The 72089-nt window shown below is 38.3% G+C and overlaps 1 protein-coding gene and 1 pseudogene across 3 annotated transcripts; one reads left to right on the forward strand and one right to left on the reverse strand.

Moving 5' to 3' along the window:
* Window positions 1-23959: 23959 nt before the first annotated feature.
* LOC149018626 (pre-rRNA-processing protein esf1-like) lies at window positions 23960-42567 on the reverse strand. Its single transcript, XM_089152795.1, has 7 exons — window positions 41708-42567; window positions 41524-41598; window positions 37646-37869; window positions 33942-34104; window positions 32720-32848; window positions 25092-25762; window positions 23960-24532 (listed from the first exon to the last, which is right to left on the reverse strand). Exons 1-7 carry the CDS (start codon window positions 42260-42262, stop codon window positions 24217-24219), a joined length of 2133 nt encoding a protein of 710 aa, XP_089008921.1. The 5' UTR covers window positions 42263-42567; the 3' UTR covers window positions 23960-24216.
* Window positions 42568-42793: 226 nt separating this feature from the next.
* LOC149018627 (pentatricopeptide repeat-containing protein At1g11290, chloroplastic pseudogene) lies at window positions 42794-45797 on the forward strand (annotated as a pseudogene). 2 transcript variants are annotated; one of them, XR_016173184.1, is made up of 2 exons: window positions 42794-43349; window positions 44755-45797. The product of XR_016173184.1 is annotated as a pentatricopeptide repeat-containing protein At1g11290, chloroplastic pseudogene, transcript variant X2 (transcript). The 2 variants fall into 2 exon arrangements; XR_016173183.1 differs by lacking the exon at window positions 42794-43349 and having other exon boundaries at window positions 44005-45797.
* Window positions 45798-72089: the final 26292 nt, after the last annotated feature.

The raw sequence follows: 72089 nt of genomic DNA on the forward strand, positions 1-72089 counted from the left end.
GAGAGAGAGAGAGAGAGAGAGAGAGAGAGAGAGAGAGAGAGAGAGAGAGAGAAAAGGATTAGAGAAGAGATTAAACTGTTTTTTTTTTTCCCCTTTTTTTTCCATTACCTGGGTCCTATTATATACTATGGGTCTTCAGAGAACCCAAGTTGCTTCTTCAGGAGATAACCCTTCCCATTGTACCAGCACTTGGGAGACATGGTGATTTCCTCGGCGCAGCCAGCGTTTGTCAAGAAACTCAAGTGGGCGGAGTGATGGAGTCGGATCTGCTAGAAGAGGTGCCATGCATGGAGCTTCCCCAACACAAGGTTTCAATAGGGAGACATTGAAGACAGGGTGTATGCATGATCCCTTTGGCAACTGCAATTTGTAGGCGACTTTGCCGATGCGGCGGATGATGACATATGGTTCGTAATAACGTCTGGACAGCTTGTGAAAAAGCCGACGAGCAACCGTTGTTTGACGGTAAGGTTGTAGGCGTACATAGACCAAGTCTCCTGGCTGGTATTCCTTGTCTCGCCGTTTGCGATCCGGTTGGAGCTTGATTTGGTCCTGAGCATGGCGAAGGTTTTCCTTGAGTGAATGGAGTAAGCGATCCCTATCCTGCAATTCAGAGTCTTCCACGGCATTGGATGAGGTGCTAGGTATGTATCGAATGAGTGTGGAAGGCGGGCGACCATATAATGCCTGATAGGGTGTGCAATCCAGAGATGAATGATGCATGGTGTTGTAGGAATACTCTACCCAAGCTAGGAATTTTGGCCACTGTTGTCACATCCTCCCAGCCGGTACTCTAACTGGCATATCCGAGAGTGTGATCCACAGCCCAAAAGATAAAGTTTAGGAACGATCATATCCATTTCGCACAATAACATAATCAAAAGCAAGAACAAATCATAATGTTCAAGTAATTTATAATAAAAATCAAGAAAGGATCTCAGAAGGATCACTATAGAATATCAGAGTGCGGAATAACAAGATACCAAATCAAAAGACAACTGTAGAGTATAGCGGAAATATACCCTACAAACACATGCGGAAGGTAGATCGAAATCTAAGTAAAGCTCTAAGCTAATACAAGTAAAGTAAAAGATAAGTCTAGAAGAAACAAAAGAAATCTAATCCACATCTTTAGTCAGCTCTTCTTCTCCTTCAGTCTTCATCTTCTTCACCTTGCGCTTCCTCATACGGACCGTCAAAGAAATCCGAACCTATAGAGAAGTCTAACAACAGGTTGTACAAAAAAGGAATGAGTTTCGAAAGAAACTCAGTAAGGCAAGTTAATCCATAACAACATAAACAACATGGAAGCAAACCATAACAAGATGCAATGCAATATGAAACAAGTAATGTATGTATGCATCTAAACTCTATGTATGCTGGTCTCTATGGCAGACATGCTTTAAGTCATAGCACCGTACTTCTTTGGGTAGGTCACGCATACGGCTCCTGTTGGTAGTGGGTCCGGGCATCCCTCTCGGACAAACCATGGTAGGGGTTAAGTCAACACACTCTCTCACAACCATTTGGCATAAGTACCGGCGCATGTCCGGGAAAAGCCTAGCCCAATGCAAGTCATCTAGTCAGTTACATCAAGTCAAGTCTAGATACTTCCATTCCTCCCCTCTCGGGATCCTTTCCGGTATCCTTTCCACTAGAGTCACGGATATTACTCACCGGACTCATCAACCCTATTGGTTATCCACATATGGTAAATGGGAAGCTCTCATGTCCTCTCACGGATATAACTCACCGGTCTCGAGCGCCCATGAGCCCAAGTCTAGCCATATGCAACCCTCCAATAAATGGCCCCCACAATGTGATTCCCATCCTCTCATGGATCATTTCACCGGTCTTGAGCGCCCGTGAATCCCCATTGCTACCACGGGTCGTTCGGTCTCAATACCCTTCCGAATCGGGTCTGATATAACAGGGGTATATCCTAGCCAAACACTGCTAGACATCCCTAGGTATGACAACCATTGATTCGGGAAAGCGTCGATGGGCAACCCCGGAAACATCCCATACTATTTCCGATAATGTCCAAGGACAGAAGTGTCAAAAGGACACTCCCCAATCCCAAACCAAACTTAAGCAAACACATTCTCAGAACAGTCATGACATACACAACCAGTAGTTCATCATATAAAAGAGAATGTAAAAGCAGAAATCAGATTAGGCAATAATCAGTAACTCATATATCATGAATAATAAAAAGACAATATAAACAAGTGCTACTGTTCCCACAGTAGGAGATTAGAATTAAAATACAATAACAATAGGTAATCTCATAGTTTCATAAAGTAGAAACCAGAGAACAAACAATCTATGTAGTTAAGGAATCAACTGTCCTTACCTTGATTATCACCGAAGATAATCCAAAGATCAAAGAGAGAGACACCAAACATGGCAAATAAACCCCTAACAAGAATAGATACATCATTAGGAAAGATACCTAAAAGATCAGAGAGCAAACGAATCAAATCGAGCGAAAATTGAAGCTACTGTCTTCATTGGTCGATTGATTGGTCTACTGACCTAGTCGACCAATCAGTCGACCAATCGAGTCAGTACGGGATAGTGAAAACTGTTTTGGCCATAACTTCTTCGTTTGAAGTCGGATTGATCCGAAATTCAAAGGGGAACTTCCTAGGATGTATTAAAATCATATGGGAAGATAAAATATCAAGTCATGGTCAAAATATGGGTTCTTGATTTGACCCAAGAAACTAGGGTTTCAACCTTTATGGCTCTCATGAAAAGGTTATGATCACGGAAAGAGAGGGAATGATTGTTATCAAGAAAATAACAAGAAATCATAGGAAATCTAGTTTAGGTTAATAGAAACATTGCCCATGAGGTTTCCCTTACATGGGAGGTTACCAAAAGGTTTCCAGAAAGATCATACAAGGGTTAGGGTTAAGGTTTCAAGAATCTATTGGCTAGGGATAAGATCATGATGATGATCATAGATCTCAAAGAATAGAATGAGATCATGGAATAGATGGTTGCAAGGATGCATCATCTTTTTCCTGATCTCAATCAAGAACAAGAACGAAGAAAGAACATCAGAGATGGAGAAGAAAGAAAAGAGAGTAGACATACCTTTGCTGCAGGAGAATGAAGATTTCTTCAAGTCTTGAGGAGAGATCACCAACAAATGCAAGGGAATTGATTAGATTAGGGTTCTAACTCGTTCCAGAGGCTTAGGAGGTAGAGGAGGTGGAGTATTCCCGAGATTAGACTTAAATAGAAGAGACAGGACCAAATTGGTAAATCAGACACCATTGGTCGATTGATTGGTCTGTTGGTCCAATCGACCAATGAATTGACCAATCAAGACAGCAAGGTTCAAACAGGGATTCGGAGGGCTATACAGGGTCAAATTGAGTGAGGTTTTCTTCTACGAGTCAATAAAGAAGTGTAGTTTTCAGAAATACTTTCAGATCAAGAATTGGAGTTCATTAGGTCCACCAACTAAGCTCATCTTCTTTGATGCACAAGCAGGATTTGCCAGACATAGTTCAGCAACTTTGGACAGTGATTTAGAAGGTTATATGGGGTCAAATTGAGTGGGGTTTTCTCCTGAAAGTCCATTAAGAAGTCTAGTTTTGGAAAATATAATCGGATTGAGCACAGGAGTTCATTAGGTATTTCAACTAATTCACCCCTCTTCGGTGCGCAGATTCAGAACAAAACTGATGGCTCTCATGGAAAGGCTAGGGGTAATCAAGATTCACCCTAGGGAATGAGAAACAAAGAATGCACAATATGAAAAGGTGTTGGGAAGTTTCCAACAGATAAAAGAACATTAGGGTCTCAGTTATGGTTACCTCTCATAAGAGTTGGTTACCTCCCATGAGAGTTACCCATAATTAACTCTTACAAAAACAACCCAAGATATATAAAGGAACATCTCATTAATATTTCAAAATCAAGAATGGAATTAGGAAGGGTCTACCAATGAGAGGAAAGAATGCAAATAAATTCAAAGGAAATAAATCCTAATATCCCATGGGAAGACTAGGGAGAATAAAGATTCACCCTAGGGAATAAAGATAAAGAAATCATAATAAAGAAAGTCTTGGGGAGGATCCAATGAATTAATAGAAAATAGAAGGGTTGCCAATTGGTCCAAGGAAAAACAAGGATCAACTCCTCAATCATGAGGACACAAGGGAAGGTCATGGTAATAGTATGAGACCTTCCCCACAATCATAAAGATAGGTAGAAAATTCAGGGAAAGTATCATCAAGATTTTGGTGGAGTCAAATTCAAGAATCATCGCCATATGGCTTTAAGAACATAGAGTGAATTGGGGGATTCACTCTAGGGCTAAAAGAATTAGAGAAGAGGTCATTACAGCAGTGTAATACCCTTCTCATAATCAGAATATCAGAAGTAGAGAAGAAAGAATGAATTAAAGAAGAAGCGAATTGAATATTAACCCTTTAGAAGAGAAACCGATGAAGAAATCTGAACAGATGCTTGAGGGTCTTCCTTGGCTTCGAAGGAGAGGATCTAGGGCTCTTCCCACGTTCTCCAAAGGTTTAGAACAGATTGTGATTGGAAACACATGGAGTTCCCCCTTTTAAATAGCACAAAGAGTCCAAGAATTACTAGGATTTCACCAAACTGACCAAATTGACCCTGTTGATTGATTGGTTGCCCAAGAGGAAGATCTAAGGTCCTTTCCACGTTCCATAGAGAGTTAGAAACCTAGTGGGAATGTTTACCACGAAATTAAAAGAAATAAAGCTTTAAAAACCTTAAAAACAGAAAATTACCAAAATGCCACTGCCTGGACAGCTTGTTCAAAAATAGGGATTTAATGGGCCTAACTTCAATATTTTTGGATGGGCTTCTTTCAACACATCATACTACTTACCTAGTATGGAGGGATGTCTTCAAACCAGGTCCAACTAAGCTTTAGGTCCATCAACCAAGTTCTTCTTCACTAGTGAGTAGTTCAATACCAAATCAATTAAGGTTTCCATAAGGAAACACCATCATCAATATCCATGGGTTTTGGGTCAAACACCATATCTTCTACTGAGATGACCCACGAAGACATCATCCCTCATTTTGGGATATTGGATCAACCCTAAGAGAAAGGTCTGACATGGCTTCCTAATATTTTCAAAGATAGTAAAACTGAAATCATGGTCAAACTTCAAATCAACATTTAAACAAAACTGAAATCACGGTCCAACTTCAAATCAACATTTAAACTAACCCTTCTTTACCCAAAACAGATAGGGTGCCCTGGCTAGGTTTGGGCTGGATTTCACAACTGTTGCGGCTTCTGACTGACCATCGCTTTGTTGGTGGTAGGTCGAGCTCATTGACAGTGTGGTGCCCTGTAATTGAAAGAGATCTTCCCAAAAATTGCTAAGGAACACAGGATCGCAATCGCTAACAATGGAGCGAGGGAGGCCATGCAATTTGACCACTTCTATCATGAAAACTTCAGCAACCTTACGACTGGTGTAGTGGACATGTAAGGCAACGAAGTGAGCATATTTTGACAATCGGTCGATAACCACCATGATTGTTGATTTGCCTACCGATGGTGGAAGCCTTGTGATGAAGTCCATGGATATATCCTCCCATACTTGGTCTGGAATGGGTAACGGTTGTAGGAGCCCCGCTGGTGAAGCTTGAATTGTCTTAGTCTGCTAGCAGATATGGCAATTGGCAACAAATGTTTTGGTATCTCGCCTGATACCCTTCCAATGGATGTTCTCGGTAAGTCATTTGTATGTGCAAAGATACCCCACATGGCCGCCGTGAGGAGTTGTATGAAATTCAGTCAAGAATTGATGTCATAGTGGGGAATCAGAAGCAATGACTAATCGATTATGTCGAAACAAGAGACCATCCCTTAGAGCAAATTCTGGATATGTTGCAGGGTCTTGTTGTAGAGCTTGACACAGTTGCTGCAATTCATCTAGGTAAGTAGGGTTAATGTTTGTAAAAGCCATCAGGGAGGGATGTTCCACTCGAGGTAGAGTGTCAGCTACAATATCGTCTTTGCCGGGCCGGTACAAAATTTTGAAATTATATCCCAACAGTTGGAGAGCCATGCTTGTTGCTCCAACGTCTGAATCACTTGAGTAGTGAGCTCCTTTAAGCTGCGATGATCTATATGGATAAAAAATTTGCGTCCCAATAAATACTGGCACCATTTTCGTATGGCCTGAGTGATGGAAAGCATTTCGCGAGCGTAGGTGGACTTTGCCTGTGAGCGAGAAGAGAGTTTCTTGTTGAAGAAAGCAATGGGGTTTCCCTTCTGAGATAAGACTGCTCCTATACCAACCCCTGAAGCGTCGGTCTCGATTGTGAACGGCTGAGTGAAATCTGGAAGGGCCATGATGGGTGTGTGTGTCAAACATTGCTTGAGCTGGATAAATGCTTGTTGGGCTGGTGATGTCCATGTGTAGGCCCCCTTTTTGAGTAGATCGGTTAATGGGCTTGCAATTCTAGCATATCCACGTATATATTTACGATAATATCCTGATAACCCAAGAAAGGCACGTACCTCTTTGAGGCATTGAGGGGTGGGCCAATCCCGTATAATTGCAATTTTAGAATGATCCACCTCAAGGTCGTGGGCTGATATGACGTGGCCCAAGTAGGCTATGGAGGTTTGCCCAAATGAACATTTAGACCTCTTGGCATAAAGTGTGTGGGCTTGTAGAGTACTCAAGACTTGTTGCAAGTGATGTAAGTGATCTGTCCATGAGGTGTTGTAGACCAATAATGTCACATCCCACCCTAAATCCACCAAGGGGGTACCCTATTTGGATTACCCGGGGAATGAATCACGGTCCTGCCGATCAAGTTTAGGAACGACCATAGTCACTTAGCACAGTAATATAATCAAAAGCAAGAACAATTCTTTGTATTCAAATAATTTAATAATAAAAGTCAAGAGAGGATCTATCACATCCTCCCAGCCGGTACCCTAACTGGCATACCCGAGAGTGTGATCCACAGCCCCGAAGATCAAGTATCGAGGAAATCATCCTCCCACATATACAATAACATAATCATAAACAGGAAGTAATCAAGGTTTAAATATTATAAACAAAGATTCAAATCAAGAAATGAATAAACAATATAATTAGAGTGCGGAAAATGATACCAGATATCCGAAGATATCAAAAGAAGTAAAGTGAGGCAGAAACTCACTCCACAAATACAGCGGAACGTAGTATGTAAGTCTAAAAGGAATTACAACTAAATCAAAGGAAATAAGAAAGATGAACTAAGCTTAAGAGTCTTATATCCTATAGCTGACATCTTCAAAATAGTGGACTTCGTCAATCCAACGGAGATGTTTTAACATCATGTTGCCTTTAATCGTAGTACGCAACTTGATCGCCTGAGGGATCATCAGAGTAATCTTGATTGTCGCCAACACCTTGCGTGTAGTACGCTTCATCGGCTTGTACTTCATCGTACTGTTCGTCATAGTAATCAGTACCTGCAGAATAATCTAACAAGAGATTGTACAAAAAGGAATGAGTTTCGAAGAAACTCAGTAAGGTAGTTAATCCATAATAACATAAATAACATTCAGCAGAACATAACAAGATGCAATGCAATATGAAACAAATAATGTATGTATGCATCTGAACTCTATGTATGCTGGTCTCTATTGGCAGACATGCTTTAAGTCATAGCACCGTACTTCTTTGGGTAGGTCACACACACGGCTCCGGTTGGTAGTGGGTCCCGCATCCCTCGGGACAATCCATGGCTGGGGGTTAAGTCACAGCTCTCTCACATCACCATTTGGTCTAAGTACCGGCGCATGTCAGGGTTAAAGCCTAGCCAAATGCAAGTCTCCTACTCAGTTACATCAAGTCAGGTCCAGATACTTCCATTCCTCGCCCCGGGCGATCCTTTCCGGTATCATTTCCACTAGAGTCCTAATAGTCCCGGACTACGGACTCATCAACCCTATTGGTTATCCACATATGGTAAACGGGAAGCTCTCATGTCCTCTCACGGGTTGGTTACCTGTCTTAAGCGCCCATGAGCCCAAGTCTAGCCATATGCAACCCTCCAATAAATGGCCCCCACAATATGATTCCCGTCCTCTCACGGGTTGGTTACCGGTCTTGAGCGCCCGTGAATCACATTGCTACCACGGGTCGTTTGGTCTCAATACCCTTCCGATTCGGGTCTGACATAACGGGACATCCTAGCCAAACACTACCAGACAACCCTAGGTATGACATCCAATGATTCGGGAAAGCGTCGATGGGCATCTCCAGAAACATCCCCATACTATTCCCGTAGTTGTCCAAGGACAAAAGCGTCAAAAGGACACTTCCCAATCCCAAACCATACTTAATCAGACACATTCTCAGATCAGTCATGACATACACAACCAACAATTCATCATATAAAAGAGAATGTAAAAGCATAATCCAATCAAGCAGTAATAAACAATTCATATAAGCATGAATAATGAAAAAGAATACATAAACAAGTGCTACTGTACTTACAGTAGTATATCAGAAGTATAAAGTACAAGAACAGTAAACAAACTCATAGTTTCATAAAGTAGAAACCAAAGAGTATGCGATCTATGTAATTAAGGAAATAATTGTCCTTACCTTGTATAACTCGCAGAGGAAACTTAGGGAATCAAGTAAAACCTTGACTAAACTTGAGAAGAAAGTCCTAAACAAGTATATACAACATATTAGGAAAGATACCTAGAAGGAAAGATATCAAAACAATCAAAACAGACCAAAAATGAGGTTGCTGTACTCATTGGTCGATTGGATTGGTCTACTGCCCCAGTCGACCAATGAGTCGACCAACTGAGACAATGGCCTTCAAGAATCAGAATTTTGAGAATATAGAACCGAATTTGGTGGTTCAAAAGGGTACAAAATCAGGGGGAAACTACAATGGCAGCATACTAGTATATAGAGAACATCAAACCACTAATCAAATCAAGTTTCCAAGTTACAAATTAAGAACCAAAAAGTTAACCTAATTAGGTTAATCATGGATCATGAAGAAAGCATGGTATGATCAAGGATAAAGAACTAGAGGTTGATAGGTTACAAATCTTGTAAAGAAAACACAGTGATTGGCTATTAACATGATCAATAAAATAGATCAAAGAAACTAGGGTTTCAACCTTTTTGGCTCTCATGAAAAGGTTGTGATCACAAGATGAAAGGGAATAAATTGTTTGGTCAAAAACAACAAAAAAAATCATTGAATGATCAAGTTTAAATTAACATAAATATTACCCATGAGGTTTCCCTCGCATGGGAGGTTACCAAAGGTTTCCGGAAAGATCATACAAGGGTTAGGGTTTCAAGAATTTAATTGGCTAGGGTTAAGATCATGATGATGATCATAGATCTCAAAGAATAAAATGAGATCATGGAATAGATGGTTGCAAGAATGCAGCACCTCCTTCCTGATCTCAATCAAGAACAAGATTAAAGAAAAGAAATTTAGAGATGGAGAAGAAAAAGAGAGTGTAGACATACCTTTGATGCAGGAGGAAGAGGATTGCTTGAGTTCTTGCGAGATATCAACCAAGGATGCAAGGAATTTGATTGGAATGAAGCTCTAACTCGTTCCAGAGGCTTAGGAGGCAGAGGAGGAGGCAGAGGAGGCGGAGTAATCCCGAGATTAGACTTAAATAGAGTAGCCATGACCTAATTAGTAGAAACAGAACCAATTGGTCGATTGATTGGTCGATTGGTCTAGTCGACCAATGAGTCGACCAATCAGAATAGCAACTTCAAAATGTGGATTTGAACGCTTAGATAGTCCAAACATAACGGGGTTTTGCACACACCTACAAGTGACTTACCTAGTAGGTAGAAATGCCTTCGAACCAATACAGAGAGCACTCCAAGTCCATCAACTAATTCGATCTTCAACATGGTGCAGTTTCCATAAATGGAACACTGACATCAACACTCATGGATTTCAATCCAGCCATCAAGTCTTCTATTGAAATGGCCCAAAGCTGACTTCTTGCCTTACTTCGGTTTGTTGGACCTACAAACAATAGGGTTTTCGGGTCAAGGTTAGGGCTGGGTTTCACAGGATCTCAGAAGGATCACAAAGGACATTAGAGTGCGAAAAAGATACCAATAAAATAAATGATCAACATGCGGAGATGAGGTGGAAATTTCCTCCACAACATTGGTGGAAGGTAGATCGAATAAAATTAAGGGTTACAACCAGTTCCCAAAATGATAAGGGAACAAACTAAACTACAGTCTCGACAATTCAAGTAAAAAGGTTAAAAAGGGAATGAGGCGATATCCCATCCCTAACACATTACAAAACTGATCTGCTACTATTAAGTCCCAATCTCAGACTACTAGTCTTTATCAACTTGTACACCGTGACCAGTGGGGTACGGGTCATCAACTTGGTCTTTAGAGTGTTAATTGTCAAAGTTGACAGTAGTTGTACCTGCAATAGAGTCTAACAAAGATGCTGCAAAAAGGAGTGAGTTCAAAAGAACTTAGCAAGGTAGTTATTCCATAAAACATAAGCCATATGATACAAACCACAATGTGATGCAATATGTTATGAAACACATGATGCTAGTATGATTCTAACTCTATGAATGCTAGTCTCTAAGGTAGACATGCTTTAAGTCATAGCACCATACTTCTTTGGGTCGTCAGTCACTCCCCCCTCAACCAATTTCGTATCTTGAGTCTGCCGTGGTAGTTGGGTAAAGTCCTCCCAAACCATAGTAGGGGATTCGGTCACCACTCTCTCACATCACCATTTTGGTATAAGTATTGGCGCATGTCAGGGTAAAGCCTAGCCCAATGCAAGTCTTCTACTCAGTCATATCATGTCAAATCTAGAAACGTCCATTCCTCGCCCTAGGCGATCCTTTCCGGTATCCTTCACACTAGAGTCAACATAGTCCCAGACTACGGACTCATCAACCCTATTGGTCATCCACAAATAATAGACGGGAAGCTCTCACGTCCTCTCACGGGTTGGTTACTGGTCTTGAGCGCTCGTGAGCCCAAGTCTAGCTATTTGCAACCCTACCAATAAATGGCCCCTTTCAGGTATCCATAGTATGGTTTATATCCTCTCATGGGTTGATTACCGGTTTTGAGCACCCATCAAACCATACCCTACCACGGGTCGTTCGGTCTCAATACCCTTCCGATTCGGGTCTGAGGGACATCCTAGCCAAACAACTAGACAATCCTATGTATGTCATCCAATAACCCGGGAAAGTGTTGATAGGCATCTTCAGAGAACATCCCATACTATTCCCTCCGATGCCCAAGGACAGAAGCGTCAATAGGACACTCCCCAATCCCAAGTTATACCTAAGCAATCACATACTCAAGTCCATCATATCGCATACATTTGATACATCATCATGATAGAAGTTAAATCATAACATCGAAGTGATCCATCATATATACAAGTAGCAAGAATAATAAATCATTATAACAAGAGTATATGAAATCACAATACTACTGTTCTAAACATGTATAGCAGTCCTATGATATTCAAAAGTAATTAAGTGGCTATGTTCACTAAGTTATGAGCATCAAGACAATAAGCACATAGCCTATGTATTTATGGCGATAACCATCCTTACCTTAAGTTGAGTCAATGACGATCCAAGAGTCACAAAGGAATGATCCAATAATAGTGTTAAGACCCTAAACAAACATAAATAAGAGATTAGAGAAGAAATCGGGAAGATCGGAGGTCGAACAGGTCAAAACGGAGCAAGGTTGCTATCAGCAGCATGTTTGGTCGATGCTCCTTGGTTGATGGCATCGTCCAAAGAGGATCGACCAAAAGTGGTTTCGGACAGCAAGTTAGATTTTGGTGATTTGGTCCGAAATCGGTCTTCCAGGGCTCGGATCGATCCGAAACTTGGAGGGATGATTAATAACAATGTAACAACACTACCTAGCAAGTATTATCACAATCCAATGGTCCAAATGAAAACCCCCAAATTGAGGTCCTATGTTCTAAAGACAATAATCCTAGCATTCATGAGAAATCAATGTAATTGAAAGGGAAGCTAGAGAATTAGTTGGGGAATGGGTTAGGAACAAGATTACAATCATTTGCAAGCCAGAAATTAGACTAATCATACTCCACATTTCAGCCTAGTATAAGAAATCAAGTTGCTAAGCAACAAATCATGGTAATGCATATGCAAGGATCAAGATGCAAGTGAGGCATAGCAAGAATGAAGGAAAATCAATGTAAATGGGAAGAGACATTCATGGCAAGGTATTTGCAAGGTTGTAACACCTTGGCCATGGTCTCATCAGTAAAAAGAAGAAGAGAAGTGAGTAGGATAGAGAGCAAGAGAGAGAATCATACCTTAGAAGATGATAATTAGAGAAGAGAGACAATGATTGCAATAATTGGGGGCAAGAATCCTTCACAAATACCAAGAGAGTGCCTTGGGAAGCTCCACTCTCGTTCTTAGTGGTCTAAATGAGTGTAATAGGGCTCAAAACACGAGGCTAGCATATATACATGAGAGAATATTCCAACAGCATCTTTTGCTCGAATCTGGGAAACTTTGGTCGATGTTCTTTGGTTGATGGCATGGACCAAAGAGGATCGACCAAAACAAGTTTCAGCAGAAAATCCAGAAATAGTTCAGCAACTTCGGACAGGGATTCGGAGGGTTATACGGGGTCAAATTGAGTGGGGTTTTCTCTTACAAGTCCATCAAGAAGTCTAGTTTTAGGAAATACCTTTGGATTGAGCACGGGAGTTCATTAGGTACTTCAACTAATTCAACTCTCTTCGATGTGCAGAATTACACTAAACACTAACAATGTACTCAAGTAAGGGGTATCATCGTCAATGTCCATGGGTTTCGGGTCAAACACCATGTATTCCATAAAGTGGGCCCACAAGGACTTCTTCCTTCACTTCGGGACATTGGATTCATCCTAAGGAAAAGGTCGGACATGACCTCCTAAGGCTTTCAAAGATAAAAACACTGAAATCAAGTTCTAACATTAAGGTATAACATTGAACAAGCCTTTCTTTAACCCAAACACAAATAGGGTGTCCTGGTTAGGTTTGGGATGGATTTCACATTCTCTCCCCCTTAAAATAATTTCATCCTCGAAATTGGGAGAGTACTAGGGTTCTAAAGAGATGGAGGACATTGCTTTTATCTTGACCTTTCTTCTCCCAAAATCTTCAGAAAACAATTAACAATAAGTCTTTTGTAAGAAACAAGGAATAAATCTAACATGCTTTGAAATCAAATCGGAAGTATGATCATGGCTTCATGGAGATTTCACAAGGATCATGGCGAAGATCAATATGAAGATTATAAAACCTTAAGAATGACAGGAGATAGTAGAAGAGGTGGTTGCAAGAATGCAACATCTTTTTCATAGTCTCAATCACAAAGAATAAAACATAGTAAGAGTAGATTGATACAGCACAAGGGAGATTATTAACCTTTGATTGAAGAATAGGAGATGAAAAGCTTGAAGTCTTGAAACAATTAGAAAGAATATCAAATCATGAAGATCACATTTGATTTCTCTTCGAAATCATCATGTGGGGAAAACACAAGGTTATAGAGTGTATGGAGGTCCACTCTAGAATAGTAGGGATAAGAGGATCAGTCATGGGAATGACTCAAGATCACCCTCCTATCAAAGGGAATAGAAGGCACAAGAAGAAATCGTAGGGAAAATAAATAAGCTTCGAGGTACACTTCTACCAAATGAAACTAGGCAACTCATACGACAGAGAATAAATCAAACAATGTATATGATAGGTATGCATTTGGCACATCAGCAAGGTTATAGTTAGGTGGGATTTCACAAATAAGTCATAAAAAAATATCAGTACAAACTTTCGAATGAAAGATCGAAATACACTATTCATCATAGCTTGAAACGTGGAGGGTGCATTTGTGAGGCCGAATGGCATCACCAGAAACTTGTAGTGGCCCTCGTGGGTGCGAAAAGTTGTCTTGGGTATGTCGCTAGCTTGGACCCGTATTTGATGGTAGCCTGATTGAAGATCCAATTTGGAAAAAAATTGTGCTCCATGGAGCTCATCAAACAGTTCATCAATCATTGGAATAGGAAATCGATCAGGCACGGTGACTGCATTCAATGCCCTGTAATCAATACAAAATCTCCATGTCCCATCTTTTTTTTAACCAATAAAACCTGAGATGAGTACGGGCTGGTGCTAGGGCAAATGATACTCGGAGGCCAACATTTCACTAATTTGTCTCTCAATTTCAGTTTTTTGAAAGTGGGGGTATCGGTAGGGTCTTACACTTATTGGATCGTGCCATGTTGCAAGGTAATAGTATGGTCTTGTGCTCGTACTGGTGGTAATCCCTTCAGTTCATCAAACACTGTGGAATGGGCCGTGAGTAGTGCAATCAAATCTGAGTTAGATGGATCAATTATGGAGCCCATGGGTTGGTCTAATTCCATCTTGAAATAACACATACCCATTTAAGTGGTTAGCATGCACCTGAGCTCATGATACATAATTTGTTTAGGGGGGTAACTGTGGATCCCCTTGTAGCTTAATGGGCCGGCCCAAATGGTAGAATTCTAGAGTAATTTTTTGATAATCAAACAGCATGGGCCCTAATTGGGCCATCCAATGGACCCCCCAATATCAAATCTGCGCAAAAAATGGGCAAAATATATGCATCTACTTTGAATTGAGAATTTTGAATTTGCAGTGGTAGATCTCTTACCAAACCCTCACAGACCAATCGGTTTCCATTGCCGATGATCACAGTCGTTTGAGGCACCGTTCCGGCCGCACAGCCAAGCCGCCGAACAACTTGGCTTTGGATAAAACTATAAGTTGCTCCCCCGTCCAATAAGATCTGCACCGGTTGTCCCTGTATGGACCCAGTAAAACGAATTGTTGTCGGAGAAGGGATGCTATTCATGGAATGGTAAGATAATTCTTCCACAATCCTGCTTGAGTCAGAGGCAGGGTTTTCTCTAGGATCAAACTCATTCTCTAACTGGGAATTTCCTTCATCATCATATTCCAGCAAGAGGAGCTGTTTTACCTTACAACGGTGGCCAGGAGCAAAGCGTTCATCATAATTGAAACACAGACCCTGCTCCCGTCGATGCTACATTTCCGTGGGCGAAAGCCTTTTAATCAGCAGAGTGGTGCTAGGCGCTTTTGGTGTTGGTAGCAATGGAGGTCTGGTTGAAATCGGTATGGTTCTCTGATACATTCGCCTTGGCTCAGTGCTTCTAGTATCAGTGGGTTTAGATTCTTGTAGTTTAGCCAGATCTACCGCTTCGTTCAGATCTGGAGGTCTAAACGCCAAAACCTCCTTGCGAATATCAGGCCTAAGTCTCGAGATGAAACAATTTACCAGGGTCGAGGATGATAGTCCTGTGACTCGATTAGATAAGGCTTCGAAGCGACTCTGGCATTCAGCCACAGTTGTGATTTGTGTTAGCTTAAACAGGGCTGCTTGATGATCCTCATATGCTGATGGACCAAACCGCATCTCTAGCGCGTGGGTGAAGGCTTCCCACCGGGTAATTTTTTTTCCTTGTACATCCATTGGAACCAGTCCAAAGCTGAATCATCCATATGAAATGCAGACACTAGCAGGTGTTGCTCATCCTGAATAGCATGATAATCGAAGAAGCTTTCAGCCTTGAAGATCCATTCGGTGGGATTTCGCCCATCGAAACAGGGAAAATCTAACCAAACTGATTTAGTATGATTTCTTGATTGGAAATTTGATCCAGAGGTTTGTGTGTTTCCTGAATTTGACGGAAGCGAAGGTGAATGCTTTGCTTCTATTGGTGTTCGTATCGCAAGCGAAGGTGAATGCTCTGTTGCTATTGGCGTTCGTATCGCTTGAGCCATCTATCCGCTAAGGGCCATGATTTGCGCCACCAATTGAGACATGGTATTCTTTTGTTCTTGGACCGATGTATGCAATTGTGTCATGGTTTCCTTTTGCTCAAAAACCGAAGAATGCAAGGTAGTTAGCATCACACCTTGCTCATTAGTGATTGTATTCAGCTGCTTCAAGGTTTCATCCATTACTTGTAGTCGTGTGCCGTCGGCCATCTGGCAGGTGGACCAATTGTCAGGCTCCAACGTTTAATTGAGGAAATTCAGTGATCTGAGGAAGACAAAGACTCAAAGAAACAGAGAGAGAAAACCTAAGGGAGGATTGAGCTTTCGTGACATTTTATGTTTCAATTATATATGTTAGCTAAACAATGCTAGCGGCTCCTTAAAAATCCAAAATGCTTATGGGCCTAGCCGATGTCTCACAAAAATACCTTAAGCACAGATCCTTGTTAGAAAAAGAACTCTCCAGAAGCTGCTCTTGGGGTTGGGGAAGTGTGATGGCGGGTCGTGATCTATTAACCTTAGGTCTCATTAAAAGTATAGGAAATGGGCAAACCACCTCCATCTGTGGTGACCCATGGATTCCTAAATTTCCCTGCAATAGTATCACATCCCTCCTATAGTTCATGGCCCAACAATGGCTAATGAATTAATATCTTAGCAGTCTCAATAGTGGCAAAAACTACTCTCTTGACCCTTTTCTCTCCACAGGAGGTGGCTGCCAATATGGCCATTCCTATCCTTGCCCAAGACACTGGGGAAACTTGGAAGTGGGATAGAACAACTCGTGGGAACTTCACTATTAAAACAGCATATGAGCTTTGTGTTACACATTCGGATGATTATGGACATATAGCTTCAATATCATACCAATCCAAGCTTCTGAAATTTATATGGAATTTGCTCACTTTCCCAAATATACAGCACTTCATGTGGGGTTTGGGACATCAAACAGTTGCTGCTGGGGAAACTCTATTTCAGAGAAATGCCATCTCATGACCTCTATGTCTCATCTATGTTGAAGGAATTGAGTCAATATGTCAGTCTTTTTCATTGTACATTTGCTAGACTATGTTGGCGCTCGCTCATCTTCTCTCAAAATTGATACTAGTAAATTTCAAGGAGAGACCATTTTTTATTGAATTATCTTTATCAGAGTAGTTAAGGGATTTTGATGATATAGATCTCATACATCATACATGGCACTTGTATTTGCGGTTGAATATGGAATGCACAAAACACTTTTTGTTCCAGCGATGGCCTATACATGTTGCTCAAATATTACATCGAAGTAACTTTTTGATTACTTCAATCTCAACTTCAAGGCCTAGTAATTTACAATATGTTGTGGATTCTACAAATTTTGATCCTTCATTAGTACTGTTGGAACATGCTCGTCATCTATATGTTGATGGTTCTTGGGAACGAACGAAATCCTGGCACACGAGGCCACCACTGTGCTAGAAGTATTTAAAGATTGCTAACTTGTATACTTTTAGAGTTGCCTTACTGGTGGACATGATTCTGTCTAGATGGAAGTTAAGAGTGCCGTGAAGATAGATGGCGCGCCCTGTAATGCATGGGGGAATGCTAGCCGATGTCGCCACCTTGAGAGGTCATTTTCGGTCCTTTTCTTTGGCCCATGGTGTCCGCGAGACAAACCACGCGCTGTGTGAATCTCCTAACTTCCTTTGTTTCATGATTGTCAACAGCTCTCCCTTAATTCAGGGAGCTAGAGCTAGCCCTCGAGGCGCTCATCTTGATGCTATTCATTTCCTCTATTTAGGAGGCCCGAGGTCGTAGGATGTATACCATGTAAAACCATTTATTTCCTTGGCTGAATCTTTACCCGAAAGCTCTCATATGGACTCAGATGATAGGACTAGATATAATATATCATCCAAAGGATCCAACCGGTATCCTAACTGGGACCATTCACCTACCCAACTCTTATTATTGCAAGACCCAAAACCTCCACAGTATCAAAGCAGGGGTAATGGAGAACTCGTCGAAGGCGGTGGAAATTTCTGTTGAGGATCTTGATTTGATGCAACGAAGTACCAAGAAGTACAAACGAGGTCGCCAGGTGAGGGAAGCAGAGGATCTTATTGATCCATCTCAGTCTCGTTCGTTCCTTGAAATCTATATGAGCAATCAGGGCAATAAGGATTCAGTCATGGAGGAAACTGAGGATTCTTCTCGAAATCCTGATAATGCTGAGTGGGATACTGATAGTGAAGAAGAAGAAAAGGCTGGTCCATCTATGGAAGATTATTTATGCCCGGAAATTACCTTGACGAAGGAAGAAAATAAGAGATTGCAAAAACCCTAGAAACAGTCTTTAATCTTCAAATTGATGGGTAAAACGATGGGGTATACCCAACTGTCGAAGAGACTGAACCAAATCTGGAAACCGAGTGGAAACATGGATCTAATAGACATTGGGAATGATTATTACATTGCTTGTTTTAATCTGAAAGAAGATTACAGAAGAATTTTAACGGAAGGCCCTTGGCTAGTGTCGGATCATTACCTCTCAATTCGTAGATGGGAACCAGATTTCAATCCTTTGGAAGCAGAGGTAAACAAATTAGTAGTATGGGTTAGATTTCCGGGTGTCTCCATTGAATATTTTGATAAAATTTTTCTCACAAAGCTTGGCAGTAGGGTAGGAAAGGTCATTAAGGTGGATGCTACAACTACCATGGCTATGCAAGGTAAATATGCCCGAGTCTATGTAGAAGTAGATTTGACTAAACCTCTTCTTTCCAAGTTTAGAAGGAAGGGTCGTACTCATCAGATTCTCTATGAGTCTCTCTTTTTGCTTTGCTTTGGATGTGGAAAATATGGACATCAAAAAGAAATTTGCCCACTGCTTTAAGAATTTGTTAATGATGTTGCACAGGATACACAGCCAAACGAACCTGGCATTGAAGGAAGAGAAAGCTCAAGAAAAGTGCAGAATGAGATACCTGAAGACACATATGTGCCTTGGATGATCGCACAACGAACAAAATTTAGAAAAGATACTCGCTGGAATTTTGGTGTCGGAGTGGGAGATGGTGTTGAACTGCAGGGAAGGACAACATCGAAACGTGTTGGATCAAGAAACGGTTCCGAAAAGGTTGGTACTGGATCACGGTTTGATGCCCTTACGACAATGGGACTCTTAGATGAGGAGGTTGAGATGGTAAGGGAAACAATCCAAAGTCCTATTTTTTTCATCAAATTACCAAAAGCCAATGAATGTGGTAATAGAGAAATCCACAACCATCCCATCTTGCGTACATCCCAGGAGAAGCCAAATGAAGGTGGGAAGGAATCTTAGTGAAAATTATCAGACTTTACAAGAACCATCTGTGGTTCTCGAGACCATCCAAAGATCTAAAAATGTAAATCATCCTGCATCATATATTCTTCCTAATGAAATGGCTAAACAAAAGAGAAGTTGCTAAACGTGGAGACCATTCAGGAGGGGACTAAATCTATGTTCAGCAATGAGAATCAAAACCCAAATATTATGGCAGTAGAAAATCAAGTTGCGGTCTCAGCACGTGTGCTAGATAGCGATCAACTAGCTGTGATGAGATTTCAAGGAAAATCTCCAGATCAGATGCAGGTTGATAGATTTTAGATATCGGATTTGTCATTGGATGAAGAAGTTCCCATCATTCCAATAGATAATGATATGTTGAGTAACGATGTCATTGACTTGTCTAATAATATTATCTCTTGAAGATTTTATGTTGGAATTGTAGAGGGGCTGGCAGTAAAGCATTTACTTACACCCTAAAGCATTATAGAAGTGAATACAAACCTGATTTCTTAATTATTGTTGAACCGAAAGTGAGTGGATCTACTGCAGAAGCAGCGATTAAGAAGATGAAAGGAGTTAAGAGCTATTGTAGTGATGCTACAGGGATGGTTGGCAGCATTTGGTGTATCCAGGTTAATGATAACTTTGACACTAGACTTCTTCAGTTGCATAAACAATTTGTCCTTCTGGAGGTAACAAGTAGAGAAGGAGGTGTATGGATGATAGCTGCTTCGTATGCAAGTCCAGACGAATCCAAAAGACAAGATTACTGGGATGCCCTTCATTTGGCTATGGACATTCATAAGGGTCCTTGGTTGGTGGTGGGTGATCTCAATGACATAAGGGATAGTGGAGAGGAGAAGGGAGGCGCCCCTATCTCTGCTAGAAGATGTATAAGATTTATAGATAACATCAACAAATGTGAACTTCTTGATATGGGATATGTTGGTCCAAAATATACATGGAGGGGTCCGAAGTGGAGCACCTACAACAGAATTTATAGGCGGTTGGATAGAGGCATGTGTACAGATAATTGGCATTTAGTTTTCCCTGAGGCAATAGTAAGAGTTGTGCCTAGATTAAGTCAAATCATCACCCTCTCCTGGTGGACTTATTTCCTAGTAGAAGTCCTTTTCGAAAGAGGCCCTTCAGATTTGAAGCTATGTGGGTAACACACCAGAAATTTCCCCAACTTATTAAGGAAGGATGGAAAAATGAAATCAGTCTTCCTAAGGCACTTGAAGACATGAAAGGGGTTTTATTGGAGTGGAATCATAATAATTTTGGCAAATTAAATGTGTCCAAAAAGAGAATCCATGCAAGATTGGGTGGCATCCAGAGGCGTATTATGGAGGGTCGATCGAATCCCTTTCTAAAAAATTTAGAAAAGGAACTAAGGGTGGAACTTGAACAAGTCCTCACTAGAGAAGAAATAATGTGGGCTCAGAAATCAAGAAAAACTTGGTTAGCACATGGAGACAAGAACACCAAGTATTATCACATCTCTACTGTAGCGAGAAGACGAAGAAATAAAATTGAAGATCTTAAAGATGAGAATGGTGATTGGATTGGAGATCAAGGAAATTTAAAAGAACATGTTAGAAACTATTTCCAAGGCCTCTTCTCTGAAGATTTGCATTGTACTATAAACTTGAAAACGACACATGCCTTTCCTGTCCTAAATGATGTTTGGAGAGAGCGTATGGTGGATGTTGTCACGATGGATGAAGTCCTACGAGGGGTGAACCAACTCAGCCCTTGGAAAGCGCCTGGTCCTGACGGCTTTCAGGCATGTTTTTATCAGAAAATGTGGGGAATCACAGGTAAATCAGTTTATGATATGGTGAAGAGCGCTTTTGAGGGTGACATCGAGACCAAATTAAATGAAACCCTCATTGCCCTCATTCCTAAGGTGGACATTCTAGATAAAATCTCACTTTTCAAACCTATTTCTTTATGCAATGTTAGTTTCAAGATTTTGACAAAAACCATTACTAACAGACTTAAGGACTACATGCCTAGTCTTGTGGCCCCTAATCAAGTTAGCTTTGTCCCAGGAATACATATCCAAGAAAATATAGTCATTGCCCAGGAAATTTTTCATTCCATGAGAAGGAAGACGAGTAGAATCAAGTCAATGGCAATCAAAATTGACTTAGAGAAAGCATATGACAGAGTGAGATGGGAATTTATTGCGGACTCTTTAAGCTTGGCTAGGGTACCTAAAAAGCTTATTGATATTATTATGGCTTGTGTTACTACTTCTAACTTAAGTATCTTATGGAATGGTGAAGTAACAAAAAGTTTCTCTCCTTCAAGAGGCATTCAGCAAGGGGACCCTCTATCCCCCTATCTTTTAGTCTTGTGTATGGAAAGACTAACACATTGTATCTAGGATGCTATTGCAAACAAAGACTGGAAACCGTTCATGTTTGGAAGAAGCAAGCGAGGTATTTCTCATTTGATGTTTGCAGATGATGTAGTACTATTTTCCGAAGCGTCATTCTCTCAGTTGGATATCATTCAAGAGTGCTTAAATAAATTTTGTGAAGCGTCTGGAAGCAAGGTCAGTATCTCAAAGACTAGAATTCTTTTTTCTACAAATGTTCCTAAACAAGAAGTCAAGTCTATCACACTGAGAAGTGGTTTTGTTGAGACTGATGATATTGGGAGATATTTGGGGGTTCCAATTTGGAATGGGAGAATAACTAAAAGAAAATTTAGTTATTTAGTAACACAGGTAAAGGGAAGATTGGCTTCCTGGAAGGTGAACTCGTTATCTCTTGCAGGGAGGATTACTTTAGCGAAATCAGTTCTCATGACATACCTAACTACTCCATGCAATCAAACCCTATTCCCAAAGGCATTTTAAAGGAGGTTGAGAAAGTTTCAAGAGCTTTCATTTGGGGAGAAACACAAAATTGCAAAAAGATGCATCTACTGAGCTGGGAAACTTTATGTCGGCCGATTGATGAGGGAGGGTTAGGATTCCGAAAACTATTATTGATGAATGAAGCCTTCTTATTGAAAATGGTGTGGGGTTATCTGCAAAACTAATTCTTTTTGGGTTGAAATTTTGAAACAGAAATATGGGTCATCTAGAAGATCCAGCCATTTTGTAGCTTCCAACATGGATTCCCCTTTGTGGAAAGCTATGTGTAAGGTTGCTAAAGTGATGGTTGAAAACTGTGTCACTCATATTGGCGATGGAAGATCAAGTCTGTTTTGGCATGAGTGCTGGTTGGATTCAGGCTTAATTTTACTTGATCAAGCCATTGCCTCGATCTCCAACAAAATGCAAAGAGAAGTAATATGGAAGTATATTGATATTAATGGACAGTGGGATGTTCAACGCTTGGTGCAATTTCTTCCTAAAGAAATATGCAACAAGATATTTCAATCGGCCCCACCAATTTCAAATGAGAATAAAGATTGTATCATTTGGAAGCATATAGGAAATGGTATTTACACTGTTAAATCTGACTATGAAGTGTTGGCAAAAAAGGAGAACAGTAATTCAATGGGCACATTCAGAAAGATTTACTGATCAGGAATATGGAAACTTAAAGTTCCTCAACATGTAACGACGCATCTTTGGCCGATTAGTAACAACCGTCTACTCACAAACTCTCATTTAGGGAAATTACAACTCCTAATCATACAGCTTGTAATTTTTGCCTTAATCATTTTGAAGATATTCTTCATGTGATGAGGGATTGCACATATGCAAAAGGAATATGGAATCGCTTGGTTCCTATAGCTCTACGAAGTAAATTCTTTGAGCTCAACCAGGAAGCTTGGCTTCTGGATAACATTTGCGGCAATAGTACTAAAGGAAGAGATGGGTGGCCGGTAATTTTCTTATGCTTACTTTATCTATTATGGGGATGGAGAAATAAGGAAGCTCATGAAGTAGATTATCACCGACCCAATCAAGGGTTGGAAACATTGCAAAATTTTATAAATGAGGTAAATGAAGCTTGGCTCCTTTGTGTATCGAAGACAAGTGGTTTTCTTAAAAATAGAGAGCTGGTGAAATGGTTTCCTCCTCCTATAAGTTGGTACAAATGTAATATAGATGGAGCAACTAACAGGAAAGGAGGTTTTGCCCAAGCTGGTGGGGTCATCCGTGACTCAGCTGGAAAGTATATAGCTGGTTTTGCACAACATTTACAGCCATGCTTAGCTCTAGACGTTGAACTACAAGCCCTTTTATGGGGTCTACAGTTCTCTCTATTATTGCAGAAAATTCCAGTAATTATGGAAACGGATTCATCGGAGGTGGTGCATTTGGTGCACTTTTCTAAGTTTGCAGATTACATAGAAGAGATAAAGAAACTTTTAAAGGATAGAAATGATATTCGCTTAGTTTTGACATATAGAGAAGCAAATTCAGCCGCTGACTAGATTAGTGTGAGAAAATGTCTCGCCGACCTGTCTGGATCCTCCTTCTAGGTTAGAGAGGATCCTTCAAACATATAAGTCTCTCATTATTATGAGTTAGTTTTTTCTTTTTGAATCATTTTGACTCTATTTTGTTTCTGCTTGGGTCTTTGACCCCGTTTGTGTACCCAAAAAAAAAAAAATCAAAGCCGGGGTGGGCATTCTGATTGATCAGAATGGGAGATGTATGGCACAGGTCAGGTCATGGTGATATCCATCGCAGACCCATAGATGCACTTCTGACTGCATGGAGTGGAGCGAAGGCATGGAAGAAACTAGAAAGCATAACATGAATTTCACCACCTGCTATACTTGAAAAAGTATATTTCATTTTTAAAATTATAATTAAAAAATTTACAAAAAGCGTACATTTGCACGTGCGTCTTTACTTGGAACCTACCATAAGTGAACCATTTGCACTAATGCACCACGTTTAATTTAGCTCTAGTTTACCTGCATAACACAAAAACTAAGCCACCTAGCACAAACAAAAATCTCTCCGCACAAAAATGTTAATTGTCAATTGTGTACTCCAGCCAGTGAACTCTTAGCTATGTTCTAGCCTTTTTCTTGACTGAATCAACCAGGGAAGATAGTCTGTGCTTCTCTTTCTTGGGTGTCAGATTACTGTTAGGCAATTGAACTTGTTGAGCTTTCTTCTTAATTGACCGAACTAAGGAAGATAGCTCGTGCTTCTTTTTCTCTGGTGACACAATGTTGGCCAGTGATTGATCATCTTTAGCGGATGCCAAGTCATCGGATGGCAATTGAGTTTTCATGCCTGATTTCTTCTGCCCCTTGCTTGAAATATCTACTTGGATGCCCTTTTGCTGCTTTTGTGCCATCTGCCGAGCATAAGCTGCACTCCTGCAACATACGGATTTTTAAGCAAAACCAGCTCATCATGAGAAGTTCAATGCTCATGCATGACCACTTGAACCAATCTACTTGATATAATCAATGTGGACTATAAGAAAGATTCTACTCAACTGCTGTTTCATTGCAATCCACATAAGTGAATGTCGTTTCAAATATGGCCCCCAACAGAAGTTATTTGCAGTATCCGTAGGTTTACCAATATGCTTGAGGGGGACTAACTAGTTTTTCTAATCTAGCTGCCAAAAATAAAAATGAACACTCTCTATCATAAGTAAAAGTTAGGAGATTATGATGACCTAACTGCAACCCTTCAATCCAGGTAGCAGATGATGATATCTTCCACCAACCTGCCGGAGGCCAACCCATAAAGGGGAAAAAAAAGTAGGCATAGACTATGGGTACTGGTACCATACGCACTGTGCCCACTGGTTTTTTTACATGGCAATGACCTCCAACATACCCCTTATTTTTGAGGGGCTGAAGGTTCACACATCTTTTAAATTGTGGATTCATGGGATAATTTTACAAATTACAACAGTTTGCATACCTTTTGAAATGTGGATCCGTGGGATCTAATGCAAATAAAGGAGAAGTAAATAGCGATGAAAAGCGTGGATCATCAAAGTCTGTTGAAGGGAGCTTGTCTGCCATCAGGATCTCTTTTCCTTTCTTGCCCTTGGCCTTTTTATGTTTCAAATTGTATCCCTTCAGAGTCTGTTCTCCCACATGATCATCAGCCAGAAGTAACTCGAGCTCAGCTCTACTTGCTTCCTGTTCCTTGTCTGCTCCTGGCCGCTGCATTTCTTTTTTACCATTTCTCAGTGACGGTTCTTCAACAAAGAAGTCATCAGGCTGTTCAGGAACCTCGCGATCAGTATCACTACCATCATCCTCTGATGAGTACTTGGTATTCTTCTTCCTAGCCTTCTTTTTTTCACTTCTCTTTCTGAGGTTGGTCTCCCAAACAGTCTCTGATTGCTTATCTTTCCTCTCAAGAATCCGCTTACTAACATCCTCTAGCCCAGTATTAAAAGTAACCTCCATATCATTCTCTTCCCCCTCACCATCTGAACCATCTCCAGACTGTATGAGAGCACGGTATTTTTCACGTTTATCAAGTTTTTTGTCAGGTTGACCATCCGAAGCTTCTTCATTGTCGTTGTCATCAGATTCACCATCATCAGAAGCCAGAAATTCTTTTAACTCCAACTCCTCTAGCTAGGAAGACACCAGAAAAAAAGAAGGAAAAAAAGAAGTTACAAGTAGAACAAACATCAGTCACCATGCATGATAGAGCACATATATATACATAAAGAAGTTAATTACAAAGGCAAGGAAACGAAATGAAGTTCCTGCTAGCCAATTAGGATGCCAAATGATCTAGGTCTCCAAGGGAACATCATTATACTGAGTTGAAAAAGATGGGGAGTGGAGACATTCCAAGAGTCAGTTGCAAAAGGGCCAAAATCACCTTTGTGTTGGCAATGAAAATTTTGACCCTGTACTGAAATTTCATGATTGTCTTCTCTCCATCATGCTATTTTCCATTGTATATTTATCAAATCAATGGCTCCAATCCCTTTTTTATTTTTTTAATTTCTTTGATGCTTGTTTAGCTGCCGGGTGCACCAGTGATCAGAAAATATTTAATCTCCCCCTCATATATAAAATTTTTCATAGTACATGTTAAAATCAACAGGTTCTATTCAGTTGTGAAAAACAGAAACTTCCTTTCAGAATTTATTATTATTATTATTATTATTTTTTTTTTTTTTTATATTTTTTTTGTTGTTGTTGTTGTTGTTGCAGGGGTGGGGAAAGGAACAGAATTCTACATTCAGCAAGGGCACTAGTAGGCAAGATGAACAACAATAAGATACTAACCCAACCTTTTCATACCTTGGTTCAATTATCCAGATAGAAAGCCTACAAAGAAATATTTGACAACAACATCCACACTCCATTTAACCATACGACTTTTTCTTTACATCCTAGTAGGGTATCTTCCTGTATCCTATCAATATACTTCTCACAGTGGGCAGATCAGGAAAGAAGATTGCTCACATTTTATAAATTTCTGATGCTGTAAGATCACCTAAGTAGGCTTAGTCTCATAAATATAGACATTGGCTTGGAAATATTAAGTGTTAGGCCTTTGACCCCATAGGTTTTCAGTGTAAATGGCTAGTTCATGAGGTCAAATTACTGCTTACATTTTCTGAATTTCTGACTTTAATGAACATAAGCCTTGGGGTGGAATGTGGAATTGGGAATTGTTAGCCCTATAACCCATGGGTTTTCAATGTAAATGGCCACTTTCATCAGGTTATATTATAAGTAATACGGTTGCACACAGGATTTGGTGACATATTTCTTTACTTAGTTTAAGTTGTTTGGAGTCTATGTGGTTCAATTGAAGTGGTGGTATAGTGCAGTTGGCTTAATCGAAGTCATTAGGTCAATACCTTCTATTTTGAATGTCGCTGGTTTCTATTTTGATTGTTAGCTTTTTTCAACAATTAATTCACATCAGTGTAGAAACTAATTGTGCCTTGCATTCAAGCACTGTCAATTAGCATCGAGACAAATTTTGAAGTCCTAGGAAACAACCACCTTCGTGGTAATGAATGCCTTATCCTTGTTTATGTCAAGTATCATTTCACGCAATTTTCGCTAGATGCTACCCATAAAAAACCAATACGTCCCCCCAAGTTGAATCCAATTAAAAAGAGATTCTGAAGTGTAGTAAAATATCCATTTTGATGCAGACTCATCTAAAAAAAATCCAGGATTGGGTCATATATGTATTTGGCCTTTGATTCCTCAGATTTACTTTTTAGTGGGGCAATGATAGAGATAGAAAGTAGGGAAACAGAAATTATTTCATTAATTTGAATAGAAGGGCGTATTTTAGATGTATTCCATCATTATTTCCTAGTTAATTTAGGTTTACTTAATATATTAATGATTGGGTTAGGTGTTTTTCTTTTAGCATAGTTCTACCTGGAATCGTATTATAATTTGGAGTCCTAATCAGAGTTTAGAGCTAAGAAACTCTAACCCCAAGAATATCAACAAAAACAAGTCAATTAACCCTAACCCAAGTCTTTATCTAATCTTTCCCCAACCTTAATTTTCTTTTTCCTTTCTATTTTCGTTTTCCTCGGACACTAGCAATTAAAACTTATCTCCAGCCCAAACTAACCATCAAAATCCATCGCACAGGCTACAACTATCATCCCCTTCTCCAATCAAGAGTACATCAAAAAACCATCCAAAATTCATGGTTCTAAAAACATTTCTTGAATTTTCATCTCCCCAAAAACCCAAATTTCCAATTTAGAGCTACACAAACATAACCATTAGAATAGTCCAGAACTTGGGATCATTCCGATGTACCAATACCTAAGTTTTCTCCAAGTTTCAGCCTATTCCAATGGCTTTTCATCCATATCTCAAGAACCTTAGCCATCCATCTAATATACCCCATTACTAAATCACTTCAGAACCATCCAACCACTATAACTTACGTTTTTATATATTCCAATTAGATTGCCCAAAATCATATAATCCTAAACTCTTATCATTTGAGTCAAGACCCCGAAGAGTTTACCCTAGTTGAACCCCTTCAATTAAGGGCTGCATCACATTTCTTTTGATATATAAAAACTGGGAAAATTTCAGACACACCCCAACTTATGGCATATAGAACTCATCCTGTAAGTATGCCAAATTGGACATCCAAATGTAATACAAATTGAAAATAGATTACTTTACTGGCATTTTTCATTAATCATGGTTGTATAACTTTTCCAATCCCTAAATTGCCCTTATCCTCTCGTGACTTTACAGTTTACAGTTTTCCCTTTAGCAAGACATAAAAGGATTCAAAGCTATCCTTTGACATCCAACGCCTCACCTGCAACTCCTTCCCCCTCTAACCCTTCTTTTTTACTCTAAAGACGCCCAGTTTGCTTTCTTTATATCCGAAAAAATGGTCAACATTCCTCGTGGCAAGACATACTCAAGTGCCTCTCACTCTGGCATACCCTGCAACCTATGTCTCGCCACTTCTTCCGCTGTGACTCCCTCACTTGTCTAGCTCTTTCAGACTTCTAAATAATAATATTTTAAATAAGAAAGAGACAGAGAGAGAGAGAGAGAGAGCGCTAGAGGGTTTGACTTCGAGTCTCCTAAGATTTCCTTGACTCAATTACCTGGCTGGGTATGATCAGTATCTTTAATACTTTCTCATGTAAATTGAAGCCTTGGGCTAATTGGTAAGAAAAACCTTCACAATGGCATCTCAAAAGTGTTTAGTTCTATACTTATCTGCTAAGAGGAGAATCAACTTCTTTATCTTCTGCTGTTGAGAATTCGTAATTCGAGTATTAAATCCTGGTTGCATGCATATTACCAATGGGTCTTTTCAATGTGCTAAAGCAAGATAATGACTAGGGAATGAGCAGGAGCACTTGAATCATGTAGATCCATGTGAGCAGACATAGGTGCTTCTATAAAAAGGGGTACAAGTTAAGGTGAATGACGCAGTGAGGTGAACTGATCAGAAAGAAATTGAAAACAGAGGTGCCGAGTTCCACAGCAAGGTGTACTGGGAAGTATGACATGGCAAAATGAACAGAGACAGTAAAACAGAGGTGCTGAGTTACACGGAGAGGTGTATCAGGATGTAAAACAATTGGGGGGAAAAAAGACGGGGTTTTGCAGACAAGGAAAAAGAAAGGAAAAAAAAAATTAGGCAGCAGTGTTCCTCTTCATTGTTTGCAGATCCAGTGCTTCGTTTTTCCTGATCAATTGGGTGAGTTGGCTATTGGAAGGGAAAGAAAACAACAGAGAAACCCAACTGAAACCAAAATTTCATGAACTGAACACTTCCTTGCTATGCATACTGATTTCTGAGTGCCACAAGGGAAAAAAAGCTGTTGGAATTGGAGAAAATACCTACCGATTCACTAGAACCCAAATACCACAAAGGAAAATTGGGATTTTTTTTAATGTTTAAAGAGATAATAGAAGGGTATGTCAGTCTTTTCAGTTTATATGGAGATATTGTGGTAACTATAAATTAAGAATGAGGGTGATCTAACCCAGAGTCTGGGCCAGTCTTCAGGATCCTCTCAAATAGAACAAACAGTAAAATTACGGATAAATGTCACTATTTCAGGCCTGATCTTAGTCAATTCTCGATGGACAGCAGCTGTACTAGACCAAATATGACTTGCAGATGAGCTCGTTTGACTTCCAAACATTGGGGATACGAATATGTAAGGCTAGGGTTACGAGAGGAAGATTTTAGGGGTAGGCTAGGTTAGTTTTAGGCCTGAAATCTGACAAAAAATATTTCTGTTTCATCAAAATTTAGTTTGTTAAGAGTTATTCTCAAACTAGAGTTCAAAACTAGGCTTCCTACTTTGCTTATGACTCTTGGTTATGGCAAGGGTTTGTAGGGGAGGCAGAGAAGGCGTAGGAGAAGGTAATCCTAAAAGGGTTTAGGGTCTGGTTGAGGGGTTTGGGAGTTAAGAGTTTCAGTGGAACTAGGATTAGGGATAAGACCAGGGTTTGGATTCGATTGGGCTGAAATTGGGAGGGAAGTTCACTGAGGTTAGGGGAATGTTGTTCCTACGTCTGGTACAGATCCAACATTTAGATTGCTGTAGATCTGACCTTGAATTTTAGGTCTAAGAAAAAGTCCGGAAATTGCAGAGAAATTCCAGAAAAATAGAAATAGGGGTGATAGGAGGGCATTAGGGTTATTGTTTTAGGGTGGGCAATGGCAGGGAAGGGAGTTGGGATTGTACTTACTTGATGGGGTCATGGGGAAGGAAAAGCACTCAAAGGTTGCTGAAATTGGGGGTGTTCCGTAGCTGCCACAAGTAGAAGAAGATGAAGAGACCATGAAATCGCAGAAAAACAGTAAGATCAGTTGTGGGTTTCCCTCCTAGGGAATCCACCACTCCACTCAGTCTTCCTTCAACTCTATTTTTAAATTCATCAAATCTTATTAGTTACATGAGGGGGTGGCTCTATTTATAGTCTTACATTGAAAGAGAATTAAACTAGGACTCAAAAGAAAACCAACTTGGAGTCAGCTTAAGAAACCTACTTGGACTCAGTTTGGGAAACAAAATAAACAAAAAGACTCTTAAATAGAAGTGCAAACACATGAGGACTCCCAATTAAGAAGAAAGCCACTTTAAGATTGGTCTTCAAATGATAAACCAAAATGACTACTGGACTAAGGACTCGCTCCAACAAGGATTCTGTCATAACTCATAACTCATTAAGGAATGATCCAAATTATAAAATAAAAGTAGACCTAGAATCCTTGTAATGAGTGGACTGTAACCAAGGGAATCCCTCTCTAATTGGGAATCCTACCCGGACTGGGACTATTCAATAACTTGACAAAAACAAACCCAAACTCAACAATAAAGTAGATATGGACTCCTGATAGTAGTCTGCATCTGACCAGCCCTACTAAGGCTCCAAAAGATTGGGTAAAATGACCGAAATACCCCTAGACAGATATACACCAGCCCTTGGTCTGCCAATGGGGCCTGGTTTGTGGTCCAATTTTCAATAGAATTTATGTGGGCTGGGTCCGGTTACATCCAAGGAATCATTATTGTGCATTATTATTAAGCCAAGGGAGCGATAACCTAGTTAGAAAGTTACAAGGATTCGACTGCTGAACTTATTTAGGGAGAATCATCTGAAGTTGGGACTCTTCTAATGGATTTAGAGCAGTATAGGATGAAAAACATTACGCTGAATCAGGCTCTTCCACCTTTAGATGAAACACCAAGGAATCTCCATAGGGAGAAACCTCAGCAGCAGTTGGTTTGACACAAATTATGGGCTTTTTGTGCCCTCTTGTGTTGCTTATGTAATACTAGAAGGAAACAGCAGGGGTCTCACCAAAATTAAAAAGTTTTTCCAATTTAGCACCGTTTTGCTTGGAGCTTTCTCTTGAATTTTAAGCAAACCCTGTACCATGTGATACCCTTTGGTCCAAATTCATGTGAACCAGATCATTAGATTTTCTGTTTTAGGTTTGTTGAGATTTGTGCAAGGAGTGGTGCACAAGTTTTGAGGCTGCAGCCTGAGTTTCTTTTTTGGCACACTTTCCGTTCAACCTTTTGTTTCCATTTTAGCACTTTCTATTTCTGTCTATTTCAATTTTGGACAGAATCCTCTATCAATTTATTTTGTCATTTTTCTTATATTTTTTGTTTCCTTTTTTAGATGACAGAATTACTTGTCCTCCAAGATTGTAATTGGAGAATTGAATACTATAAACAAATGGCCTACAATGCTGGGAAGTTAATCGAGAATCGCAAGTTGCAGCTCACCCCTACTGGTTCTACTTCTTTTTCTTCCTTGTTTTCTTCTTCAATCTTGCAGCTAGTTTGACTCTCAGCATGTGATTTCTAAAGAGCTTCTGTAATCCGCTTGGGGACTGGTTCTTCTCTGTCGACTTCTCAGTTTTTTCCCTTTTCCTGGTGTGCAGCTACTTATTGCTGTCCTATCTAGATAGTGCAGATCCATCTCAATCAATGTATGAAGGGATCTCTATCTATCTATTAATACTACTGAAGGCCCATAGATCATGGAGAGTTTCAGATTTCGCAACTAATTCAGATCATGGAACTCAGTCAACAGTTTCTGCACAAATCTCAAGAAGGTTCTTCCCTACCCTGTCCTCATGTTGAGTACTCTGCAGTGTTGACCTGTTCTATTAAATCTGTAGCAAGGAAATAAATTTGCTGCTTACATATTGACCTGCGGTATTGAGTGAAATTTTGGATTAGACCTACATCAACACACTTAATCCTGCTCTATGTCTCTAAACTGCTCTTCTTTTTACAGCCTTACTCTTCTTTTTTTTCGTCCAAATTTTACAGCCTTACTACTATAACTGATTGCATATCCCCACGGGTCCTGCTGATCTAAACTTTTTGAGATCCGGTTCTGGGACCATTGAAACTTCCAAATATCTGACATTATCATCTGAACACCATATGATAATTATAACTTTGACATACATCAAGTATCAACATAATGAATTCCTGAGTCGAACACATCAACCTCTGGACAGAAACTTATCAGTCAGGAGATCAAATTAAGCTATGGCAAGAAAGTCAGTTGACCAACCTGATCAACATTAAAGTTCCGTTTCAAGGTCTTGACCCGTTGTGGTTCATCTTCATCCCAAGTAAGTTGAATTTTAGTCTGTTGCCGAGCACGACACTCGTAGTACAAACCTTCATAGTTTGTGGGTGGCTGAAGCACCAAAAGATTAAACGTTAGAAATTATTTCTATACCTAGAACTCGAAATCACTTGTTCACACAAAAAACAATAAATAGAATAGCAGTACGCTAACCAGATATGCATTACTTTTATTTTTTATTTCAAAAAGACTGAAACATGATTAATAGATTCTTACTACTACATATTATCCTTGGGACCTTCTTCAGATGCTCAAACAGTTCAATAACCACAGATACATGAGGATTTTCAAAAAATAAGAGTGCAATATAAAGAAATATGATAGCTTCCTAGAAATTTCTGCTAGATTTCGCAAATATTTTCCAAGTTCTAACATATCCTGAAGTGGCAGTATGCCAAGGAATTAACTATTCTACATGTGAGCTGGTTTCCAGAGGTTATACTCTTACGCGTAAGTGTTTTAAGACTCCGAAAAATGACTCATTCCCTGGCCAATGACTTTGAGTGCTGCCTTGACAACTATGGACTTTGCTGTTACTTAGGTTAAAGGGATCCTAGTTTATCCACATCCCGCCATTTTTGCCTTGATGCTTCTATATATTAGTTTCATCCCTTTAATAAAATTTGTAAACTCATTGTTAATATAGAAGCATTTATGATATATTTAGAATGACTTTATAATCCTTGTGTCCTCGAATTCTTGCGCCCTAATCCACCAACATGTAGTTCATGTTTCACTCCTTGTTCTGCTCTTCTGTCTATTCAACCCCTGCCCACCCTTTCCCCTCGACGCTTCCCCCACCCCCAACCACCCACCCAAAAGAAGACCTTTTTTTTTTTTTTTTTTTTTTTTTTTTTTGGGGGGGGGGGGGAGGGAAGAATAAGAAAAACAGAGAAACTACTATCTTGCCCAATTTCTTTCTTCCCCTACTTGTTCCATTTTCTTGATTTTCTATCTAGGCATAAGGAATATTCTATGTAAGAGATTCGGGTAAAAAAATACCAAAAAAGAAAGCACATAGATTTTGAGTTGCAAGACATAAAACATCTGCATGGAAAAAGGATATTGCAAAACAAATTCACAAACAATTAGTGCAGACATGGCTATGTAAATGGCATGGGGTCAATAAAACCAAGTTAAATACCTCGGTCACAATTTCACGGGGAGGATGTTTTAACTCAAAGGAATCAGGGATAAATCGCATATCCAACACATCAGATGACCTCTCAAACTCAAATCCATCACAAGCATTGTAAAGATAATCAGCTGTGGCACTTGAATCACATTCCACAACTGCATAATAGTACCTGCAAGAATACAAAGGAAGAGATGGTAAATGATGTTTCTCTCTCTTCTTTTGGGGGGTCAAAAGGAAATAACTTCCATCATACAATATCGGTACATCCACCAATAAGATTGAACCAAGAAAAAAATCCTTCAAGGCACACAGAGGACGACTGCAAACATTTCTTCTACTTAAAAAGTTGTAAACAGATACAAGGCTCTATTATGAATGCAAGCTGTCAATTTAAGTGGGGGGGGGGGAAAACAAAGGCAGGACAGAGCTATATTGTAATTTAAGATGGAGGGGAAATAACTACTAGTGTAGTTGGACCGTTAATTACCCCATATTTCCACAGATGTAGGTAGATACTTGTTTCTTAAGAAAACGGTTTAAGTGCTAAAGGGACAGACCGTCCATCATTTGGCCAAAGGGGGGAAAAAAAGAAAATGGGGTAGGGATGAGCTAGGAAGACATGGATAGAAGCACCTTAACATAAAGCTGGTGTCCAAGTGCAAATCACTCTATAAACAGTCAAAGGTAGGGAAGCCAGGAAAATGGGGACCGAAGGAGAACAAGCATACACCAGTCACCAGGTGAACCCTCTAAAAGCAGTCAAAGCTACACCATTTTTTATATCAACAAATATATGGTGCAGGGTTCAGTAATCATGCCGCGAGGTTTCGTCAAATTACCTAAAGTAGAAGACAGGAACTGATTTGAGTCAAGCTGACTGCTGAAGCCTCTTAAATTAAAATTAAAAATTCATACAAGGGTGGAAGCATGCAAATAGGTTTGAGGATGACACCAAGGTTCAATTTCGACCAGGTAGAAACCAAACATGGTCGTAACCTGGGGTTGTTTCCCAGCCAACTTGACTTGAGGTTTGAAGCCCAGATATGCTATTTTGGCTCTGCTTTTCCACATACAACCTTATCCAATAAACACATTCTAGTTACCTAGCATGAATGGTCCAATAATTGAAAGTTACGACACATTAGTGGGATCTCTAGGATAGTTCCATGTCCTCAATTATGGTATTTTACTGGAAGCATTTTCTTGGAAAATAGGAAGAATACCCCATACAAGTAGAAGAGAGAATGCATAAGATTTTTAATGCTTTTAAATACAAATTTTGACCCCATTTTTTAGAATATATTGGATTTTATTGGCTCAGAAAAGGAACGGATACTTATTTATGCCAAATATCATACAAGTAAATGTTTTTGTACTTCATTCACTTGAGATGCTATTCATGAATTAGCAAATACCTCATATTTGAATCCAAATAATAATTTTTCAAAAGGATAATAGGTCCATTTCCAGTTAAAGAACAAAAACTGGAATTGGCTGTGGGATGAATTTTAATAAATTAAGAATTCAAGCAGAGATAAAGGCTAGCCAGTATAGTTTAAACCTTTGAAAATGACTAAGATTCATGAGGACCTAAAAAGGTACAAAATTTCTAGACCCCAAGCCAAGAAGATAATAGAAAAAACAGGGACAAGGATATATGAGCATATCTTTAACAATTTGAGCACGAAGGAAGCAGAAAAAATTATCTGTAAACTAGTTAAAATAAGAGAAAGGGGAAAAAGTGAGTCCAACCATACTAGAATCACTGAAAGTGAAGGTGCATTAAGTATTAATAAGCACAGAAAAATAAATGCAGTTTCAAGACAAGTTAAGGATCAATTTTAAGACCAGGTTTCAATGGACTTCAAATGATTTCAACAATATCAAGCTCTCGGCCATGTTTATGTAATTTTGCAAGTTTCTTCTGGAACATGTAAATAATTTCACTTACCCTCACTGAAATTTGTGAAACCTAGCTCAAAACCAGAGCACACACTTATTGATGCAGTCATCACAGATGGCTTCATTTACTTAATATGTAATTATAAATCAGCAAATACCTCCAATTTGAATCCAATCAAACTAATAATAATACTAAATCCTAGAAAGATAAAAATTCAACCCCTTGTTCAAGAACAAAAACTGGATTTTCCGCTATAGGTGCAATTATTGACTGCTAATCGATGTGGTTCTTCTAAATATAAACATCTCATAAATCTTAACATGATATAACATTGCGATAAAAACCAAAAAAGCCGTAAAATATTCATTTGATTTGGTGCCATAAACTTCTATTTACATTTAAAGCAATTTTAAACAACATTAAATTAAGTGACTGGAAAATAACTCATCAATATAAATCAGATTTAAGCAACACTCAATTTGCAGGAAAGAATTCCAACAATGCTTTCAAACAAATCCAAGGTTTCTTAGATCTGATTATATTGAATGAATAATGTTCAAGTCAATCCTTAATACCATATCCAAGAAGATACACCATTAGACTTAAGTCAAAACCACAAGTAATGGTTTGAGTCTTCTCTATGTGAAATTAATGCACTGTTTGGGTTCAAAATGTCAAGTAAAGGCAGCAAAACAAAAATCAAGGGGGGGAAAAACAACTCCTAGGTCTTGAAACAGAGGCTTAAAGTTGGCTTGGAGAATACCAGTTTTTTACCGAGAAATGTTGGAAACCAGCATTAACCGAGTGAGGAGGATACTAAAAGAAGATAAAAAGAATAGCAAATTGCACTGGCACCCCAAAATGGAGCCCTTAAAGCACTAACACCCCACTTTATTTTTAAAAAGCATAGAGACCCCAAATTTGGATTTTCATGGATATATTTGTCAAATTTATCATTTAAAATGGTTAAATCACTGTTTATTTTCAAAAATATCCCTACAATAAACAGTGTTTGAAAGGTTTTCAGTGACAAATTTGACAAATATATCCAATGAAAATCCAATTTTGGGGTCTCTGTACTTTTTAAACATAAAGTGGGGAGTCAGTGCTTTAAGGCCTCCATTTTGGGGTGCCAGTGCAATTTGCTCTAAAAAGAAATATCTCCCAACTTAACGAAAGCAATACCAGAAACAATGTGTGATAATCAAAGTAAACTACAAGTCTTAAGATTTATACAGAAAACTTGGGTGTTTGAAGTAAAAGAAGCTCCAAAGAAGACCCCCCCCCCCCCCGCCCAAAAAAAAAAAAAAAAAAAAAAGAGTAAGATTCACCCCTCCCCAAAAAAACAAAGGTAAGAAGAGTATGACACCTTCAGGCCTCAGGACAATTATATTTTTATTGAAAAGTTGAGACACCAATTTATTGGTCCATTATAAGCTTTAAAGCAGGGTGATTGAAAAATTTCTAAATATAGCATACTACTACCTAGATTAATAGTGCCTTTTTGAGACTTTTAACCTCCTACATTTTATTGCTTTAAGCTCCAATTCATACTTCTCATGTTCTAAACAATCTAGTGTTTACCAATCAAGAGATAATTTCATTAAAATAATAAATAAATAAATAATCAACACCCATGGAACAGAGCATACATCAGTTTAAACTTTTACATATGTTACTGAAAAGCAGTTAAGTTTTTCCAATAAGGCATGGTTGTGATTTTCTACAACCTTCTATACCAAAGAAGGGAAAGAGAGGAACAACAAGTAAACATGAAGAAAAGAAATACTAAAAGTAAGGGAATCACTTTAACTTAGCCTTCTCGTAAGCACGCAACTTTTCATCATCAATTTCATCATCATCTTCGACATCTTCACTTCTTTCTTTGTCACCATCAAATAGGCCAACAGGTCCTCGCACTGATTCCTCCTCCATACGTTTAAGCCCAAATTCAGAAGGATAAACAGCAACCGACAAAATTTGTCCACCTTTGGGAAGATATGAGCTCATCAACACGAAGAGGTCAACAGCCTGAAAAACATGACAGCTACCAACCATGATTTTGAAACCACATTTACAAGGCAATTATTTGTAAAGGTAGTTGAGGCTTATGCCTCTAAGTGAGGCTTGTTGAAAAACAAGTGGAGGAACAGAGTTAGTAAAATATGATGCATTAAGCAGTAAAAAGGTTCTCCTCGAAAGAAAAGGATAGCCTACCCCAGATCCATTTATTAAGAGTAAATATGATGCACAAATTAACAAACAAGCAGCTGTTTTAATTTTGGTGGTTGAACCTAAGTGGTCAACCCACAAAGCACTACTTATACGAGGCACCAAACAGTGAGAATTAAAGAGCGTTCTACATCGAAGAATGGTTGGATAACTCGCAAGATCTCGGCCAAGATCTCCATTTTCTCTAAGTACAAGATGAGTTTTAGTGTGAGACCTGAAAATTACCACAACTCGACCAAGATATCGGTCAAGTCAAGATCTAGCTCTGAGATTTCTGTTCGACCAAGGTCTCAGTCGAGACTAGGCCATTTTTGCCAAGTCTCGTCTCAACTAGATTTCCCACCTCTTGGTCAACTCTCTTGACAGCAGCCTCCTAGACTCTTTTTTTGTCGGAATTTTTGCCGGATTTTTTGCCAGATCTTCCCCTACAACAATCATAAGGAGTCATTATCTCATCTACATCAACAAAACAACATCAACCAAGGTCACTTGAGGGTGTTCTTAAACACTCCTAAGGATCTTTATCTCAATTAATGGTTCTATATTTCACATTCTGCAATCTGCAACACTGCATGTTCATTCCTACAGCATTTTGGTTTCTAACTTAAGGTCGAGTTGGAATTCATACATAGGCTTGTTTTCTAACAAATCCAAATCCACCAGTGTGCTTAAAAGGCCTAAAATAGATTTCATACCAAGTTTCATCCCAACCTAACCCTTAAACCCCGCCTAAAAAAATATAAATAAATAAATAAAGATGGGCCCTTGAGTTCAATCGAGTTGGGCCTAAAAAATTATCATCTCTCGACCTAGATCTCGTGAGATCTCACAGTATCTCAGTTTTTTGGAAGGCCGAGATTTCATACCATGCATCAAAGATAATACAATGAAATAAAAGAATAAAATTGATGCAAGTAACGTGGAGCCCACCCCCCCCCCCCAAAAAAAAAAAAACCCATAACTAGGACCAAAACCCAATGATGTGAACAGCAAGAGCTGCAAGTGGACGAGCACCCTCTGGGGGTATTTTTGTCCTTTTTTGGATTTTTTCCCTTTAATTTGGTTAAGTATTTCAGTTGGGTTTCTAATCTGATTTTAATTACTTCAATAAAGTCAGCTAATTGGATAAAGAATCTAAGTTCAAGTCAGTCAGATCTTTTGAATTTAGTTTTATCTTGAAGTCTTGTAAAGGCTATAAATTCTCAAGCCTACCACAGAGCAAATCAGTTTTTTTATTAATAAACATATTGTGAGTTTACAGCCAAGAAGGAATTGGAAGGTTTTCTTTGAGAGGGACCCTCCGGTTGTCTAGGTTTCTGGTTTCCTAGAATTCTCCATTCAATTTTGCAGTTCCAGCATTCACCTTCAGCCTTCAATCATCAACTCCAGAAAGCATATACAGTCTTTCCTATGTGAATACCAATTCAGATCAGCTCCAGGTAAGTACAGCCCCATTACAACCCATCGTAACCCTCCCCTCCCCTGTTCTGCTCCTGTGCAGCAAAGCAGAATTTCCTCTCCCTTGCACTCGCTGACCCTCCAGCCTTCTCCCCCCACCTAGTTCAGGCCTACAGCAACCTTCCCAACCTTCCTGCAACTCCCCCAGACCCATTCCCAGCCTCCCCAGCCCCTGAGATACCCCTATAACCCTCCACAGGTTCTCTGTTCTGGTGGTAAAACAGAAAGAAGAAAAATTGGGGGGGGGGGGGGGGGGAGAAGAAAAGAAAGAAGGAAGAAAAGGGAGGGGGGGAAGCAGAAGAAAAAGAAGGCAAGAACAGGGGAAGTTTTGGGGAGATTTCAAAGATTCACCCAAGAACTTCCCCTTTGATCAATCCCACAACTATTTCCATCTCTCCCATAAGGTTTAGGGAAAGATATCTACTCTATTTGGATCCCTTAGATCACCAAAATTCTACCCCAATAGATGTTCCCACAACATATCAAACTCACCCAAACCAAAATCCTAGATTTGCCCAAGATTGGAAAGATCTGACAATTCATACATCCCACACTCCTTGGTTTCCATCACTCAGACCCAAATGGCCCACTTAAAAGCTGGCGGAATATCCTAGGGGTATTTTGGTCATTTTTCAGCCCTTTTGAGGACTTAAAAAGGGGTCCAGTTGAGTTATGCTAGAGTCCTAGTCAATGTTCGGACCCCATTTGGAATCCGTTTATAAGTGAGATTCCTTTTGATAATTAGATTTAATCTTGCAAGTTGTTTTCTTTAAAAATCCTCTTTTTTTTTTTGTGGATATTATTTATTGAGTTGTAAGGTGGATCCTAGTCTTTAAAGGATTCCCTAGTTGAGTCAAGTTATGTTTCCAGCTTAGAATCTATGTTTTTCTCTCCAACTGTAAGGCTATAAACAGCCCACCCTACTTCACTGTACAGGGAGTTGAATTGATGAATAAAATTTCTGTCTTAGAAGCAAGCAAGGTCATGGTCTTCTTGGGAGGACCACCGCAGATTTTGAAAGAGTTTTCCTCATATCAGCCAGAGATCTTTAATTCCAGCAGCAGTCTAGAATTCACAGCATCTTCTTCCAATCAAACAAGTACAGCAGCCCTAAACCCCTTCCCTACCCTGTGATTCCATCAAGAACCTACCCCCACCCATCTCCCTCCTCCCTCCTCTCTTCTTTTTCCCCCTTGGATCTTGCGGCAGCAGCAAAAGAAAGGGGGGGAAATGAAAAGAAAAGAAGAAAGAAAGAAGACAAGATCAAGAAGCAAAAAAAAGAAAAGCCAAGACTCAAGAATCCAAAGAACCTACCCAAGGTCAACCCAAATCACCCCTAAACCCTCCCATACCCAACTGCAGGCTTCCCCAATCATCTGAGGGTAAGTCTGGGTATCCGAAGTTCACTCCTATCTTGATTTGTCATAACCCTAGTTACCTCAAACCCATCCCACATGGATTTCTTAAGACCTTAGACATCCCAAAACCTACCCATATCAAATTTGCCCATCCCCAACTTGTTCCAAATCCCCCATAAATCCTAAATTCATTACCATCTCAATCCTTGCAACCCATTTAGATTTTTTTAATCCCATTCTTTACCCAAAACCCTAAATTTAAAAAACTTAACCATCCTATATAGGTTTGCTAGAATCGCCCATTCCCAGATTTGTTAATTACTTTACTGGTTCACAACAGAGAAAAGATTCTTGGGCAAACCCTAATTCTAGGTAAACAATCACAAACCCCAACACCAGAGTCATGGTTACATCAAAAATGCTGTAGCAAAATAATATATAAAAGCTACATAAAGCTTAAAAATACAATAATGCAGTAGTTTAACAATACCATAGAAGTATGAAACCTAAGCATATGATACTGATCCAGTTCAGGTTCAAGGCTTAACTTTGCTTGGAAATATTTGCTCCAGTTAACACAAAAGAAAAAAGGAGTTTTGAGAAATGAATAAATAAGAAGCGTAGTAGGAACCCAGACCTTTAATTGACTCCAATCCATGTTAACGAGTGCAAGTCTGTGAGTTTCCTTCTCAATTACTGGTATCGATTCTTCCTGTTCCAAAACATTAGGCAATCAACAAGAATAATAACAAAACACAATAGAATTTGAGAACGCATCCACCCAACTGAAACCAAATTTTTTAACTGGATAGATACCATACCTCACAAGAATCTCCAACATCATCATCTTCATCGGTATCCGAAGTAGAATTAGAGGTATCACTCTCTGTTTCATCAGAAGAAGACTCTGGAGGTCCCGATTCAGATTCTAATTCTTCGCTTGATTCACTTGATTCACTGCTTGAATTTTCCTGTCCAACTTTACCCAAATCACTCTCCTCATCACTTTCCTCTTCCTTCTTTGGTTGTTGTTGTTTTTCTTCCTCTTCGAGTCGATAATAATGTCGGAGATGACTTTCTGAGGTATCCTTCTTAGGCTTTCCTCTCTTGTCGGTGGGAGCAGATGAGGAAGAGAAACCCTTGTCAGAAAACATACGATTAAAGCGAGAATCAATAGCGACCTTAGATTGCTTCTTGGGTACTTTCCGGAATCGAGGATCGGAATGTACAGAGGAGAAACGAGCATCGGTGATGACCCTGCTCTCCTTCTCATATTTGATATTATCTTCTCCATTCCTTGCTGCTACCACTTCTTCTTTCTCCTTCCCATTGTGCTTTTGCTTGTGCTTGTCCTTGTTCTTCTTCTCTGACCCCATGAGTCGTCCACTTCCTCTGTCAGACTCTCTCACTCACTCTCTATCTATCCAGCTCTACTTTGAAGAAACCTTCCGAAGTGCGGATTTTGCTACTAAAAAGACTATTGAGAAGACAGATTTGAAGGGTTTTTTTTCCAACAAATACGATCTCTAGACTTGGGTCTGTCTTTTTCTTGTTCTGCAACTTGCAAGATTTTGAAATGGATTGAAGAAAGACATGAGAGATCCAAAACCCAAAACCTGCCGCCAGAGACGAATCCCTACAAAATTGGCTGGAAAGTCTCGTCTTCAAGTGTCTGTGAATCTATTTTTCTCTTATTCTATTTCTGCTTTAGCTATATATCAAAGACGACAATTTTGCTTCAGTCCAGCGCCTTAAATGCGCTTGACGGTTAAGCGGACCGTTCGATGGCATCAATTTAATGCTAGCCGTTGATTGTGGTAGCAAGGATTGAGTGAGCAAACCGTTTGGGTTGCCCTCAACAAACCGAACCAGAGCTTCTTGACCAGACGAACCAACCATATGATTTTCAAAATCGTTTGAAAACTCCAGGCGCGCGAATCCTCATTTCGTCTTCTACCCTGGTTTTCGAAGAAGAAGCTCTGAAGATGCAAATGCTGATTTCTCTTTCTACCCTGATCTCCCATGATTCTCTCGAGTAGTTTCTTCCATCTCTGTTTTAGAAACAAATTGAAGAAAACTGTGCCCGAGAAAAAAGAGCCCCAACCCATTCGACGACTCTGCAAATCGATAACTCTCCTCTGAGTCCTCTCTAATCTTTGGCTCTTCTTCTCTCTTGTACTATCTCAGTTTCTCTCTTTTCAAATCTAGCGTCTCCTCCATCATTGATGGGTTGTTGATGCTCCACTTTCAGGTGGCCATATCGGTGCCAGAGATGGCAAGTTTGCGCTATTTGCAGGTGAGGATGAAGGCTAGCCCAAATCAATTCATAGAATTCAAGGATAATATCTCAGATTGGTTTTATTTCAGTTCCTTCTTTTTAGGGATTTGATTTTATCCGGAGATAAGGCTTCAGAGGCCATCGCTGCTCTACAACTGTTGAAGTGGAGGAGATTTGCTTCTTGGGTGAGTTCTGACCTTAACCTCAAAACTGTAGCTTGTCTTTCCCATTGTATGGTAATACAAAATCAACTCGTGAGGACTCTACAGGGAGAGAGTGAGCAAATTCTCCATCACTAGATTGTGTCTATTATGTGTTTGAAAATATGTGTCTAAGAATTTGGCAGGGAAGGATCCACCTTGTGGTTCAATAAAGCTATAAGGATAGGGCATTATCAGTTTTACACAATCAACCTTTGGTTCTTCCATTCAGCTTATCTCTTCACAATGCTTATCCTCTTTGAGATTTTCAAAATGATTATTCTCATGACAAACATGTTTCTTTTGTGGTGTATGTTGCTTATTTACAATATTTTTACATTGGAACGACTTGTACTCCCAGTGCACCATTGTTGGATAAATCTTGGGCAATTGAAGATTTGGCAACATTTAGATAGGATCTATCTCTTGCTTGCTTTGTTAAGAAAATAAAACTTTAATCGATTTTTCTTTGTTTTGCTTATAATCTTGTTTGATGTTCTCATTATTGGTTGTGTTCATCCAAGTGTTCTAAAATACGATTATTCTAACATATTTGATTTATTAGGTGAATCCTTAGCTCAACCGGGAGATCACCTAGATATTATCTAGGGGATGATGGTTCGATCCCATCAGGATTTGGTATATAGAATGTTTATCTATAATTCAACTATTATTGTTAGACTTAGGTGAATGATCTAAGAAAGCTTAGCTATATGTGTCGGCTGGGGATTTGGTACCTTGTTATTCATTAAATCCTAAAGTACTCTGAACTTCATAACCCTGCATGCCTGTGCTGATTTGGGTGATCTTGAAAAAGGAAGTTACATCCATGAATTATTGAACAAAATTGGACTTGGGCATGATGTTTCAGTTATGAACTCTTTGATTTCCATGTATTCCAAGTGTAAGAGAGTAGATATTGCTGCCAAAATATTTGAAGATCTGCAAGAAAAGACTCTTGTTTCATGGAATGCCATGATAGCTGGTTATTCACAAAATGGATGTGTAAATGATGCTCTCAACTTCTTCTGTAAGATGCAACAGGAGAAGATGAAACCTGACTCTTTCACTATGGTGAGCATCATTCCTGCTCTTGCAGATATATCAGTCTTACGCCAGGCAAAGTGGATCCATGGGCTTGCCATTAGATTTTGCTTAGATAGGAATGTATTCGTGATGACTGCCCTGGTGGATATGTATGCAAAATGTGGCAGCATTCCTACTGGACGCGAACTTTTTAATATGATGGATGAATGACATGTGACAACTTGGAATGCCATGATAGATGGATATGGAACACATGGACTTGGGACTGCTGTTGAACTATTTGAGGCAATGTGCAGGGGGGTTACCAAGCCTAATGATGTTACCTTTCTATGCGTGCTTTCAGCTTGCAGCCATGCTGGTTTGGTGGAAGATGGATGGCGATTCTTCACCATGATGAAGAGTGATTATGGCATAGAGCCTGGGATGGATCATTATGGAGCCATGATGGACCTTCTTGGACGTGTTGGCAAGCTAGATGAAGCTTGGGACTTCATCCAGAAGATGCCTATTGAACCTGGAATTAATGTGTTTGGGGCTATGTTGGGTGCTTGCAGGATTTACAAAAATGTTGAGTTGGGAGAGAAGGCAACTGAAAGACTGTTTGAATTAGGCCCAGAAGAAGGCCGTTATCATGTGCTTTTGTCTAACATATATGCTAATGCTTCAATGTGGGATAACGTAGCCAAAGTTAGGACACTGATGGAGAAGAAAGGGATTCAAAAGACTCCAGGTTGCAGTTTGGTTGAGTTTAGAAATGAAGTTCATACATTCTACTCTGGCAGCACAGACCATCCGCAGTCCAAAAGGATATATGCAAAGCTCAAAGTGCTAATAAATGATATCAAAGGTGCTGGCTATGTACCTGTAGCAAATTCCATACATGATGTCGAAGATGACGTAAAGGAACAGTTGCTCAATACCCATAGTGAAAAGTTGGCCATTGCATTTGCACTCATAAATACAAACTCAAGTACCCCCATCCACATTCGTAAGAACCTTCGTGTTTGTAGTGAGTGCCATGAGGCAACTAAATACATCTCACTTGTAACTGCGAGAGAGATCATAGTGAGGGACATGCACCGGTTCCACCATTGCAAAAATGGAATCTGCAGCTGTGCTGATTATTGGTGAAGTTTGTTGGTAGATGACTCAGAGAGGCGTGTCCACTGTTTCCTGAGGTCAGAAACCCTCTCCCCTGTTTCCATTTACATGTTCTATATAAGGTGAGTTAGTTATTTTTCTTCCCTCCCCCTCCCCCCCTGTCATGGTTGGGGTGTCTCAGTGGCATCAGACATACTTGGATTATCATATTGGAGATTTTCAGAGTTAAAAGGCCAGAGTACTAAGAGTGTACAGGCGGCTCACACTTTAGAAGTCCATATAGCAAAGGGCATAGAAAGAAATGCATTTCCAAATTATTGTAAGAATTATTAAAATAAAAAAGTTATTACTTAGAGTTTCTCTCATCTTCATGTATAGATATATTTGCTGATTAACCAGTTGCAGATTATCATCCTTAACATCTCCTGCTTATTTGTTTATTGTTGAAGACATTCTGCATCATAATTTTTTTTTTTCTTTTATCATTTACTGATTTGATCGATTTCTTTTTTGTTGGTCAGTAATTCAATGTTGCTCTTTTATGGCTAATAAGGTTACTCTTCACTACTTGTGCAAGATGAATCTTTTCCATAGAGAACGGAAAAAAAAATCACTTGAAAAGAAACATAATTCAAACAAACTTTCCTGTAATATATTACTAATTACTAAAAACAGAAGATCTCAAAGCTTTGAATGGTTTTCACATGAGACTTCCAACAATACTATTCAATATTAACAAGGTTAAGATCTTAAGAAAAGCTTAAAGGGGGAGTTCCAACTTCCAAGCATTCTGTAGAGTCATGGTTGAATGATCTCATCTCCTAAAGGGATTCTTCCCTTTATCACAACTGTGATATTTCACAAATCGAAGGATCTCTTCTTTACTCAATTTCTGATTTTGTTTTTAATTATAAAGTAGAAATTATAATAAGTGAAGTCGGTTCTGAAGAATATTTGGAGATAGAGTTCAAAGTTCAGATGAACACTTAGAGATGATGAATTCTTCTAAGATTTGTTTGTTTGGGGAAGTGTTTTATTTATAATTTGATTTACAACAGACTTTTTAAAATACAAATATACAGAATCTATTCTCCAACATTGCTGTATTGGAATTCAAATATAATACAAGTTGAAGCTGACATTTGGATTGCCATGTTTACTAAATATTATCATAGAAAAAACACCTCTCTCTGTCGAATGTATTAACAATTCATTTCCTCAACCGATCTAAATGGTGTGATGGAACTGCCAAAATCTTTAATTGGTTGATAAAGCCGGCATACTGATTCACCCTCAAACCCTTACCTAATAATAGTGTCATCTCACGAGGGGTTTTAGGGCAGCTCAGCTGGGTTCTTCAGTGAATAAATTGATTCTTTATAAACTAACATTTCTGCAAACTCCCAATCCGTGACCCATTCATCTTCTCTGCAGTCATACCACTGGAAAAGGTTATGAAGTTCAGAGTACTTTAGGATTTAATGAATAACAAGGTACCAAATCCCCAACCGACACATATAGCTAAGCTTTCTTAGATCATTCACCTAAGTCTAACAATAATAGTTGAATTATAGATAAACATTCTATATACCAAATCCTGATGGGATCGAACCATCATCCCCTAGATAATATCTAGGTGCTCTCCCGGTTGAGCTAAGGATTCACCTAATAAATCAAATATGTTAGAATAATCGTATTTTAGAACACTTGGATGAACACAACCAATAATAAGAATATCAAACAAGATTATAAGCAAAACAAAGAAAAATAAATTAAAGTTTTACTTTCTTAACAAAGCAAGCAAGAGATAGATCCTATCTAAATGCTGCCCAATCTTCAATTGCCCAAGTATTATCCAACAATGTGCACTGGGAGTAGAAGTTGTTCCAATGTAAAAATATTGTAAATAAGCAACACTATGTTTAGGTAAATGTATTGTAAATAAGATACAGATCTTCACTCTTCAAAGAGGAAATCTATTGTTATTTAGCATTGGAGACCATTCTAATTTTTGTGCGACACATTGAGCACTATATTTCAAATATGAACCTCATCACCAGTGGTAGGGAGGGCAGTGATAGTTTCCATGTTCACCTGACTTGCCTTTAGTTGCCAGAATGATATGGAGAGAGGAACTTGGACTTCTAGCCAAAACAGATCAATTTTGGCTTTATACATTGACCTTCATGAGAGGTAAGACCATAAGAGAACAACTACCTAACCAATTTTTATCCTTCATAAGAAATGACGAGCCAAGATCTAACATTGAAAACAATACGAGTGGAGATCAATAAAGAAACCATTGAAGTACTTCTTTCTTTCTGCTGAAATTGTGGGCAGCTGTGGACATAATTAAGTTGAAAAGATCAATTGGACAGCAGCCAAAAAACCTAGACTTTTTTGAATACCCTAACCAATGCTCACATTGTTTTCCTTCTAAAACAGGCAAGAGATCCATTAGTAAAAGAGTCATCAGAATAATCGATTTCAATCTCACATATTGGTCTACTTAATATATCTGATTGAATACAGTAAGACCAACTGACCAATGGTCTTTTAAATACAAAACGATTCAATGGTCAATTAAAAGGTAATCTAATCTGAGAAAAAGGAGATTACTAATTAAAAAAATCAGTCAGACCAGCCAAGCCAGAAAGCTAATCTGAGTTCCCTTCCTAAGTGATTTCTTCAAATTCCAAAAGATGAATCATATCTGCAGCTTGTATCAAAATAATTCTAAACCTAGCCAAGAGGACACTTTTGCTTGAATGTGCAAAAATCTGGGTTAATTTTGATCCATGGATCATTTATTCCATAGTTAAAAGTAGAATAATTTAACCTATTACAACACATAGACAAGCTAGGTTCAAAGACCCGTCTAGTAATCAAGCATATAAGATTTTATCAATTCCAACCGTAAGAGCTTTCATACTGCACTTACAGCTTAGTTGTAACAATGTAGGCCTCACTTGGAACCACTGGTCAAGCCCTTTTGGTACAGGTATAATCCTGCAAGTGACAAGTGATCTTATGTCATTGTAACTTTCAAACATAGAGATTTAATCCTAGGAAAGTCTATGAGTTCAATGGATGCTATAATTTCAATGGCCACATTTCTTGTCTCTTTACCTTTCAAGTCATTACACACTTTAGAAAAGGAAGAGTTAGGACTAGAAAATGATCTGTAGTACCCTGCATATGGTGTATTCAAGTGTAACCACACAAAAATTCAAAGCGTTGAATGAAATTGATTCAGAATAATCATGGTTCCTAACCAACCCAACTCTCACATTTAATGGTTGCAAACCCAGAGACCATCCATCTTCCTCCCATCAAAATGACCTAAAAGAGTAAGTTTTCCTTTCCTAGAGGTGAAAAACAAAAAATGGAAGATCTACTAATAGATAAATCATTTGTTCAGCCATAGCTCCTGGAGTACTCTGGTTTTCTTTGCTAGAGGTGATAGATTTATCAAGACAAGACCAATGACACCACCTCGGAGGAAGAAAGAGATGTCACTTCATTTGAGTTTTCATTTTCAAGAAAAATGCAGCAAAGAAAAGCCATCCTTTGCAAAGACAGTGAACATGAAAACCATAAGAACATAGGTCTCCAGAAGAGTTGCTAGAACAAGAAATGAAGGGGAGGGGGAGAAAGAGAAACACCAATGAAAGAGTGAGAGGTCCTACCATTTATACAGCTACATTTTTTCCAACTTCTTGTCTTGAATAGAAGATGCAATTTTTATTCCAAGAGCAAAACTAGAACATGCTAACAAAAAGGAGATAACATCCCACAGCAACTGGGACAGAGACCAAGCTTAGCAAATTGACCGAATTAGGTTCCACATTTGTAATATTCATTTGTTGTCACTCCACAAAACAAAGCTGCACTCTAGTCTCAAACTTATGGCAAATGTGATAAGGCCGATTTGGAAAAAGTACAATAAGATATTTGTTTATAGCAATAAACCTCTCACTTGTTTTCAAGTGATCTGATATGCAATAAGAAATAACATGGATTACTACAAATGAAATGAATTTCATCTAATTGTGGTGATGTATCTAGTTCAACAAAAAAAATACAGCAAGGATTATAAATGCAATAGGGATGTATCTCATTCAAACAAAATTTACATGAACAAGGTAAACCATCTTCCAAGCAAAAACTAGAAATGCAGACAAACTAAATTTACAAAAACAGAGAAACCAAAAATGTGGATCTTTTGCAAGAACTTGAGATGGAAAAGTTTCTTACCCATGAAGTCTCATTCTCAGACATCAACAAGGCTTTTGATTAAATGCTGAATGGAGAAGGCATAAGATGCATCATCTGCTTGGAAAAGTAAATGTAAATCAGTGTTTCATGAAAAAAATTAGTAGTAGTAGCAGCAGTATATAAAATCCAATATCCTCAAATCAGATAAAAAGGAGTTATGGATTCATTTTGAACCCAAAAATCATCTAGAACAGACACAACAAGAATTTGAATCACCAACCAAACCAAGGAACTTTATGGAGAAAATCATGCAGTCAAAAAAACCCATTTTAAGATGTCAACAATGTAACCCAGTGATCTCATTGATGTGCAAACTGAAGTTGTTCTCCTATCGTGAGTCTAATAAGCAATTTATACAACTAATAAAGTAAATTATTCAAACATATTGTCAACAACTCATGACAATTGAGTACATAATTTTGAAGGATCACATCAGTATCCACTTTAAGTTGTAAAACAATTTTTACCATAATTTAAGTCGTATACACATGTATGGTAACTAGTAAATGTTAATAGTAATTGCTATGCCCCTCAAGGATTGATCACCATAGAAGTTTGATGTAATGAATTTGCTTTGTTCTCCAAGTGTAGGACATATGATTGCAATGCCATAGTCTGTAGAAGGAATGAGTATAGTCCTCCGAAGTTTATCTAGACTACATCGTCAATATATTGAATGTAACCTCTCCTAGGATATGGATCACAAAAGCTGTGAAAAAAACCCATTTATCCAATGTTATGGTGGCAGGAAGATCGAGTAGATAAAAAGAATAGGTAGGAATTATGTGTTTTTTAAACATAAAGTGGGTGTGGGGTGTCAGTACTTTAAGGCCTCCATTTTGGGGTTCCAGTACAATTTGCTCTTGATGTTATCTTCTCCATTCCTCGCTGCTACCACTTCTTCTTTCTCCTTCCCATTGTGCTTGTGCTTGTACTCATGGGGTCAAAGAAGAAGAACAAGGACAAGCACAAGCACAATGGGAAGGAGAAAGAAGAAGTGTAGCAGCGAGGAATGGAGAAGATAACATCAAACATGAGAAGGAGAGCAGGGTCATCACCGATGCTGGTTTCTCCTCTGTACATTCCGATCCTCGATTCCGGAAAGTACCAAAGAAGCAATCTATGGTCGCTATTGATTCTCGCTTCGTATGTTTTCTGACAAGGGTTTCTCTTCCTCATCTGCTCCCACCGACAAGAGAGGAAAGCCTAAGAAGGATACCTCAGAAAGTCATCTCCGACATTATTATCACCTCGAAGAGGAAGAAAAACAACAACAACCAAAGAAGGAAGAGGAAAGTGATGAGGAGAGTGATTTGGGTAAAGTTGGACAGGGAAATTCAAGCAGTGAATCAAACGGAGAATTAGAATCAGAATCCGGACCTCCAGAGACTTCTTCTGATGAAACAGAGATTGATACCTCTAATTCTACTTCGGATACCAATGAAGATGATGATGTTGGAGACTCTTCTGAGGTATGGTATATATCCAGTTAAAAAAATTTGGTTTCAGTAGGGTGGATGCGTTCTCAAATTCTTGTGTGTTTTGTTATTATACTTGTTGATTGCCTAATGTTTTGGAACAAGAAGAATCGATACCAGTAATTGAGAAGGTAACTCACAGACTTGCACTCTTTAACATGGATTGGAGTTCATTAAAGGTCTGGGTTCCAACTACGCTTCTTATTTATTCATTTCTCAAAACTCCTTTTTTCTTTTGTATTAACTGGAGCAAATATTTCCAAGCAAAGTTAAAAGGATTCCTGTTTTATATTGAAGCTATTTTTGGAGCACATGTTTCAGAAACACCTTTCGTTTATACGTATCTAAATGTGTTGTTTTCAGTTGATCTTAAGTTGGTTGGTTAGCTTGATAATTTCAGATACTCTGGCTTACAATGCCTCCCAACCAAGTTCTTTTTTTTTTTTAGAAATCAAAAAAGAAGAGGACAAAGGGAAGAACAACTGACCTTCTGTGAAATTTTATAAAATGTGGTATATTTTTGCCAAGTTTCATTGGGTCATTTTGTTGATTTTCAGACCAAATTAAGACTTAAAGTTCATGGATACCTACTCTACGTAAACACATTTAAATGCTTATATTGCAAAACTAGATACCTGATTAGCGTTTTGGGTTTGCCCCCTTCATTCAGTTCATTGGCAATATGTGGTTGAATCCTGCTGTATAATTTCACATTTAGACATTGTTTAAGTACTAGAGGATATAACTAATAAGCAATTTATACAACTTGTAAAGTAAATTATTCAAATATATTGTCAACAACTCATGACAATTGAGTACGTAATTTTGAAGGATCACATCAGTATCCACTTTAAGTTGTAATACAATTTTTACCAGAATTTAAGTTGTATATACATGTATGGTAACTATTAATGCTAATAGTAATTGCTATGCCCCTCAAGGATTGATCACCATAGAAGTTTGATGGAATGAATTTGCATTGTTCTCCAAGTGTAGGACATAAGATTGCAATGCCATTGTCTGTAGAAGGAATGAGTATAGTCCTCCGCAGTTTACCTAGACTACATCGTCAATATATTGAATGTAACCTCTCCTATGATATGGATCACAAAAATTGTGAGAAAACCCATTTATCCAATGTTATGGTGCCAGGAAGATCGAGTAGATAAAAAGAATAGGTAGGAATTATGTGTTTTTTAAACATAAAATGGGTGTGGGGTGTCAGTACTTTAAGGCCTCCATTTTGGGGGTGCCAGTACAATTTGCTCTTGATGTTATCTTCTCCATTCCTCGCTGCTACCACTTCTTCTTTCTCTTTCCCATTGTGCTTGTGCTTGTACTCATGGGGTCAGAGAAGAAGAAAATGGACAAGCACAAGAATAATGGGTAGGAGAAAGAAGAAGTGTAGCAGCGAGGAATGGAGAAGATAACATCAAACATGAGAAGGAGAGCAGGGTCATCACCGATGCTCGTTTCTCCTCTGTACATTCCGATCCTCGATTCCGAAAAGTACCCAAGAAGCAATCTAAGGTCGCTATTGATTCTCGCTTCGTATGTTTTCTGACAAGGGTTTCTCTTCCTCATCTGCTCCCACCGACAAGAGAGGAAAGCCTAAGAAGGATACCTCAGAAAGTCATCTCCGACATTATTATCACCTCGAAGAGGAAGAAAAACAACAACAACCAAAGAAGGAAGAGGAAAGTGATGAGGAGAGTGATTTGGGTAAAGTTGGACAGGGAAATTCAAGCAGTGAATCAAGCGGTGAATTAGAATCTGAATCTGGACCTCCAGAGTATTCTTCTGATGAAACAGAGAGTGATACCTCTAATTCTACTTCGGATACCGATGAAGATGATGATGTTGGAGAGTCTTATGAGGTATGGTATATATCCAGTTAAAAAAATTTGGTTTCAGTTGGGTGGATGCGTTCTCAAATTCTTGTTTGTTTTGTTATTATTCTTGTTGATTGCCTAATGTTTTGGAACAGGAAGAATCGATACCGGTAATTGAGAAGGTAAGTCACAGACTTGCACTCGTTAACATGGATTGGAGTCCATTAAAGGTCTTTGTTCCTACTACGCTTCTTATTTATTCATTTCTCAAAACTCCTTTTTTCTTTTGTGTTAACTGGAGCAAATATTTCCAAACAAAGTTAAAAGGGTTAGTGTTTTATATTGAAGCTATTTCTGGAGCACATGTTTTAGAAACACTTTTCGTTTATATGTATCTAAATGTGTTGTTTTCAGTTGATCTTAAGTTGGTTGGTTAGCTTGATAATTTCAGATACTCTGGCTTACAATGCCTCCCAACCAAGTTCTTTTTTTTTTTAGAAATCAAAAAGAAGAGGACAGGTGGAAGAACAACTGACCTTCTGTGAAATTTCATAAAATGTGGTATATTTTTGCAAAGTTTCAGTGGGTCATTTTGTTGATTTTTAGACCAAATTAAGACTTAAAGTTCAAGGATACCTACTCTATGTCAACACATTTAAATGTTTATATTGCAAAACTAGATACCTAATTAGCGTTTTTGGTTTGCACCCTACATTCAGTTCATTGGCAATATGTGGTTGAATCCTGCTGTATAATTTCACATTTAGATATTGTTTAAGTAATAGAGGATATAACTAATAAGCAATTTATACAAATGGTAATGTAAATTATTGAAACATATTGTCAACAACTCATTACAATTGAGTACATAATTTTGAAGGATCACATCAGTATCCACTTTAAGTTGTAATACAATTTTTACGAGAATTTAAGTCGTATACACATGTATGGTAACTAGTAAATGCTAATAGTAAGTGCTATGCCCCTCCAGGATTGATCACCATAGAAGTTGATGGAATGAATTTGCATTGTTCTCCAAGTGTAGGACATATGATTGCAATGCCATAGTCTGTAGAAGGAATGAGTATAGTCCTCCGCAGTTTACCTAGACTACATCGTCAATATATTGAATGTAACCTCTCCTATGATATGTATCACAAAAACTGTGAAAAAACCCATTTATCCAATTTTATGGTGGCAGGAAGATCGAGTAGATAAACAGAATAGGTAGGAATTATGTGTTTTTTAAACATAAAGTGGGTGTGGGGTGTCAGTACTTTAAGGCCTCCATTTTGGGGTGCTATTACAATTTGCTCTTGATGTTATCTTCTCCATTCCTCGCTGCAACCACTTCTTCTTTCTTCTTCCCATTGTGCTTGTGATTGTACTCATTGGGTCAGAGAAGAAGAACAAGGACAAGCACAAGAAAATGGGAAGGAGAAAGAAGTGTAGCAGCGAGGAATGGAGAAGATAACATCAAACATGAGTAGGAGAGCAGGGTCATCACCGACGCTCGTTTCTCCTCTGTACATTCCGATCCTTGATTCCGAAAAGTACCAAAGAATCAATCCAAGGTCGCTATTGATTCTCGCTTCCTATGTTTTCTGACAAGGGCTTCTCTTCCTCATCTGCTCCCACCGACAAGAGAGGAAAGCCTAAGAAGGATACCTCAGAAAGTCATCTCCGACATTATTATCTTGTCGAAGAGTAAGAAAAACAACAACAACCAAAGTAGGAAGAGGAATGTGATGAGGAGAGTGATTTGGGTAAAGTAGGAAAGGGAAATTCAAGCAGTGAATCTTAATCCGGACCTCCAGAGTCTTCTTCTGATGAAACAGAGAGTGATAACTCTAATTCTATTTCGGATACTGATGAAGATGATGATGTTGGAGACTCTTCTGAGGTATGGTATCTATCTAGTTAAAAAAATTTGGTTTCAGTTGGGTGGATGCGTTCTCAAATTCTTGTGTGGTCTGTTATTATTCTTGTTGATTGCCTAATGTTTTGGAACAAGAAGAATCGATACCAGTAATTGAGAAGGTAACTCACAAACTTGCACTCGTTAACATGGATTGGAGTTCATTAAAGGTCTGGGTTCCAACTACGCTTCTTATTTATTCATTTCTCAAAACTCCTTTTTTCTTTTGTGTTAACTGGAGCAAATATTTCCAAACAAAGTTAAATGTATTCGTGTTTTATATTGAAGCTATTTCTGGAGCACATAATTCAGAAACACCTTTAGTTTATACATATCTAAATGTGTTGTTTTAAGTTGATCTTAAGTTGGTTGGTTAGCTTGATAATTTATGATACTCTGGCTTACAATGCCTCCCAACCAAGTTCTTTTTTTTTTTAGAAAACAAAAAAGAAGAGGACAGGTGGAGAACAACTGCCCTTCTGTGAAATTTTATAAAATGTGGTATATTTCTTCCATGTTTCAGTGAGTCATTTTGTTGATTTTCAGACCAAATTAAGACTTAAAGTTCATGGATACCTACTCTATGTAAACACATTTAAATTCTTATATTGCAAAACTAGATACCTGATTAGCGTTTTGGGTTTGCACCCTTCATTCAGTTCATTGGCAATATGTGGTTGAATCCTGCTGTATAATTTCACATTTAGACATTATTAAAGTACTACAGGATATAACTTTTAAGCAATTTATACAACTGATAAAGTAAATTATTGAAACATATTGTCAACAACTCATGACAATTGATTACATAATTTTGAAGGATCACATCAGTATCCACTTTAAGTTGTAATACAATTTTTACCAGAATTTAAGTGGTATACACATGTATGGTAACTAGTAAATGCTAATAGTAATTGCTATGCCCCTCCAGGATTGATCACCATAGAAGTTTGATGGAATGAATTTGCATTGTTCTCCAAGTGTAGGACATATGATTGCAATGCCATAGTCTGCAGAAGGAATGAGTATAGTCCTCCGCAGTTTACCTAGACTACATCGTCAATATATTGAATATAACCTCTCCTAGGATATGGATCACAAAAACTGTGAAAAATCCAATGTTATGGTGGAAGGAAGATCGAGTAGATAAACATAATAGGTAGGAATTATGTGTTTTTTAAACATAAAGTGGGTGTGGGGTGTTAGTACTTTAAGGCCTCCATTTTGGGGTGCCAGTACAATTTGCTCTTGATATTATCTTCTCCATTCCTTGCTGCTACCACTTCTTCTTTCTCTTTCCCATTGTGCTTGTGCTTGTACACATGGGGTCAGAGAAGAAGAAAATGTACAAGCACAAGCACACTGGGATGGAGAAAGAAGAAGTGTATCCGCGAGGAATGGAGAAGATAACATCAAACATGAGAAGGAGAGCAGGGTCATCACCGATGCTGGTTTCTCCTCTGTACATTCCGATCCTCGATTCCGGAAAGTACCAAAGAAGCAATCTATGGTCGCTATTGATTCTCGCTTCGTATGTTTTCTGACAAGGGTTTCTCTTCCTCATCTGCTCCCACCGACAAGAGAGGAAAGCCTAAGAAGGATACCTCAGAAAGTCATCTCCGACATTATTATCGCCTCGAAGAGTAAGAAAAACAACAACAACCAGAGAAGGAAGAGGAAAGTGATGAGGAGAGTGATTTGGGTAAAGTTGGACAGGGAAATTCAAGCAGTGAATCAAGCGGAGAATTAGAATCTGAATCCGGACCTCCAGAGTATTCTTCTGATGAAAAGGAGAATGATACCTCTAATTCTACTTCGGATACCGTTGAAGATGATGATGTTGGAGACTCTTCTGAGGTATGGTATATATCCAGTTAAAAAAATTTGGTGTCAGTTGGGTGGATGCGTTCTCAAATTCTTGTGTGTTTTTTTATTATTCTTGTTGATTGCCTAATGTTTTGGAACAGGAAGAATCGATACCAGTAACTGAGAAGGTAACTCACAGACTTGCACTCGTTAACATGGATTGGAGTCCATTAATGGTCTGGGTTCCTACTACGCTTTTTATTTATTCATTTCTCAAAACTCCTTTTTTCTTTTGTGTTAACTGGAGCAAATATTTCCAAGCAAAGTTAAAAGGATTCGTGTTTTATATTGAAGCTATTTCTGGAGCAAATGTTTAAGAAACACTTTTCGTTTATACATATCTAAATGTGTTGTTTTAAGTTGATCATAAGTTGGTTGGTTTGCTTGATAATTTCTGATACTCTGGCTTACAATGCCTCCCAACAAAGTTCTTTTTTTTTTTTGAGAAGTCAAAAAAGAAGAGGACAGGTGGAGAACAACTTCCCTTCTATGAAATTTTATAAAATGTGGTATATTTCTACCAAGTTTCAGTGGGTCATTTTGTTGATTTTCAGACCAAATTAAGACTTAAAGTTCATGGATACCTACCTATGCAAACACATTTAAATTCTTATATTGCAAAACAAGATACCTGATTAGCGTTTTGGGTTTGCACCCTTCATTAAGTTCATTGGCAATATGTGGTTGAATCCTGCTGTATAATTTCACATTTAGACATTGTTTAAGTACTAGAGGATATAACTAATAAGCAATTTATACAACTAATAAAGTAAATTATTGAAACATATTGTCAACAACTCATGACAATTGAGTACATAATTTTGAAGGATCACATCAGTATCCACTTTAAGGTTTAATAAAATTTTTATCAGAATTTAAGTCGTATACACATGTATGGTAACTAGTTAATGCTAATAGTAATTGCAATGCCCTTCCAGGATTGATCACCATAGAAGTTTGATGGAATGAATTTGCATTGTTCTCCAAGTGTAGGGCATATGATTGCAATGCCATAGTCTGTAGAAGGAATGAGTATAGTCCTCCGCAGTTTACCTAGACTACATCGTCAATATATTGAATGTAACCTCTCCTAGGATATGGATCACAAACTATGAAAAAACCCATTTATCCAATGTTATGGTGGCAGGAAGATCGAGTAGATAAACATAATAGGTAGGAATTATGTGTTTTCTAAACATAAAGTGGGTGTGGGGTGTCAGTACTTTAAGGCCTCCATTTTGGGGTTCCAGTACAATTTGCTCTTGATGTTATCTTCTCCATTCCTCGCTGCTACCACTTTTTCTTTCTCCTTCCCATTGTGCTTGTGCTTGTACTCATGGGGTCAGAGAAGAAGAACAAGGATAAGCACAAGAACAATGGGAAGGAGAAAGAAGAAGTGTAGCAGCGAGGAATGGAGAAGATAACATCAAACATGAGAAGAAGGGCAGGGTCATCACCGATGCTCGTTTCTCCTCTGTACATTCCGATCCTCGATTCCGGAAAATACCCAAGAAGCAATCTTAGGTCGCCATTGATTCTCGCTTCGTATGTTTTATAACAAGGGTTTCTCTTCCTCATCTGCTCCAACCGACAAGGGAGGAAAGCCTAAGAAGGATACCTCAGAAAGTCATCTCCGACATTATTATCGCCTCGAAGAGGAAGAAAAACAACAACCAAAGAAGGAAGAGGAAAGTGATGAGGAGAGTGATTTGGGTAAAGTTGGAAAGGGAAATTCAAGCAATGAATCAAGCGGAGAATTAGAATCTGAATCCAGACCTCCAGAGTTTTCTTCTGATGAAACAGAGAGTGATACCTCTAATTCTACTTCGGATACCGATGAAGATGATGATGTTGGAGACTCTTCTGAGGTATGGTATCTATCCAGTTAAAAAAATTTGGTTTCAGTTGGGAGGATGGGTTCTCAAATTCTTGTGTGTTTTGTTATTATTCTTGTTGATTGCCTAATGTTTTGGAACAGGAAGAATCGATATCATTTATTGAGAAGGTAACTCACAGACTTGCACTCGTTAACATGGATTGGAGTCCATTAAAGGTTTGGCTTCCTACTACGCTTCTTATTTATTCATTTCACAAAACTCCTTTTTTCTTTTGTGTTAACTGGAGCAAATATTTTTAAGCAAAGTTAAAAGGATTAGTGTTGAAGCTATTTCTGGGGCACATGTTTAAGGAACACCTTTCGCTTATACGTATCTAAAAGTGTTGTTTTCAATTTATCTTAAGTTGGTTGGTTAGCTTGATAATTTCAGATACTCTGGCTTACAATGCCACCCAACCAAGTTCTTTTTTTTTTTTAGAAATCAAAAAAGAAGAGGACAGGTGGAAAAACAAATGGCCTTCTTTGAAATTTCATAAAATGTGGTATATTTCTATCAAGTTTCAGTGGGTCATTTTGTTGATTTTCAAACCAAATTAAGACTTAAAGTTCAAGGATACCTACTCTATTTAAACACATTTAAATGTTTATATTGCAAAACTAGATACCTGATTAGCGTTTTGGGTTCGCTCCCTACATTCAGTTCATTGGCAATATGTGGTTGAATCCTGCAGTATAATTTCACATTTAGACATTGTTTAAGTACTAGAGGATAGAACTAATAAGCAATTTATACAAGTGGTAAAGTAAATTATTCAAACATATTGTCAACAACTCATGACAATTGAGTACATAATTTTGAAGGATCAAATCAACATCCACTTTAAGTTGTAATACAATTTTTACCAGAATTTAAGTCGTATACACATGTATGGTAACTAGTAAATGCTAATAGTAATTGCTATGCCCCTCTAGGATTGATCACCATAGAAGTTTGATGGAATGAATTTGCATTGTTCTGCAAGTGTAGGACATATGATTGCAATGCCATAGTCTGTAGAAGGAATGAGTATAGTCCTCCGCAGTTTACCTAGACTACATCGTCAATATATTGAATTAAACCTCTCCTAGGATATGTATCACAAAAAGCTAAGAAAAAACCCATTTATCCAATGTTATGGAGGTAGGAAGATCGAGTAGATAAACAGAATAGGTAGGAATTATGTGTTTTTTAAACATAAAATGGGTGTGGGGTGTCAGTACTTTAAGGCCTCCATTTTTGGGTTCCAGTACAATTTTCTCTTGATGTTATCTTCTCCATTCCTCGCTTCTACCACTTCTTCTTTCTCCTTCCCATTGTGCTTGTGCTTGTACTCATGGTGGTCAGAGAAGAAGAACAAGGACAAGCACAAGCACAATGGGAAGGAGAAAGAAGAAGTGTAGTAGCGAGGAATGGAGAAGATAACATCAAACATGAGAAGGAGAGTAGGGTCATCACTGATGCTGGTTTCTCCTCTGTACATTCCGATCCTCGATTCCGGAAAGTACCCAAGAAGCAATCTAAGGTCGCTATTGATTCTCGCTTCGTATGTTTTCTAACAAGGGTTTCTCTTCCTCATCTGCTCCCACCGACAAGAGAGGAAACCTAAGAAGGATACCTCAGAAAGTCATCTCCGACATTATTATCGCCTCGAAGAGGAAGAAAAACAACAACAACCAAAGAAGGAAGAGGAAAGTGATGAGGAGAGTGATTTGGGTAAAGTTGGACAGGGAAATTCAAGCAGTGAATCAAGCGGAGAATTAGAATCTGAATCCGGACCTCCAGAGTCTTCTTCTGATGAAACAGAGAGTGATACCTCTAATTCTACTTTGGATACCGATGAAGATGATGATGTTGGAGATTCTTCTGAGGTATGGTATCTATCCAGTTAAAAAAATTTGGTTTCAGTTGGGTGGATGCGTTATCTAATTCTTGTGTGTTTTGTTACTATTCTTGTTGATTGCCTAATGTTTTGGAACAGGAAGAATCGATACCAGTACTTGAGAAGGTAACTCACAGACTTGCACTCGTTAACATGGATTGGAGTCCATTAAAGGTCTGGGTTCCTACTACGCTTCTTATTTATTCATTTCTCAAAACTCCTTTTTTCTTTTGTGTTAACTGGAGCAAATATTTCCAAGCAAAGTTAAAAGGATTCGTGTTTTATATTGAATTTATTTCTGGAGCACATGTTTCAGAAACACCTTTCGTTTATACGTATCTAAATGTGTTGTTTTCATTTGATCTTATGTTGGTTGGTTAGCTTGATAATTTCAGATACTCTGGCTTACAATGCCTCCCAACCAAGTTCTTTTTTTTTTTAGAAATCAAAAAAGAAGAGGACAGGTGGAAGAACAACTGACCTTCTGTGAAATTTCATAAAATGTGGTATATTTCTGCCAAGTTTCATTGGGTCATTTTGTTGATTTTCAGACCAAATTAAGACTTAAAGTTCATGGATATCTACTCTATGTAAACACATTTAAATGCTTATATTGCAAAACTAGATACCTGATTAGCGTTTTGGGTTTGCACCCTTCATTCAGTTCATTGGCAATATGTGGTTGAATCCTGCTGTATAATTTCACATTTAGACATTGTTTAAGTACTAGAGGATATAACTAATAAGCAATTTATACAACTGGTAAAGTAAATTATTGAAACATATTGTCAACAACTCATGACAATTGAGTACATAATTTTGAAGGATCACATCAGTATCCACTTTAAGTTGTAATACAATCTTTACCAGAATTTTAGTTGTATACACATGTATGGTAACTAGTAAATGCTAATAGTAATTGCTATGCCCCTCCAGGATTGATCACCATAGAAGTTTGATGGAATGAATTTGCATTGTTCTCCAAGTGTAGGACATATGATTGTAATGCTATAGTCTGTAGAAGGAATGAGTATAGTCCTCCGTAGTTTACCTAGACTACATCGTCAATATATTGAATGTAACATCTCCTAGGATATGGATCACAAAAACTGTGAAAAAACCCATTTATCCGATGTTATGGTGGAAGGAAGATCGAGTAGATAAACATAATAGGTAGGACTTATGTGTTTTTTAAACATAAAGTGGGTGTGGGGTGTCAGTACTTTAAGGCCTCCATTTTGGGGTGCCAGTACAATTTGCTCTTGATGTTATCTTCTCCATTCCTCGCTGCTACCACTTCTTCTTTCTCTTTCCCATTGTGCTTGTGCTTGTACTCATGGGGTCAGAGAAGAAGAACAAGGACAAGCACAAGCACAATGGGAAGGAGAAAGAAGAAGTGTAGCAGCGAGGAATGGAGAAGATAACATCAAACATGAGAAGGAGAGCAGGGTCATCACCGATGCTGGTTTCTCCTTTGTACATTCCGATCCTCGATTCCGGAAAGTACCAAAGAAGCAATCTAAGGTCGCTATTGATTCTCGCTTCGTATGTTTTCTGACAAGGGTTTCTCTTCCTCATCTGCTCCCACCGACAAGAGAGGAAAGCCTAAGAAGGATACCCAAGAAAGTCATCTCCGACATTATTATCGCCTCGAAGAGGAAGAAAAACAACAACAACCAAAGAAGGAAGAGGAAAGTGATGAGGAGAGTGATTTGGGTAAAGTTGGACAGGGAAATTCAAGCAGTGAATCAAGCGGAGATTTAGAATCTGAATCCGGACCTCCAGAGTCTTCTTCTGATTAAACAGAGAGTGATACCTCTAATTCTACTTCGGATACCGATGAAGATGATGATGTTGGAGACTCTTCTGAGGTATGGTATCTATCCAGTTAAAAAAATTTGGTGTCAGTTGGGTGGATGCGTTCTCTAATTCTTTTGTGTTTTTTTTATTTTTCTTGTTGATTGCCTAATGTTTTGGAACAGGAAGAATCGATACCAGTAATTGAGAAGGTAACTCACAGACTTGCACTCGTTAACATGGATTGGAGTCCATTAAAGGTCTGGGTTCCTACTACGTTTCTTATTTATTCATTTCTCAAAACTCCTTTTTTCTTTTGTGTTAACTGGAGAAAATATTTCCAAGCAAAGTTAAAATGATTCGTGTTTTATATTTAAGCTATTTCTGGAGCACATGTTTCAGAAACACCTTTCGTTTATACGTATCTAAATGTGTTGTTTTCAGTTGATCTTAAGTTGGTTGGTTAGTTTGATAATGTCAGATACTCTGGCTTACAATGCCTCCCAACCAAGTTCTTTTTTTTTTTTTTAGTAATCAAAAAAGAAGAGGACAGGTGGAAGAACAACTGGCCTTCTGTGAAATTTCATAAAATGTGATATATTTCTGCAAAGTTTCAGTGAGTCATTTTGTTGATTTTTTGACCAAATTAAGATTTAAAGTTCATGGATACCTACTCTATGTAAACACATTTAAATTCTTTTATTGCAATACTAGATACCTTATTAGCGTTTTGGGTTTGCACCCTTCACTCAGTTCATTGGCAATATGTGGTTAAATCCTGCTGTATAATTTCACATTTAGACATTATTTAAGTAATAGAGGATATAACTAATAAGCAATTTATACAACTGATAAAGTAAATTATTGAAACATATTGTTAACAACTCATGACAATTGAGTACATAATTTTTAAGGATCACATCAGTATCCAATTTAAGTTGTAATACAGTTTTAACATAATTTATGTCGTATACACATGTATGGTAACTAGTAAATGCTAATAGTAATTGCTATGCCCCTCGAGGATTGATCACCATAGAAGTTTGATGGAATGAATTTGCATTGTTCTCCAAGTGTAGCACATATGATTGCAATGCCATAGTCTGTAGAAGGAATGAGTATAGTCCTCCGCAGTTTACCTAGACTACATCGTCAATATATTGAATGTAACCTCTCCTAGGATATGTATCACAAAAGCTGTGAAAAAAACCCATTTATCCAATGTTATGGTGGTAGGAAGATCGAGTAGATAAACAGAATAGGTAGGAATTATGTGTTTTTTAAACATAAAATGGGTGTGGGGTGTCAGTACTTTAAGGCCTCCATTTTGGGGTGCCAGTACAATTTTCTCTTGATGTTATCTTCTCCATTCCTCGCTTCTACCACTTCTTCTTTCTCCTTCCCATTGTGCTTGTGCTTGTACTCATGTGGTCAGAGAAGAAGAACAAGGACAAGCACAAGCACAATGGGAAGGAGAAAGAAGAAGTGTAGTAGCGAGGAATGGAGAAGATAACATCAAACATGAGAAGGAGAGTAGGGTCATCACTGATGCTGGTTTCTCCTCTGTACATTCCGATCCTCGATTCCGGAAAGTACCCAAGAAGCAATCTAAGGTCGCTATTGATTCTCGCTTCGTATGTTTTCTAACAAGGGTTTCTCTTCCTCATCTGCTCCCACCGACAAGAGAGGAAACTTAAGAAGGATACCTCAGAAAGTCATCTCCGACATTATTATCGCCTCGAAGAGGAAGAAAAACAACAACAACCAAAGAAGGAAGAGGAAAGTGATGAGGAGAGTGATTTGGGTAAAGTTGGACAGGGAAATTCAAGCAGTGAATCAAGCGGAGAATTAGAATCTGAATCCGGACCTCCAGAGTCTTCTTCTCGATGAAACAGAGAGTGATACCTCTAATTCTACTTTGGATACCGATGAAGATGATGATGTTGGAGATTCTTCGAGGTATGGTATCTATCCGATTAAAAAATTTGGTTTCAGTTGGGTGGATGCGTTATCTAATTCTTGTGTGTTTTGTTACTATTCTTGTTGATTGCCTAATGTTTTGGAACAGGAAGAATCGATACCAGTAATTGAGAAGGTAACTCACAGACTTGCACTCGTTAACATGGATTGGAGTCCATTAAAGGTCTGGGTTCCTACTACGCTTCTTATTTATTCATTTCTCAAAACTCCTTTTTTCTTTTGTGTTAACTGGAGCAAATATTTCCAAGCAATGTTAAAAGGATTCGTGTTTTATATTGAATTTATTTCTGGAGCACATGTTTCAGAAACACCTTTCGTTTATACGTATCTAAATGTGTTGTTTTCAGTTGATCTTAAGTTGGTTGGTTAGCTTGATAATTTCAGATACTCTTGTTTACAATGCCTCCCAACCAAGTTCTTTTTTTTTTTTAGAAATCAAAAAAGAAGAGGACAGGTGGAAGAACAACTGACCTTCTGTGAAATTTCATAAAATGTGGTATATTTCTACCAAGTTTTATTGGGTCATTTTGTTGATTTTAAGACCAAATTAAGACTTAAAGTTCATGGATATCTACTCTATGTAAACACATTTAAATGCTTATATTGCAAAACTAGATACCTGATTAGCGTTTTGGGTTTGCACCCTTCATTCAGTTCATTGGCAATATGTGGTTGAATCCTGCTGTATAATTTCACATTTAGACATTGTTTAAGTACTAGAGGATATAACTAATAAGCAATTTATACAACTGGTAAAGTAAATTATTGAAACATATTGTCAACAACTCATGACAATTGAGTACATAATTTTGAAGGATCACATCAGTATCCACTTTAAGTTGTAATACAATCTTTACCAGAATTTTAGTTGTATACACATGTATGGTAACTAGTAAATGCTAATAGTAATTGCTATTCCTCTCCAGGATTGATCACCATAGAAGTTTGATGGAATGAATTTGCATTGTTCTCCAAGTGTAGGACATATGATTGTAATGCCATAGTCTGTAGAAGGAATGAGTATAGTCCTCCGTAGTTTACCAAGACTACATCGTCAATATATTGAATGTAACATCTCCTAGGATATGGATCACAAAAATTGTGAAAAAACCCATTTATCCGATGTTATGGTGGCAGGAAGATCGAGTAGATAAACATAATAGGTAGGACTTATGTGTTTTTTAAACATAAAGTGGGTGTGGGGTGTCAGTACTTTAAGGCCTTCATTTTGGGGTGCCAGTACAATATGCTCTTGATGTTATCTTCTCCATTCCTCGCTGCTACCACTTCTTCTTTCTCTTTCCCATTTTGCTTGTGCTTGTACTCATGGGGTCAGAGAAGAAGAACAAGGACAAGCACAAGCACAATGGGAAGGAGAAAGAAGAAGTGTAGCAGCGAGGAATGGAGAAGATAACATCAAACATGAGAAGGAGAGCAGGGTCATCACCGATGCTTGTTTCTCCTTTGTACATTCCGATCCTCGATTCCGGAAAGTACCAAAGAAGCAATCTATGGTCGCTATTGATTCTCGCTTCGTATGTTTTCTGACAAGGGTTTTTCTTCCTCAGCTGCTCCCACTGACAAGAGAGGAAAGCCTAAGAAGGATCCCCAAGAAAGTCATCTCCGACATTATTATCGCCTCGAATAGGAAGAAAAACAACAACAACCAAAGAAGGAAGAGGAAAGTGATGAGGAGAGTGATTTGGGTAAATGTGGACAGGGAAATTCAAGCAGTGAATCAAGCGGAGAAAATCTGAATCCGGACCTCCAGAGTCTTCTTCTGATGAAACAGAGAGTGATACCTCTAATTCTACTTCGGATACCGATGAAGATGATGATGTTGGAGACTCTTCTGAGGTATGGTATCTATCCAAGTTAAAAAATTTGGTTTCAGTTGGGTGGATGCGTTCTCTAATTCTTTTGTGTTTTGTTATTTTTCTTGTTGATTGCCTAATGTTTTGGAACAGGAAGAATCAATACCAGTAATTGAGAAGGTAACTCCCAGACTTGCATTCGTTAACATGAATTGGAGTCCATTAAAGGTCTGGGTTCCTACTACGTTTCTTATTTATTCATTTCTCAAAACTCCTTTTTTCTTTTGTGTTAACTGGAGCAAATATTTCCAAGCAAAGTTAAAATGATTCGTGTTTTATATTGAAGCTATTTCTGGAGCACATGTTTCAGAAACACCTTTCGTTTATACGTATCTAAATGTGTTGTTTTCAGTTGATCTTAAGTTGGTTGGTTAGTTTGATAATGTCAGATACTCTGGCTTACAATGCCTCCCAACCAAGTTCTTTTTTTTTTTTTAGTAATCAAAAAAGAAGAGGACAGGTGGAAGAACAATCGACCTTCGTGAAATTTCATAAAATGTGATATATTTCTGCAAAGTTTCAGTGAGTCATTTTGTTGATTTTTTGACCAAATTAAGATTTAAAGTTCATGGATACCTACTCTATGTAAACACATTTAAATTCTTATATTGCAATACTAGATACCTTATTAGCGTTTTGGGTTTGCACCCTTCATTCAGTTCATTGGCAATATGTGGTTGAATCCTGCTGTATAATTTCACATTTAGACATTATTTAAGTAATAGAGGATATAACTAATAAGCAATTTATACAACTGATAAAGTAAATTATTGAAACATATTGTCAACAACTCATGACAATTGAGTACATAATTTTTAAGGATCACATCAGTATCCAATTTAAGTTGTAATACAGTTTTAACAGAATTTATGTCGTATACACATGTATGGTAACTAGTAAATGCTAATAGTAATTGCTATGCCCCTCCAGGATTGATCACCATAGAAGTTTGATGGATTGAATTTGCATTGTTCTCCAAGTGTAGGACATATGATTGCAATGCCATAGTCTGTAGAAGGAATGAGTATAGTCCTCCGCAGTTTACCTAGACTACATCGTCAATATATTGAATGTAACCTTTTCTAGGATATGGATCACAAAAACTGTGAAAAAACCCATTTATCCAATGTTATGGTGGCAGGAAGATCGAGCAGATAAACAGAAATTGATGAATTTCAAGATTTTAAACAAAATCAACTCAACAAGTTGGCCCTCTTGGAATTTCAGTTGGAGCCGTAAGTTTTGAAGTGATGCACTCTTAAATTTTTTAAGTGATGTACTCTTAAATGATATCCTGGCCTCCTTGAGTTTTGAAGTGATGCACTCTTAAATGATATTCTGGTCTATTTGTTTGACTTGAGATTTCTGTGGTGTGTTAATGAAGGGTTATATTGGTTTTGGGTCACTTAGCTATGAAATAGATTCATGTAGCCCTAGATTGTAAAAGGATCAATAAGGCACCCTTCGGATCTCTTGGTTTACCTTTTTTGGATTTTAGGATGGTTTCTTGGGGGTATACAAGAACATTGGTTATAGTAGTTGTGGATGTTGATGAAACTTTGAAAGAGCTTAGTTAATAAGTTCCCTAAAGTTTGGGATGGTTCTGATGGTTATATTGGTGTAGATCTAAGTTTGGTTTTCGGGGTCTATGAAAAATAGGGGGGCAAAAAGAAAATGCTGGAGATAGGGGGATTCAATTTAAGTTGGTCTGGAAACATTAGGTGGGATGAATGAAAAAAAACCTTGATCTTGTAGAAATTTCCAACAATAAGATGGAGAATAGCATAAGAGTAAGAAAGAGGGGGTGGGGGGAGATTGTCACACAACCCTGGTGCGGCACCTGCGCCATCATATCTCACCACTAGCAATAGACAAAACTGAAAATTTAGTTCATGAATTCATGGCTCAATCAAACAATTACATCTATTTTTATAGCTATATTGGCTGCCATAATTTTAAACAAACTAGGACTCAAAATTGGATATCGACTTCAAAATAGACTCATGTATTAGGAAGGAAAGTAAAGACCTAATAAAATGCTTAACCTATTAGGTAACCTAAGTTGACTAGGAAATTGAAATAATAAAGGTATAGACTAAAGCTCTTTGGACAAACACAAGAGAAATTTCATATTTTAAATTGTTTGGCATCTATTCGAATTTTATTTTTATTTAAAATAATAGAAAAACCCCAAAACCAAAGAACTTTCCATATGGATTATGATGAGAATTTCATACCATTGGTAAGTTACAAAGTCTATAAGAAGATGAGGGTAAAAAGCAATACACATCTTTTATAACAACCATACTTTTCCTCTTTTCTCCTGTTACTATCATTTTTAACAATTTTTTTATCTTGACACCAAACTTATTTTCCATTACATAATTTATTTTCGATAAAATTCACCAAACCATTTTTCATTCTTGACCAAAAATGAATTCTTGTACTTATTTATTTTAAATAGGCATAATAGAGAATGAGAATTGATACCAAAAAGAGCCTTAAAATAGGACCCAAATAGAACAATGAAATAAATCCCCTTTTTCTAATTTTTTCCCTCTCTCTTAAGCTCGTCAAATAAGACAATCACAAAGTAAAACATGAAATAAAATCCAAATACATAAATGGTCCAATCTCAGACTATTCCTAAGGGAAGAAGCCCAATTTGGTGATGAATCTTCATAGATATCTTCAGAAAAAGTTCATAGACAGATTCTTCATAGAGATGTTGGGGGATTCTTGGATCTAGAGATCTTCTGGTCAGATGGGAATGAGAATTGTGGGGGGGGGGGGGAGTATAGTTGATAATGTAGAAGGATGATCACTAAAGTTTGGCGATGTTCTAGTGGGTAGATTTAGGCTAGATCTTAGTTCTTGTTTTCAAGATTTAGGGAGTACGAAGATTCAAGAACCTTGCTAGTTTATAGGTTTGCGGATGTAAATGTAGGCTGAAACTTAGAGGGAATATAGGGATATTGTCACACCCCACCCAGCCGGATCCTGTCATACCCGAATAAAAAGTTATCAAATCTGAATTATCAATAGATTACAATCATCCATTACTTCAAATAAAAAGTTATAACATCAGAGTTTTGAAAAGGAAAGATGATAGTTTTCTTCGAAGCGGAATTATCTAAGAGTTTTCTTAGTAGGAGCCAAATCCATAAGAGCAATCTAGACACGGGCATGAAGCGTCATGCGTGTCCACTTCTTCTCTGGTTGCTCCCTCAAGAAAGTCTACCAATGACGAATCCTCCACTTAGAAGGAGTCCTCATGACCTACAGTATATTCTAATAGAAACAGACATATAAAAGGAATGAGTTCAACAGAATTCAGTGAGGTCAATTCAACATCATATCATGCATTTGTTCACACGATCCCACATCACACATATAACATGAATATTGATAATATAATTAATGATAATGATATGACATATGAATGATTATGATTATTATACTCCTAACTCTATCATGAAGTCTATATAGTACGTAATAAGTCATACACCAGTCTCCATTGGGTAGTCTCATTCACTCTCCCTCAACAATCTCTTTATCTTAGGTTCTCCAAGGTTATTGGGTCAAGTCATATCAATCCGTCGTTGGGGTATAAGTCACCATTTTCTCATATCACCATTTGGCATGAGAACTGGCGCGTGTTAATGATTACTCTAGGCCCAATGCACAGTCATATAGTCTCATACTACGATGGTCCAAATACTTTACCTATGGCACCAACCAACTCGGTTTAGTATATTTTCCACCTAGAGTCATCGTATCCTATGGCACCAACCAATTCGGAGCCTCGGACTACGTTGACTCTTAACCCTTTTGGTCATCCACATATAATGGATATGATGCTCTCCATGTCCTCTCACGGGTTGGTTATCAGTCTTGAGCGCCCATGAGCCCTTATATATTATATACATCCCTACCATCTCATGATGATAGTGGGCTTGCTTAATGCTCACAGGACCCATCCATTGACATCAAGGGTTAATTGGTTTCAATACCCCTACCGTAAGGGTTGTACTCATAAGGTTAACTAGCCAAACACTTCTAGACACCTAGCATTCATGTACTTAAGTCTAGATGCATATTCATGTAAGTTCACTAGGGTAATGGGCAAACCCACAACCCTAGTTGGTAAATTGACATAAGAGAATCTAAGTCTCAAAACCAAAATATCACACACATTCTTATATCATCATTCAAGAATATTGAAAAACAGAAGCAAACATACTTTCTTACATTTCATTCGCACAAAGTCACACACATAATCACAAGATAATAAATATTAAAGCAATGCAAGATATCAATAATGAAAATTAATTAACATTATCAAACATGCAAGATGAGGTTATGTATATTCCTCACCTTTCAATTCGATTCCTTTCTCCAAAGTCCCAAATTTCACTCTCACAAGTCGGTGATTATATTCAAAATAAACCTAATCATGTAAGAGAATTAACAAATATAAATTAGAAGTCAATTGGGTTTCAAAAGATATCCCAAAGTCATCCCACAAAAACCCATTCTGATAACTAGGTTCAAACCCGCCGTTCTCAACCTAGTTTGGCAAGAAGTCATTATTTCGCCTCCGATTTGAGGTCGAATCGAAACGAAACTTTGGGAAAGTCTAATTGGAAACAATAGGGTTCTAAGGGTACCTTCAATTTGATCCAATTCGTTCTAAATCAAAAAGTCCCAAATTTGGCTCTCTAAATCGCTCGTGGAGGATGTCTTAGAGAGTCAAAACGCAAATTTTTTTGCAACAATTGGCACCAACAACTCATATACAAGAGAGAAACATTAATACAACTTTTTAAGAGTATTTAATAAACCTAACATGCTTCAATTACCGAAATCCCACAATCAAAGTGGAAAAAATCCCACAAAACTATGTTTAAAGAAGAGGGTTTAAGGATTCTCACCTCCTTCAATGTTCTCGACGATCCGGGTCAGAAAGCACCTTTGGTTGGATGGAATCTACTCTTTTCCTTGGTTTCTCCTTTTCCCAAAGCCTCACCCCCACTCTAGCATTAGAAAATGCATTTAGAGGTGAGTTAAAACATAAAATTGGATTTTAAAACGTGAAATCCCGATTTTGTGTGGTAGTGGCGGTCAGGGGTCCGATTCCGGTGATTTTTGGCTTGAATGAAATGTCTTTTGATTATCTTTGTTTGGATATGTTTACCTCGTCAATTGGACTCTCCATCGTCGGTCTATAGATTTGCCAAAATCGTCTTTTAACGCCATTGTGATTGACTTTCTCTCTCCTCTTAAACTCTATGAGAAATGTTGAGTCATCATTAGGGTCATCCACAATCATCGGGTCCACTTTAGAATCTTCAGGCTCGACTCGAATAGCCCACAGTTGTTGTCGACTCGAGGCCCGTGTTTGTGGTCCTAAAATCATGGGTTAAAGGATTAGAAATCCGAGGGACTTCACAGATATGGTCCTCAAAGTTTGGTTTGGTGGCTAAATTGGAAGATATGGGGGTCTTGTTTATAGGGTTCTAGGAAGTGCGAAAATTCAAAAAAGTTGTAAAGGAAAAAAAAAAAGGTGATAGGAGAAAGGGGATGGGATAGTGGCTGCCAGATACTGGATGGAGAAGCCTTGTATGTTGCTGTGGGAGAGACAGAATGGCTAATGTAGGCTTAATCGACAATTAAAAGAAGGATCTTAGCTTGTCTCCCCAAACATCTTTAATCAAGCACCTTAGTGGTACCTTGCCAGTGCTGGAATATTATTCCAACTGAGAACAGTAAAAGGAACAAAAGTGTTTGCAGCAGAG

This window comes from Hakea prostrata, chromosome 4 (genome assembly GCF_041222555.1).
Source record: "Hakea prostrata isolate BN-2017 chromosome 4, UWA_Hpros_2, whole genome shotgun sequence".
Classification (NCBI taxonomy): domain Eukaryota; kingdom Viridiplantae; phylum Streptophyta; class Magnoliopsida; order Proteales; family Proteaceae; genus Hakea; species Hakea prostrata.

What these genes read in the sequence shown, in the direction of transcription:
- LOC149018626 (XM_089152795.1), bottom strand. Translation starts at nt 42,262, where the DNA reads ATGGGGTCAGAGAAGAAGAACAAGGACAAGCACAAGCAAAAGCACAAT. An exon ending in TACGAGAAGGCTAAGTTAAA is followed by an intron (nt 34,105 to 37,645) that starts GTGATTCCCTTA and finishes GTATTCTTGCAG; the next exon opens with GTACTATTATGCAGTTGTGG. An exon ending in ACGGATCCACATTTCAAAAG is followed by an intron (nt 24,533 to 25,091) that starts GTATGCAAACTG and finishes CGTATGTTGCAG; the next exon opens with GAGTGCAGCTTATGCTCGGC.